Source organism: Saimiri boliviensis, chromosome 4, assembly GCF_048565385.1.
Source record: "Saimiri boliviensis isolate mSaiBol1 chromosome 4, mSaiBol1.pri, whole genome shotgun sequence".
Classification (NCBI taxonomy): Eukaryota; Metazoa; Chordata; class Mammalia; order Primates; family Cebidae; genus Saimiri; species Saimiri boliviensis.
In genome coordinates, this window is record NC_133452.1 from 76087938 (window position 1) to 76160026 (window position 72089).

General features: G+C 34.7%; 1 pseudogene; it reads right to left on the reverse strand.

Moving 5' to 3' along the window:
* Positions 1 to 40569: 40569 nt before the first annotated feature.
* Positions 40570 to 40772, reverse strand: LOC120363328 (small nucleolar RNA U3; annotated as a pseudogene).
* Between the last annotated feature and the right edge of the window lie 31317 nt (positions 40773 to 72089).

The following is a 72089-nucleotide window of genomic DNA, read 5'->3' on the forward strand; positions in this document are numbered from 1 at the left end:
ACTTAATGATACAGTTGGAGATGGAGTCTGTTTTGAGATTGCTGGCTCAGTGAGACCATGTTTATCGTTGCACTTGGATACTGTGGTGGTTTTACCCAATATCTTCAACTTCTTTGAAACTTCTCCCATCAAAAGGTGAAAACAGAAAATGTACCTAAAGAATTGGATGATCTAGCTGAGACTTCCAGGCGAAGTGTGTAAAATGCTGTCCGGTTCCTTCTAGTTGCTTAATAGCAAAATGTGTGCAAATTGTGCTGTAAACTGCCTGCACGTGTGCACAACCTTGCATGTGCAGGCAGTTCACAGCAGGGTTTGCACTGCTATGAGAATCAAATGCCACTGTGGATCTGACAGGAGGAAGAACTCATGCCGTATTGCTGGCTCCCTCATCGCTCACCTTGTTGGTAACAGGCCATGGACCAGTACTGGTCTGAGGCCTGGGGATTGGAAACCCCTGCTCTACATATAAAACCAATGGTGTAACTGTAAAACTCTTTGTTAGAACCCCTAAAAGATTTAAGTTGGTGGCTTATAGACCCTTTCAAACAGACAAAAAGTCTTTCAAGAATCTGGAGAAAATTGTTTCCACAGCAATACTCCAGGAAACCTAAGGTGAAACAAGTCTTGAGATTTTTTGAGGAGATAGCTTTTGTCTATATTTATTCATTTATCTGTTTAGAGATAGAATCTCATTCTGTTGCCAGGCTGGAGTGCAGTGGCACAATCTCAGCTCACGGCAACCTCCACCTCCTGGGTTCAAGTGATTCTCCTGCCTCAGCCTCCAGAGAATCTGTGATTACAGGCACATATCACCACGTCCAGCTAATTTTTGCATTTTTAGTAGAGACCGGGTTTCACCGTGTTGGTCAGGATGGTCTTGATTTCCTGATCTCCCACCTTGGCCTCCCAAAGTGTTGAGATTACATTAAATTTCCAGGGGGTTCAAGATCCCCGGTGGATGGGAATGGCCCTCCTCCTGTCTCAAGACATTCCTCCTTTATCTAAAGCTGACTTAGACACAGACTGTGGATTCACCTGAGCACTGGTTGTGCTAGCTGCTTCTTCACAGCACCTTTCCAGCACACAGAACAATGAGGAAATTAGCAGAACTAGGAATCACCAAGGATCTGAAACAGAATGGGAACTGGGCTTTTGGGAGTAAAGAGTCACTCCATTAGGCACTGAGGAGTCAATTTGCTTTATTAGATTTCCAAGCACATGGTAACCTTTACTAACCTTGTCCCCACAGAGCAAAATTAACAAAAATTAGAGTACCAGAGAGCAGAGGTAGCACCCTTCATAGCAGCCCACCTCCTCAGGTGCAGAGAGGGGTCTTGATCAGATGCATGAGTCAAAAGAGTAGTGTGGCTATTAACTCAGTCTTGAAATTTGGTAGTAGACTATAGTGTTCACAAAAATATGGTCAATAACCTTATTCTGCTTATCTGACCATTCCAAAGTGATTTATTAAAGTGAGTGCCACAGTGTAAGAAATATATAAACACATTTCTGAAAAGCATGAAGGTAAGATGCAAAATTTTATCACTAGGAAGAGTGGAAAGACTTGGCCATATGTAGGCTGAAGAAGAGAATATTCTATAGAAAGTTTGGAGGATAAATGCATCTTAAATTAAATATATATAAAACATAATAAAGACCTAGAGTAGGGGTCAGAAAACTGCAGCCCTAGGGCCAAAACTGGCCTGCTATCTGATTTTGTAAACAAAGTTTTATTGGAGTACAGTCACACCCATTTGTCTTTTGTATGGTGTATGGTTGTTTTCATGCTTTATCTGCAGAGTTGGGTAATTGAGACAATGACCATAACTGGCATAACCTAAAATATTTACTATCTGGCTCTATAGAGAAAAAAAGTATTGCCAGTCTATGAGGTAGAGTGATAAAAGGACAATCCTAGAACCAATAGATGAAAGTTACATTAGGGTGAAATTTTTAACCAATAGAATAATCTTTTTAGAAATTAGGGCCGTTGTAATAGGAAAAGCTGCTATTGAAGCTATTATCACATGTTACAGGGAAGTTTAAAGGCATTCAAGACTTAACTAGATACAAAGAGCATGCATATGCTGACAGGTCTATGTCACCTTTAAGTTTTTTTCCAAAGCTTTCTACATTCAGTTATTTATGAAGTCTTTTAATGTTTCTTTTAGAGGTCTTGCTAATTCCCATGTTTCTTTCTATTCCCACGTTTGCTGTTCTCCACCTCACTGAACAATTCGTGTCCCAATTGGTCTCCTTTCCTCTGGTTTCTCCCATTTGAATCTTTCCTATAAATTATGTTTTAGATTAATATTTTTGTGTAGTACATTGCCTTTGAAACAACTTTACTTAAAAATCGTCATTGGTTTTCCTTTTTCCCACTGAGTGCTGTCCAAAGTTCTAAGACTGCTACTCAGTCTTTTCAGCCTTACCACATTTCCAAACTTCATCATCCACACAATCCTCCATGGATACTGAGATCGAAAGGACTAAAGCAGTTGTTTTCAAACATTTTATACATATTTCTGCCTCAATTTTTTTTTTTGTCTTTACACCAATTTGATTTTAAATTTTTCCAAAAATCTCCTCTGAATTCTCATTCTTTTCTTTCTTTACCGCAAATTGAGCTTTTAGCACATATGATATTTGTACAGTTATATGCTTTGTATGTGCTCACCTCAGACACGATTTCTTAGTTCCATATTTAGAATGAAGGTTCTTGGTCATGGATTGTTCCATGTAATTTGTGTCTGGCTTCATATTGTGATCCCCCCAAATCTGAGATAGATCTCATTTAGTTTAGAAAGTTTTTTTGCCAAGGTTGAAGATGCATGGACATGCCACAGTCTCAGTGGTCCTGATGACCTGTGCCCAAGGTGGCAGAGACACAGCTTGGTTTTGTAAATGTCAGAGAGGCATGAAACATCAATCAACATGTGTAAGACATATGTTTGTTCATTTTGAAAAGGTGCAATACCAGAGACAAAGGTGAGGCAACTCTAAGCAGGAAGGGGGCTTCCAGGTCACAGGTAGATAAGGGACAAATGGTGCCATTCTTTTGACTTTCTGATTAGTTTTTCCAAATGAGGCAATCAGATAAATGTATCTATCTCAGTGAGCAGAGGGGTGACTTTGAATACAATGGGAAGCAGATTTTCCCTAAGAAGTTTCCAGCTTGACTTTCTTTTTAGCTTAGTGATTTTGGGGCCCCAAAGATTTATTTTTCTTTCACATTTCCCCACTCTTCTTTTACAAATCTTTTTAGACAAAGCATTTTAGGCAAAAATGAGTCTCTGGCCTTAGGTTTCATGGCTAGGATGGTTGATTCTTAGGCGGATAGGTCCTGAGTTAATAGGAAAGTTCATTTTTAGCAGGTTGTAAAGTCTCATGTCCTGTGAAGAGAAAATACGGGTTGGAAGGGAAAGAAATGGCAACAAACAAAAGAACAATCCTGGAAAACCAGTATAGGCGCCACTTTATTCTGAAGTCCACATATTAGTAGGCAGGTATAAAAGCGGTTTATGTATGTAAACAGGTTGCTGTTCTTTTCTTCTGAAGTCTAAGTTGTCTGGCTTCATCTCACAAGGCTTTAGGAAGGACAGCTTAGATTTTGGTGACTCTAAATTAGGAAAGGTGGGGAAAAACGAAAAGAAAAGAATTGAAAACATTATACTGAAGACTTGTAATCCAGAAAAATTATAATTCAGCCCGAACTGTAGAAAATAATAAAAATTGTAAAACAATAGGGAAGACTAGAATCTAACAACAGGTGTACTATAATTTTTGAAACATAATTTTATCTCTCTCCAGTTTCCCATTTTTACTAAAGACAGATCATGGTATAGCTGATTTGCTGTATTATACTTAGCCTGATTATTTGTATACAGTGCAGCAAGAATAGTTATTTTTTTATTTACCTAGGCTTTTAAATTGTCTTTGATGGAACTTTGTTCCATACAAGGAATCTCAAATGAGACCTTTTTAAAGCTGAGCCCAGCCATAGATTTGTACCATCAAATACCTATGAGTTGGGTAAATTTCCTCTCCTCTTGAAGATAAACTGGAAGCTACTGGACCTGTTAAAAAGTGACGTTGTTTACTTACCACAGATCAGGAACCCTGTACAGGGATTGTGTAGACAAGGTATGAGGCCAGTTTTCCCAAGGGGCATTTACTGGCTCAATAAAATGGTGGGCTTTCCAAATCATCTTGACTTACAAAAGTCAAGTTTGATTTAGGAAAGCCCACCATTTTAGCCAAAGCCTTGGTAAAATAACCAGTTACTCCAGTTGCATCCTGTTATAAATGAAAACAAATTCTTACTGCACTTACGCAAGTAACTTTATTGCCATAAGTTACAAATACTAACAAATAGTTTCCAAATTCTGGAGAAATAAATCAGGTAGAGAGAAACAAATATATTTTACATTTCATTCATAGGAGTATACTAATTTGTTGAAAGCTATCAATAGCTCAAAATAAAAATTTCCTCAACTTTGAAAAAACAAAACAAAGGATTAGCAACCTTTTAAGCAAAAAGTAAAAAGATTGCTTCAGTCTTCTATAAGTATTGTCCATGTAGTTAAATCCTGTTCTGCTTGATATTCATGAACATTTCAGTTTTCCGTGAGTCCTAAAAGTTTTACTTCTAGTCTGGCGTCGCAATCTCCAAAGTTATCAGAAACTTGTATTCAAGAGCACCTGTTAGAGTTGAATAGCTGATTATAAAATCATCTCCTGAAGAGGACCAAAACAAGCCAAAAGTTATCCATGCAAGACAAAAAGTTTTAGAGCAGCCACAGTCAAGGACACAATTGACAAGAAAATTTATTACCTCTGTGGGCCTACAATAATTTAATATAAAATTATTATTATTGGTTGAGCCCAGCGGCTCACATCTGTAATCCCAGCACTTTGGGAGGTCAAGGCGAGCAATTCATCTGAGGTCGGGAGTTTGAGACCAGCCTGGCTAGCAAGGTGAAACCACATCTCTACTAAAAATACAAAATTAAGTGGGCATAGTGGCATGCCATGTAATCCTAGCTACTCAGGAGGCTGAGGTGGGACAATTGCTTGAACCTGGGAGGCAGAGGTTGCAGTGAGCTGAGATCACACCATTGCATTCCAGCCTATGTGATAGAGTGAGACTCCATATATTAAAAAAATTATAATTAAAGGATAATGTATACTAAGTTATTGCAGGATTATAGAAGTTTCTCATAATTTTTGAACACATACCAATAACATATTTATATAAATATAGCCAAAAAAACTAATCACCATTTCATATTTGGCAATGTTTCCTGTATAATTTTTATACCAAATAAGCAAAATTATGTCATTTTTGGACTTCAGGGAACCTAATATATTAAAGGTTTAATTAGGTTAGAAAAAGACATAACTTATAATTTGATTTTGGAAAGTTTATTATATAATAAAGGTTTAAAATATTTGATATTATCAGTCTTTGTAAAATATGTTATTCATTAGACCAAAGTGATAACTGAAGCATTTCAAAAAAAGATCAAAAACCTTCATTCTTTGAATGAGGAGACATCATTTTCCAAGCAATAATCCCTAATAAAAACAACATGAAGCCAATTCAACTAGTTTTCCAAATTTTATAAGCAGTCTATATAATTTCAGTCTTGACCATGAGATATGACTTCAGCTTTTTATAAACTTAATAATCTTTACTAAGGACTCGGTTATGCTTTGACAAAACCTTGTCAATCTTATATATGTGCTCATATGCTGGCTTGCATCAGTGTACCTTTGACATTAGCGATTAATTTATAAAAAAAACTTTACTTATTTATCTCTCAAAATCAACTCCTACAATCTCACACAACCACCTCTTCTGCAATAGTCCTGGGCCTTGGGGAGTAGAATTTCCTTGATTTCTGGCTCTGTGTCTCAGAAATGGACTTTATTTTTATTAGCATCTTCTACTGGGCCTAAATATGAGGCTTTAATTGTTGTCAGTGTTTAAGATATAGCAGGACTTGGTGTCTTTTATAGACCCAGGTGTCAAAGCCCTATAACTTAATGTAAGAAATACTTTAAAAGCACCTACGGAAAGATACATGGATATAATAACCTTAATTTATTATTATTTTATCTCATTTTTTCCCAAAGCAAACCAAAACTGAATAATAATAGTATAGGGATTGTTTTGATAAAATGTAAAATCCGTTAGGCCAGTTGCCGAAAGACAAAATAGAAGACCTTCTGCACTGCACAGAATATTATGTTGAAAGAAAACACTTTCCTTAGACCTTTAAGAAAACACTTTGTTAGCATTAAGCTACAACAAAGAGAACTCACAGAAAAAAACTCATATGAACTGAAAATGAATTGAAGGAGAGCATTACACTTTTATGCCCTTCAAAAGCGGAGAGAAAACTGAAAATAGTGAGATGCAATAACAATTGACATTCGGGTTAAAAAAATTTAAAATCTCTTATAATTTATTAAGAACAGATCAGTCCCTTAAGAAACCGTCGTTGTTCTGAACTCTTTAAAGGAGTTGAAGTCATTAGGGGCCTTCTCTATATTTTTGGTGCTACAGATGGCAAAGGGGGAAGGAGGTATAGGGTAGAAGAAAAGTAAATGAAAGAACATATTTTGTTTTGTTTTTAAGACAGAAAGCAAAGACAGATTTTTTTGTTTTTATTTTTGTTTCCTCTTTTGCAGCTGCAAGGAAATTTGGCCAAATTACAGAGGCTTTGATACATATAATTTGAAATTCTCATTCAGATTTGACCAAGTCAGGTAAAGATGGTCAAACCTGATGGGAGAAAGATGAGAACGAACAACAACATCAGCAGCATCATCAACAACAACAACAACAACAACAACAACACCCCTATAACATGATCACTGAGCGCTCTAATGGTTAGGAGAAATTAATACTACCCCAATTCAGCTACTTACTTAGGAATGGTTCTTAGACTGAAGAATGCTTTTTACCATCCGAGAAGATCAACAACAACAGCAACAACAAAACCCAAAACCAAAAACAACGTGAACTCATTTTCCTTACTGGGAGTGAGCTCAAAGTCCATAAAGTGGTTACCTGCCTTCCATCATCATGGAAACAGGAAATTTTGCCTTTCTTGTTAGAAGCAAGTAAAACTCCATTAAAAAAAAAAAATGAAATCCTACAGCAAAATAAACTTTGAATCTTGACCAAATATTTGGAGATCAGGGATGCTCTGGAGGGATTACTCTCAGACCTCAGCTAATTGTCTTATTAGTTTGGGCATAAAGTTAGCTCATGGTGGTACAAAGCACTAATAGGAGATTTGTCAAAGGTCAGGGCATCTTCACTCAGAATCCCTCCATGGTTATCAAAATGTGAACCCTGAAAATATGAAACGGGTCTCAATTAATTTAGAAAGTTTAGTTTGCTATGTTGAGGATGGGCACCTGTGACAGTCCCAGAGGGTCCTGTTGACATGTGTCCAAGGGGGTAGAGGGACGGCTTGGTTTTACACATTTTAGGGAGACATGAAACATCAATCAGCTAGTGTAAGATGTACATTGATTCAGATTGGAAAGGTGGGACAACTCTAGGTGAAGGTAGGACAACTCTAAGCGAGGAAGGGGCTTTCAAGTCATGGGTAGATGAGACAAATGATTGCCTTCTTTTGAGTGTCGGATTTACTTCTCCAAATGAGGCAACCAGATATGCATTTATCTCAGTGAGCAGAGGGGTGACTTTGAATAGAACGTGAGGCAGGTTTACCCTAAGCAGTAATCAGCTTGACTTTTCCCTTTAGGTTACTGATTTTAGGGTCCCAAAGATTTATTTTTCTTTAACAATATTCTATAGAAACTACATGATAAATGTGTGTGGATTCTGACAGAGTATCTTCCTAAAAAGGAAGCACTAAATTTAAAATACTTTTTGCAGGGTTTGTCCCTTCTCCAACCCTATGGAAAGCTTTAATAGGTAAGAAAATTAAAAACTACAATCCTTTCCTTGTTTTCTCAGCTCTAACATTTATTAGTTGGATTACTGTGGCAATTAGTTTAGCCTGTTCATGCCTGTGTTTTCCTATTTGTAAAACAGAAATAATAATATGTAGCTTATAAGAATATTGTGAAGCACAATTAATGTTTGTAAAGTACTTTTTAACAACCTCAATGTCATAGAAATGTAAAATAGCCTTAATTTAAAATTTAAAAATGTGTATGCATAATGATTCATTTAATAAACATGCAAATAACTGTTTATATGAATTTACATGTGTGAATCAGGTTTGCAGTATTAATAGTTTGTTTTAACTTGGAAACAGACTTTGCTCACTTTTGACATGTTGCATTTGCATTTTGATATCTCCTTCATACCGTGACTACTTATATGATCCATATGGATTGGTGTTCTTCAACTCTGTCTGCAAATTAGTGTATGCTTTAAAATACATTGATGGTTAACTTTTAGAATGTACTGATGATGAGACTTCAGATGATCAAATTAAATAAACTCTCTGGGGGTGAGGAGCTCAGTAATGGGCATTTTAAAAAACTTCTCAGATGATTCTAATATGAAGCTGAGATTGAGAATGACTAATATCTGTCTGGATGTGTACATATATCCTCATAAGATCTGCTTAATTTTGAGCCTTTAACAAGCTTCAGTTTGATAAAAATATTCACCTATAATGTATTTAAATACATTTTGATTGACATTTTGAACTGCATGTTAAGTTTGAGCTAAAATATTTCAAAATTCTCTTTTGGCCATAATATTTCATGAATCTGTGATGTTCTTTTTAAATTTGTCAAATGAAATAGCACAAAGCTCTATGAGCTCAATGATTACTCATCAAAGAAACAGGGGTGCTTACATTTGTTTCCACAGACAAAAAGTGTTCGTCTACTTGCATGTAGACATATGCTAAACAGAATGTTTATGTAAAACCACATTGTTGCCAGACAGGAGTTCAGATCCAGACTCCCAAGAGAGGGTTCTTGGATCTCACACAAGGAAGAATTCAGGGTAAGTCTACAGGGCAAAGTAAGTTTATTAAGAAAGCACGGTGACACACGCCTGTAATCCTGGCACTTTGGAAGGCCAGGGTGGGTGGATCATCTGAAGTCAGGAATTCAAGAACAGCCTGGCCAACATGGTGAAACCCTGTCTCTACTAAAAATACAAAAATTAGCCAGGTGTGGTGGTGGGCACCTGTAATCCCAGCTACTTGAGAGGCTGAGGCAGGAGAATCGCCTGAACCATGGGGTGGAGGTTGCAGTGAGCAGAGATCAGGCCACTTCATTCCAGCCTGAGCAAAAGTGTGAAACTCTGCCTGAAAGAAAGAAAGAAAGAAAAGCAAGCAAAGGAATAAAAGAATGGCTACTTTAAAATATATGTGTATATATACAGTGTTTTAGGTTTTGGGGTACATGTGAAGAACATGCAAGATTGTTGCATAGCTACATACATGGCAATGTGATTTGCTGCCTTCCTGCCCATCACCTATATAAAAAAAAATTAAAAACACACAGAAAACATTCTTTATCATTTGCAAAACATGCTTTATCATCTACTCATCTTTGTGAATAAGTTTTTTCTTGATTAAAAAAAAATGGATACTTTATAGCAGAGCAGCCCCAAGGGCTGCTGGTTGCCAATTTTGGGGGGTTATTTCTTGATTATGTGCTAAATGAGGGGTGAATTATTTATGTCTCCCCTTTTTAGATCATATAGGGTAGCTTCCTGATGTTGTCATGGCATTTATAAACTGTCATAGCACTGGTGGTAGTGTAGCTGTAAGAACAACCTGAGGTCACTCTCCTTTGCACATTGGTTTAGGTAGGTTTTAGCTGGTTTCTTTACTGCAATCTGTTTTATTAGCAAGGACTTTATGACCTGTGTTTTGTGCCAACCTCCTATCCCATCCTGTGACTTAGAATGCATAACCCTCTGGGAATATAGCCCAGTAGGTCTCAGCCTTATTTTACCCTGCTCCCCTATTCAAGATGGAAGTACTCTAGTTCAAATGCTTCTGATAATATGTCATAAGATGTATAAGGTATAGAACCTTACAGTAATATTACCTTTGCATGAGACATAAATTTTGTGAATTACCTTTTATATTTTAAGATACAAGTTGATTTCAGGTGTCCCTAAGCTGACTGCTACATCCCCTTTCTCTACTATTCACTGATGAAGGAACACATTTTATTTTAAAATTAGACTTTGAAAATGTAATTAAGTAGCACTTATTATAAATAATTATATTCATGTATGAGACAGCAATTATTTTATTTTCAGGTCTGACATTTCATTTTCAAGTAAATTTTTGAAAGTTGGTTTTAGGCTTTATGTTTACGTGAGTCTGAGTAGACAGATGTAGATACAAATATACATATATTTGTGTGTGTGTAATATATACCTTTGAAAGTCTGTATCTTCACCCAATTAATGCATTTTAAGAATTCCTTTTGAAATTGTTTGATGTGAGAAGGGGTCAAGAATCCAACTAGAATATGGCCATGTTCAAATCAGCTGCTAGCTTTTTAAATTATATTTCAAAGTGGATAGAAATTTGAATTTTGATTATGAAAAATGTGGCTTTTGTTCATCTTGGGGTAAGTGCATTCATTTTGAATGATTAAGTTAAAATGCCCTTTTGCTTCCAAGACAGGAAAACTTAACTTCTACTTTTGATGTACAATATTATCTCTCTTCTTTAGTATTTTTTCTTAATCAGTGACTTAAAATTTCAGAGTTTCTAGCCAGCAGTGTATAGTATTTTTATAGAATACTTTCTGAATGATCACAGATCATGCTCACAGTTCCTAATTATTCATCATGACATTTAAAACCAATCCACTTGCCTTGATAGGAACAGCATTATAATGTGATGTTCAGATTTGCTAGAGACGACATTTTTCTCCCTTTGTTACATTTTGTTAACAACCTGTCCAGTACAGCATAATTTTTACTTTGATACCAATTAAGCAAATTGCAGTATAGCTATAATCCAATTGCAGATGAATGATGTGAAACCATAGTTTATCATAATACAGTGATATAAAACACAACAAGAAAGAACAAATGAGCTGTGAGGGTATAGATATTTACTGAACTATTTACATGATTAATGTTCTTATAATGTTTGCATTCTTATTGTCCTACATTATCTGTATGTTTTTAGCCTTTTTCCCCCGATCAAAGCAAACTTGATGTTGTAAAATAAGAAGTAGAATATCACAAAGAAAAATTACACTAGAACAATAAAATAGGATGCAAGTATTATCTATGGAAAAAGCAAATCACCCCTCAAATAGTTTCATTCTAACTTAGATGAAGAGACTGTTGGAAATGGTGGAATTTCCTTTATAAAATGACAGAAACCAGCTTCCTATTTCCTTTCCCTAAATAATTTGGTGTACTTCAAACACACACTGCAATACTATGTTTTTATCCTTAACAGCCAATGATACTTTTCTTTTTTGGGTTGGGGGTGGGAGAAAACTCACTGTGACCCAGGCTGGAGTGCAGTGGCGGCGCGATCATGGCTCACTGCAACCTCTGCCTCCCAGGTTCAAGCGATTCTCCTGCCTCAGACTCCCAAGTAGTTAGAACTACAGGCACGTGCCACCACACCCAACTAATTTTTGTGTTTTTAATGGAAGCGAGGTTTCACCATACTGGCCGGGATGGTCTCCATCTCTTGACCTTATGATCTGCCCCCCTCAGCCTCCCGAAGTGCTAGGATTATAGGAATGACCCACAGTGCCCAGCCCAGTGACACCTTCTTAACAATGTTTTATTATTAAAAACCAAAAAGGAATATTTTGAAACAATGGCAAATTGAATTTGATTCATAAAGTCATGGTTGTGAGCTTTTTGTCATTTTTACTACTGATCAGCTCAAAACAGAAAGCTGTCAACTGTGTTTTTTCTCTACAACTGTTCATGGGTTACACTAAGATTTAACATTCTTAGAATCTTCTCTGAAGATTCAGATTTTTCTCTGTGACAGCTAACTTACTTAGAATATACTGTCAGGAATTACTAATTGGTAAAGGTTTTTAATACCTCTAATGCTTCTCTTTCAGGCTGCTCAATTTACATCTTTTTATTGCATTTCTTATACGTTTGTACAACCTCTCTGTCACATGCAAGTAGTGCTTGAATTTCATGCTGTATAAACCATATGTGCATCTGAATGTCATAACATTTTACAGAACTGAATTGGTAATATATTTATGCACTAAGGCAGGTATTTTTTAAAATTGATCTTGAATACAGCAAATGTCATACGTATTTGCTAGTGTTTAGCAGTTTCAACCCAACTGAGTTTTGAAAGACAAACACCTTTCTGGATTTTTCAGTATCTTTTCCTCTCTCTTTTTTTTTTTCTTGTGAATCTTGCTGATTTTTGTTACTCATAGAACAAGAAGTCTGCTTAGTGTGAGAATGTAAATCCCTTTCCAAACGTCACTCTGAAAGAAGGCTAGATTTGCTCCCTGGAAAGCAAGCATTACCCACTTCAAGCCAAATAAATGACAGTTATGGAAAAGGCAGCCTGGAAACGACATGAATTTGGCTATATTTCATCTCCATGAATGCAATGCTTCATAAATATGGAGGACTGACAATGTCGACAAGCCCCTCCATGTTAAATGATGCTACGTTGCTTTGGCCTGCTGGGAGACAATAGCGGCAGGAACAATCTGGCACTGAGCAACCGGAAATGGAGTGGTTCTTTATAAGCAAAAGCATTGACCATGATTCAAAAAGGCAGAGATGGCAAACTGTGCCAGGTTCTGCAGAGAGTAGCTATAGCTCTAAAGCTGAGGGTAATACTTCCCCTTGTGTTACATGGAATGGACCATTGGTCAGTTCAGTCAAGCCTCAGGCACACATATGATCAATTTCCTAAAAAAAAAAAAAAAAAAAAAAAAAAAAAAAAAAAAAAAAAATTGTTAACAGTTACTATTGGGAACCCAATCCAAAATTACATTCTTGGCATTTTCAAGATGTGACACTGGCAGATCAAGATTAGAGTCTAGGCATGCTTCACTCAGAAATATTTTTTGAAAGCATATGTTAACTATGCCATGCTATGAACACTCAAAGATTTCTTTACATGTATATGTACTTGTGATTTGATTTGTCACAGAATTAAGACAAAATACATGTTCAACAGTAACTCAACAAATATTTATAGAATATACACTATATCTAAATCAACTAAATAGTTCCTGAATTTGGGAAATGAAAACCAGGGAACCTAGTTTTTAGGTATTCTTCTATACTATTTTTCAAATCTATTTCAATCTACTTTTTCTTTTTGGGATTCTTATTGCTAAAATATGAAATGAGATAGTTAAATGAGATGATTTTTAAGGTAACTTTCCAAGCAAAAATTCTATAGTTCTGTTTGGAACTATTCACTGTATAACAACATGATTATTTATATTGTGTGTTTTTGAAATTTTCAGGTGTCAAGTTTGCTCAAAATCCATAAAATCCCCCCTTTAAAGAACTGTTTGTAGCTATGTTTGTTGAAATCGTAGAGAGTAGCATATAAATATTTGATGGGCATTTGGAGGGACATCGGATACATTTCAACACAGAATAAAGGCAAAATACATCTTCAACAGTAACTCAACAAATATTTATTGAGTATATACTATATGTCAAGCAAATGAATATCTCTTGAATTTGGGTAATGAACACCAAGAAAACTTAAGCCAGTCCATCTCTAATTATGTCCTCTAAAAGAGATGAAATTGTAGCTTGTCAGAATTCCAAAATCGTGTTTAAAACATCTAGGAAGAATTCCAAAATGGATTTCTCTGCAATGTGTGCTAAGAAAAGCAAATAAAACACTTTTTTTTGATAATGCACAGTTATAACACTAAGTATGCACACAATTAAAATACTTAGTGTTTCATGTTTCATGCAATAGATATCATATATACCAAGATGGATAAGACAATGACAAGCTATATTGATAAAGGAAAAAGAAGATAAGATATTTGGCAAACATCAGCATAATTGCCAAGCATATGGACTAAATACATAATTTGGTTAGAATTACTTTAGCTATATAGAAATGTAAGGTTTTCTTATTCATATCATATATTTACTCTTTTTATATCTAGTAAGTGAAAATTGCAATAAATTAAATAAAAATGGTTAAATTAGAAATTATTAATATGCTATGAGTCCACCCAGCATTTCTATCTAGAAATGAGGAGAAAGATGAAGTTGCAGAGGAGATAAAGAAAATTCTGGCAAATCACAAACAACACTAATTGAATGTGGTAAAGATGAGGTAAGAATACACCACTCATCTGTTCAATACATAGTCACTGAGCATTTTTTATATGTTAGACACTATTCTGTTTAGTCTGGATGGCAGGTATAATTTCTCCCACACCCTGATCAGTCTCCTTCACTGTTCTACACTGAAGGTAGAACAGCGCAGAAGGCAGACAAGGTTCCTTCTCTCACTGAGCTTTTTATCTAGTTAGTGGAGCAAGGGAGGCAGACTATAGTTAATCAAAATACAGGAAGCAAAGAATAAAATATATTTTCGTGATAATTGTTACAGAAAGAAACAATAGGGTGATGTGCTGGATTGAAAGAGAAGGCAACTTAAAATCAAGGCGTCAGGAAAGTTTCAGGTGAAGATTAAGCTGAGATCTAATGATAAGAAGAATCTGAAGGAAAAGCCTTTCAGGCCAATGCAAAAATGATGACAGGAAGAGTATTTCAGAGAAGAAAGAGTGAAAAGACCTCAGGACAGAAGCAAGGCTTTTCATATCCTAGAAATAGAAGAAAGGTCATCATCACTGGAGTTTAAGAAAGAAGGGAAGGGGTGTGTGAGATGAAGACAGGAATATGGGAACAGATGAACACTGAGATTCAAAAAGTGGAAACAAATGTAGTTTTTATTCTAACTAACACTGGTAGTCGTGAAAAGGCTTAATGCAGGGAGGATGAGAAGATCCAGTTAGTTTAAGACAACTGGCTCTTTTGCAGATCATGTGTTTGGCGATGGTGTTGGATGGGGCCTCTCCAGGTAGTCAGGGTGGAAGAAAGGCAGCTAGACGAGAGGAGATAATGATGATTTATGCACAGGTGGATTGGAGGAAATGAAAAGAGTTGCCTTTGAGGTGTGATTTTTAGATGAATGCCTTTCTAATTCTTGGATGAGTGGAGTGAGATCAAGAGGACTCTAAGGAAGCTTTTTTGTTTAGCTATGTAATTTTCTATTCTATCTACAAATGGCTTTTTCTCCGCACACTGTCTCCACTGTAGCCTGTAACTTTGTTCACTTCATTTATTCACTTATTATCTTTTTCTTTCTGTACTCGACTACTTAATGCTTCTGTTGGCATCTCTACTAACAGTATCCACTGTGCCAAAAGGTTCTCCGTTATGTTCTTACCTAGCTCTGTTCAGGGAATGAACCCATTTTCTCTAAGGAAGCCCACTGTTCTGGAGGAGAAAACAGGCTTTACTGGCTGAGTTAAAACAGGAAAGCCATTATCTTAGGAATCAGTATACTAATCTACACCTCTTGAATCTATTTTAGTTATCTCTAGGGAAACTCAAATGGATAACTCAAACCTGGAATAAAAGTAATGGCAGGAAAGGTCATTTATTTTTGCTTCCTATAATGGATTACAAACACACTATAGACATAAGGAATGAAAATTCCAATACAAAATATATTTTATGAAACATACTATGTAATGAGTTTATTGTTTACATTAAACTGTAAGATTGAGAATAGAAAGAGCAACAATGTGCAAAGTCTCTCAAGTGTAAAGAATGAGTATAGAGGCAAACTTTCTGAATAATATTCAGCATTTCATATAAATAGAAAGAGGTATCATTATATTTCAGCGACTGAAGCTAATGGAATAATATTCACAATTCCTGTGCATGGCTGAAACACTGAATGTGTGGAGCAAGAAGTGCTCTTTATTACCACATAAAATTTAAGTTATTTTGTTAGAAGGGGCTCTCTGACTCCAAGCTTCAAATATATTACTAGCTCATTTAAGTGTTTTTACATATCAGAAGTAATTCAATTAATTTAATTAGTGGTACTTATTTGGCTTAAAAAGAATTGGTGATAAGTATTCTATGTATTTATATACTTGTTTAAAAGACTGAGACTAGACAGTAAAGAAAGAAAGTTAAAGTGATAGAAGATAATTAAGTGATATAAGAAACTATATACCTGACATTATAACAGAAGTCAGGGAAGAAATTACATTTTCTGATGTATAATTTTTAAAACTTTTACTTTAGGTTTTGGGATACACGTGAAGGTTTTTTACAAAGGTAAACACAGGGGTTTGTTGTACATGTTATTACATCACACAAGTGTTAAGACAATAATGATCTTTTCTGCTCCTCTCTCTCTTCCCACCTTCCCCTCTCAACTAGACCACAGTGTGTGTTGGTCCTCTCTATGTGTCCATGTATTCCCATCATTTAGCTCCCATTTATAAGTGAGAATATGTGGCATTTGGTTTTCTGTTCTTGTGTTAGTGTGCTAAGGAGAATAGCCTCCAGCTCCATCCATTTTCCCTAAAATGACATGATCTTTTTCTTTTATATGACTGCATAGTATTCCATGATGTGTATGTACCACATTTTTTTTTTTTTTTATCTGATGAATCTGTCATTGATGGGCATTTAGGTTTATTCCTTGTCTTTGCTATTGTGAATAGTGCTGCAATGAACGTTTGCATGCATGTGTCTTTATGGTAGAATGATTTCTATTACTCTGGGTATATACCCAGTAATGGGATTGCTGGGTTAAATGTCAATTCTGCTTTTAGCTCTTTGAGGAATCTCCATACTGCTTTTCACAATCGTTGAACTGATTTACACTCCCACCAACAGCATATAAATGTTTCCTTTTCTCCACAACCTTGCCAGCATTTGTTATTTTTAGACTTTTTAATAATGGTATTTCTAACTGGTATGAGATGGTATCTCATTTTGGTTTTAATTCGCATTTCTATAATGATCAGTTATATCGAGCTTTCTTCAATATGCTTGTTAGCCATATGTATAACTTTTGAAAAGTGTCTCTTTATGTTCTTTGATCGTTTTTTAATAAAGTTGCTTTTCTCTTGTAAATTTGTTCAAGTTTCTTATAGATGGCGGACATCAGACCTTTGCCAGAGAGATAGTTTGCAAAGATTTTCTCCCATTCTGTATATTGTCTCTTTACTCTGTTGATAGTTTATTTTCTGTGCAAAAGCTCTTAAGTCTCATCAGATCCTGTTTGTCAATTTTTGCCTTTGTTGCAATTGCTTCTGGTGTCCTTGTCATGAGATCTTTGCCTGTTCCTATGTCCGGGATGATATTGCCTAGGTTGTCTTCTGGTTTTGTGTTTTGTTTTTTTTTTAAATATAGTTTTGGGTTTTACATTTAAGTTATCATCCTTCATTCCAGTTCCTCTAATAGGCTCCTGACTGGCCTTGCTGTAGTCTGTTCTCCATGTGGCAACCACAAACGTAATCTTTGTAAAGACAGATTAGATTACGCTACTTCTTAAAAACTTCTTAAAAACCCCTCCCTAACTATGAGCATCTCTGAAAATAAGTGTAATCTTTTATTTCCAGAGAGGTATGAAGCTATGGAGGGATTTCAGGTAAACTTTACAATAAACTTTAAGGCTCTCTGTGATCTGGCCCATGCCTGTCTCTCTCATCCCTCCTGGGTTGTGCCTGCCTTACTCATCTGCTTTTTGTTGTTCAGATTCAGCTTTGTGACTCCTAAGTCCCTTCACTCCTGCTCTTGCCTAAGAAGCCTTTCCCTTGGCTCTTTGAGTGGTCATCTCCTCCTGATTCTTCATGCCTGCACTCATGTTTTACATCCTAAAGTAAAGCAAATCCAATCCTTCACTCAATGGAACCAGAGATTTTTGTCTATCTTATTTATTCTGAGAGTTTTCTCTACTGAAGTATGACTAGCACATGGGGACACCCAACCATTCATACAGAAGTAGGAGTCTAGAATTCAGGCTGGACTTAACTGTCAGTCGAATAACAGACTCAATATGTGAATGTGGGAAAGTCACTTAGGTGGCCTGTTCTTCGGTTTCCTCATCTGTGAAATTGAGGTGATAATAACAACTTCTATCTCACAGGGCTGTTGTGAAAATTGGATAATTCAAATAAAACATTTAAAATGGTGTCCTGTATGTACTAGGTATCCATAAAATATTAGCCGTATTCACTTGCTGAATAAATTTTATCTAATCCAGTAATTCTAAGGGTGTGATTTTAAGACTAGTAGCATAAACACCACCGGCAGATTTTTTTGGAAATGGTCTGGTACCACCCCAGACCTACTGAATTTGAAACTAGAAGATCGAGGGCCAGCAAGCTGTAGTTTCACAAGCATTCTAGGTGATTCTGTGATTGCGATGTCCACTAAAACAATTTGTTCTCATCCACATGATTTTCAAAAGACTGTTGTGAGAATTAAATATATAAATCTATAAAAGATCCTTAACATGATACCTGGTAAAATGGTAGATTTTCAAATAAAATATAGTTGTCATTCTCATGTTATTTTCCCCCTAACCTAGGAGATGAGCAGTTCAAGAACAAGGGAATTCTATATTTTTTTAACTTCTAAATTCTCAGTTTCTCGAAGGTTGTGTAGCACATGAGCAAGTGATTAAGTGACGAATGAAATGTAAGAAAGATGCTGCCAAGGGGGAATATACAGTACAACTTGTTTCTTGGTGTTTGTTAGCTATAGCTCTCTTAATTTTTCTCATTCACATCTAGGGTGCAGGTGGGTCAATCTGCATACGATTTCTTCAGATTTCTTGGAAGGGAATAAAATCCAATTCTTTTCTCCAGGACTCAGAGTGAGGATGACTGGTGAGAGAGGATTAGAGTTGTCCAAAGCAAGTCTACATGGCAGGAAAGAAGGATACCTAAATAAAAGGAAATCTAGTCTACTTACAGATCACTTAATGAATGGGTCTAAGGGTTTTATGTCATGATTTGTGGTGGGTGTTGAGAGCTTTCTTAGACTCAGTTAATCCAGTGCATTAAGCTCTGAAAATAGTGGCTTCATTAATTAGGAATGCTGCATACAATGTTAAAACCCAAGATTGAGGCTCCCAGGTAGCCAAGATACTAAAGGGAAGAAGGATAATCAATAAAGAGAAAATCAGGAGGCTTAGAAATGTTATGCTCAAATACTTAAGTCTAGGAATTGTAAAAAACAAAACAAAACAAAACAAAACAGATTTAATGACCTTCAGCAACAAGTTTACTCCGAAAGGTGAAATAAACTGGCACTTGGAGTTGGGGGCTTTGGGGAGAGTGATGCACTGGGTATATAGGTAGATTGGGGTTGGGAGGCTATAGGTAGTTTCAACTCAAATGCCTTAATGATCCCAATGTCTGTCCTTTTCCAGAGCTGAGAATCATAAATTCTTGTTTCACCATGAGTGCTCTGAGGACCAGCAGCTCAGCATCACCTTGGAGCTTGTTAGAAATGCAGAATCTCAGGCCTCACTCTGGACCCACTAAACTAGAGCTGGAGTTTAACAAGGTCCCCAGGTGGTTATATACACTTCAGAGTTTGAGAAGCTGTGCTCTAGGTCAGCATTTCTGACTCTTGGTTGCACATGAAAATCACCTGGGGAGCTTTTTGAATTCCTACGCCCAGGCTCACTCTCAACCAATTAAATTAAAATCTCCAGATGGGCTTCAGGTATTCTTTTTTTGTTGAAGTATGGCAGGTGATTTCAATATGTGCCTAAAATGTAGAACCATTTTTCTTGATTATAAGGAATTCCTTTGGTTTTTATTTATAAAAATTATTGTGATTTATGTGATTCATTTATCTGTGATAACAGAAACACTATCCATTATTTCAAATTCTTGTTTATAGTATGTAAAATATGTATTATATAGTAAATAAAATAAAATAAAAATTAATAAAAATATATTTCAGCAAATATTACATGTAAATGTACTCAGGAACTACATTCTTGTGCATTGTGCAGAAATACGTTTAATAGGTAACTTAATCATTGCCATTTTCCAACTAATATCACTGAGTTCTTTTCACCCGAACTTAGCAGCTGTGGGCATGTTTTTCACTCACTACACTGTAGAGTGGATACCCAGCTACAAAATGTTGAATAAAAATTTACCTACAGCCATTGTAGCTTGTTGAAGAGATTTAGCTTAGTTGCTAAAATGTCAGATGCAACCCTGTAAGTGGGTTGCTTTTAAAAACCTCCCCTGCAGGCTTACCTTTCCTTTTACCCAGCAATTGCATTAATAGGTGCTTTTAAAACGTAGCTGGTCCTCTCAAGATGTTGGCTTCTTTTAAAATTCTTTTAATCAAAATCTGCCTCTAATGCTCTTCATTTACTTTCTTAAGTGAAAATATAACATGAAAGTCAATTCCAAGCCACTCGGAGGGTAGAAATAACTGTTAAGGGGCTGGACCGAAACAGAGACACGGTGCTTCCCCTTTGAAGTGTGGCCACCTGTGAGCTCCTATTGATCTTGGGCAGCCAAGCTTCAAAGGGCTAAGGCTGCACTTCTCCCCCACCTGGCCACTGCGTGGTATAACACTTTTGAGTCAGCAGGGGCTACTTTCAAGTTAAAATTTGTATTAAAAAGCTAAATTGTGAGAGATGAATAGCTCATAAGGCAGCTTTTAAAACATAAATATGATTTAAGATCTGCTCAGTTGTATCTTCCCCACCTCCTTCCTTTACTCTATTGTCACCTGCAGTATTTTAAAGGTCAGCTTTTTTCAAATTAGTTTCTATATCAGAATTTAATGAAGTCACTAACATGAAGGTGAATAGCTGATCTATCTAGAGCAATCAGGAAACCGAAAAGCCAAAATAGCTTCCCACCTACATCTGTTGACCTTGTAATGAAACAGGAAATTCAGCAGAGAAACGAAACTTTTTTTGTCTTTTCAGTGGGCTATAATAGAAATGGTGATTTATTTATAGATTTAAATAAATTTTGAGAAGTAGTTGCATTTTGCGATTCTATATATTTACTAAAGTACATGTATTCAGACTATTTCTTATGGTGTGTTATAATCTTAAAAAATTCTCGACTCCTTATGGGGTCCTTTTAGTATATGAGAAAGTCAAAGAATATAAAGCTTAATATGAAAAGATTGTAATATTCAGGTTTAGTAGTTGAACATAGTTTACTTTGTATTTATGGAGATTAGTATATAGTTAAGAATAAAAGACTACTCTCTTGTGTCTATAATGATAGCATTTTCCTTTAAATTGGACTATTACGTTAAACATATTTTTAAATGTGGTATCCACTAAGAAAATACCAACCTTTAAGTTTCCATTTCCATTTTAATCCTCAGAAAATGACTGTCCTCCTATGACTAGCACTTGAAAGAACTTGTGTTCCTGGATGAATACCTTAGTTACAAAGGATGTATGTAAGGGGTAATACCAAAGTTCTCATGACTCAGAACAGTTCAGGTAAACGTTGCATAAAACTAGAAAGATTCTGAAGACTTGGTTCAAATCAGTTACTGGAAATATCTCAAAATTGCACTCAAACTTATAATCTGATTGTAGGATCAATAAGAATTTCTTCTACTTTTCCATTAGAACAGTGGACAGGCCACCTGAAATCTCTTGTTTCACAATATGATACCTGTAATTCAGGGTAGGAAAGAATTATAATGTCAGATGAGAATACAGAAGAGGAAAGGAAAAGTTGGATACAGGAAATACGTGTAAATCTTTCACACACTTTTAAGGCAGTCACATCATAGTAGTAAATGAGTAAAACTAACAAAATCTGTACTACCTATTATGCAACTTATACGATTTGCAATTATGTATATACTTATCCATCCAAAGATATATATTTTTCTAAGGATTCTCAAACTTTACTTGTCTTATATACAAAATGTTAATAATAGTCTGCACTTTTAGAAGGTGAAGAAACTATCAGTTTTATGCTGTGGAAGTAACATTTCATTTTGCCAACACTAGCAACTATGAAACAAAGCCTTCACTTTTTTTTTATATATATAACATTTTAGTATTAATGGCAATCACAGAGTTTTGCTTAGTCTCCGATAATAGAAATAATGTCAGTGGCACACTTAATATGCACGAGTGGCATTTGCGTAAAAGTTTCGCACTGCTGCTACAACTGCTTCCTAATTTTGTACGATGAGGTAAATGACCTCTCACATACTTTTCCATTTAAGGATCTCAGCAGAACATCATAAGCATGCCAACACTCTGTCAGTATTATATTTTCTTTATTTTACAACCTTCTATTTATTGGCTTTTATTTATTCGAAACAACTTATGACAAGAGTTATAGTTATGATGTGTACTGCTGTTTAAAGCATATATATATATATATATATATATATACACACACACATATGTGAAGTAAACACTGTCTTAACTATCAGGATATATATGAAGTAAACACACACACACACACACACACACACACACACACACACACACACATATATATATATATATATATATATATATATATATATATGAAGTAAACACTGTCTTAACTATCAGGAATCTTAAAGACCAGAAAGTGAATAAACTCATGAAATAATAAAAAACCACTGAATTGTATGTTGATTTTATTTTCAAAGTTCAACATTTTTCTTTTTTCTTTTTTTTTCTTTTTTTTTTTTTTTTTGAGACGGAGTCTCGCCCTGTCGCCCAGGCTGGAGTGTAGTTGGAGTGTAGTGGCGCCATCTCAGCTCACTGCAACCTCCGTCTTCCAGGTTCTAACAATTCTCCTTCCTCAGCCTCCTGAGTAGCTGGGACTACAGGACTAGCCACCACACCGGGCTAAGTTTTTGTATTTTGAGTAGAGATGGGGTTTTGCTATATTGGCCAGGCTGGTCTTGAACTCCTGATCTCAGGTGATCCACCTGCCTCAGCCTCCCAAAGTGCTGTGATTACAGATGTGTGCCACCACACCAGGCCAGGGTTAGCATTTTCTTTAAAATCTTTAATATTCAATATTCAGTAAAAGGTTTTTTAAGAAAATGACTAAGATTCTGACAAATTGATAGTTTTGCTTACTGACAACACCTGACACTAATAGTGTAATACAATTCCTAAAAAAATTTTTAAGTTGCAAATAGTGATTGACTACTAAAATCTCCTTTTGGTGACTGTAAAAATTTAAGAAGCTCCAATACGAAGTACTGGAAACTTTCATAGAAGATGAGCATTCATCACCTCCCAAATGTTTTCATTTTGTTTCGTCTGAAACTTTTATTAGATGTGATTGAAAACCATGAAACCTATGTATAGGTACTAGAAAATTACCTTAAGTATGCAATATTTAATTTAAAAACTATGAGTGCTGAAGCATAGATAAATTGTAATTACAGAACAATTTAATTTTTTAGTGATTCACATAAGAAAATGAATTTCTTTTCTTCATAGTTATATTCAGGGTAATATTTATTTATATTTCTGGGAAATAAATATAATACTTATCAATATCCATTCAAATTTAGAAATTGTTTTCTTTCACTCAGCCTGCTTATCATATCTATCTATCTAGCTATCGATCAATCATCTATCTCTTTATCTATCTTATGTTTAAGTTTAAAAGTAAAGTTGTCACTTTTTGAAAACATCGTGGCTCCAAAAATAATGTTCCATGTTGCTGTACATGAGCACCATGTATCTTTCATTTAACCTGCAGAAAAATTAAAATGACTTAATCTCACATTGTGTTACTGTTATTATTAGTAATAACAATATTGTTAAATTATTAATGGTTTATTTTTAAAATGATCGTCCCAGGAAACAGAAGATTTTGAAAGTTTGATTAGCATTTTATTCTATTTACCTCTTATAGCTAGCAATCGTGCTGGGCACATGACAATGAGTTTTTGCTTCACTCCGACTAAACATAGTCTAAAGAAAAAAAATGTTTCTATAGAGAGAATTTGAGAATTCTTTGACAGTAGGAGGGACAGGCAAAAAATCTAAAACAGTAAACACTCATCACTGTTGTTAGAGAGTAATTAGAAATAGCTTGATAAGATATTTTCAAAAGCACAATATTTTCACCTCAATTGAATATAAATATTATAAACACTGAACACAGAAGCCATGTCTCTGGCTCAAGGCATTACTCTCCAGCCTGGCCTTTGATTCCGGTGAATGAATTAGCAAAATTTTCAATCTGCTATGTGTTTGAATCTGCTACGTGTTGAATGGACTACTGAGATGGATACATGAGTTTTAACACAGAACTCCATGCAAGTTAGATTTTGGGAACTTTCACAGTAATTGCAAAACCATCATATTGGAGAACTCTAGGTAGAGTCAAGTAATTAAAATTTTAGAAATATGCTAATTTTCCAACTTGTTAAGTAAAATCAATACATACTTTGCTGACCTTTATTACACATACTTTTAAGTCAGCTATTGGGATACTTTTCATTTATGCGTTCAAACAAAAAGTAGGGAAATACATCATAATGAATTTCAATATATTTTCTTTTCTTAAAAATTCCTGCAATTTGTTAACTCATCCAATGAACCAAAAATTGAGGAGAAGAGAGGATTTAATATATTTTATAGAATCTTGACCTCCTTTTTATGTATATGCTTGTTCTTAGTTCTAAAATCTTAGTTCTAAAACATACATGATACTTTCTTTGAAACATGATAATGAAACTATGATAAATAATATAACCTTTATTTTTTTCGTTTATACTTCCTGAATTCCATTAAAATAATAAATATGTATTAAGCAACTGTTAGCTGGCAATAGTATCAGTTACTGGAAATTCAGGTCTTAATAGGACAAACTAGTTACAGACCAGGTTGTATGGGAGCAAATGGCAAATATGTCTAACGTGCTCTGGAAGTCTGAGGATGTACTCTTGTAGGAAATGTTTTAGGTGAGATTTGAAGCACTAATAAACTTTAATCAGGCAAATCGGAGAAAGAGAATTGGACATATTTGAGTGGAAACTAAGGGAAGACATGAGCAGTGTGATTCCTAGTTGTACACGTAACAGAGCACGTGCTGTGTTCTAACGTTCGCATGTGACTGTGCCTTACGTTTTCTCTTAACACAGGGCTCGTTGCATCATAGGTGAGCCATCAAAGATTTAAAGAAAGATAAATAAATACTAGAGGCAAGGACAGAAATCATTCATTTCAGAAACAAAAATATTCAACACCTACAGCAGGTCAGGTATTTGGGGGAAAACTGCAAAGACACTGTTGGTGAAAACACTAGGAAGTGAAAATGTGTAGGCAAGAGTGATGATGGGAAAGAAATATAGAGAAAGAAGAAAAAAAGGATGACAGATGAACACAATATTTTTGGTTTCATCAACTAAACATATTTCGTTCTCTTGGCACTCCTAATATCATACTCACCTTTTTCTATTTCTTCTGAGAACCAGGGCTCTTCATATTCCGCAATTCACCATCTGAATGGCGGCATGCTGTTCTCACTCATAGGTAAATGCACAGGACAACCTTTCACGATAACATACCAGAATCTTAGTGTATGTAAGTTGTAAGTTGAGGTTACTTCTTATCTAACTTTTATTTTTATGTTAGAGAATATTGTTGTTAATAGTGAAAGTGTGCCATATTAATCTAAAAGATGAGTTAAAAAAATGGAAATTGAAAGCGTAAGGATTCATAAATCTACCTTAAACAGTTACTGGAAAAATGATAATCCTTCTTAGTAACAAATTTTATGTGTCTGCCTTTTTTTACCATTGTATCTAAGCAAACAGATGAGATGGCGTGAGCTTGAGAGAGGAAAGCATTCTGTAACAGAAGCAACATAAGGGCTGCACTTGTGTGTGTCTGAGATTTTTCATAATGCTGTGGCTTCAGAAGTGACTTTCTTATTAAATTCTCTCTCTTCATCAGCTTCAGAGTCCATGCACTTTGTCATCCACATCATCATCCATAATCCTTTTTTCTGCTGGGCTGAGAAAACACTGAAGGATGAAAACACTTTCAACTGACATTGGGAGAGTGAAATAACACACTGAGCAAGTAGTTGTTCAGGGACTCTATTTCTTCCTGGTGTGTAAATGACTGCAGCCATGCTGTTCAGTAGATTGATGGAAAGACGAAGGGACAGAGTAGCCTATATTCCACCAGTCTATTTCAAGGATGACAAGACCTTCATGACCCTTGAAAGGACATTTCTATCTCCTATTTTTAAAAAGTATTCAACTGTTTAAATATTAGTGAAGATAAATGTTAAAAACTCTAGTAGGATACAAAAGTTGCAATCTTAAAACTTGCACATTTAGGCCAGTGTAGATATCTTGAAATATTCTGCTTTGGGTAGGTAGAAAAGAAAGTGTGATGTTTCCATAAAGCACAGCCAAGTGGAGGAAATTTGGGCTAATTAAACAAAAACTTATTACAATGTATTTTCAGGACCTCTGTATAGGAGCCCATTGAACCTAACAAATGTGTTCAAACTCACCAACCTTTTCAGTCTTACTTATATAATACTGAATAATACAAAACAAAATCTTATAAAGAGCCATGTAATACTTGGGTATATGTCAAGCTTGTCTTAAAAAAATTTCATTTTAAAATGGAAAGTGAAGGCCTCTACAACTTTGATGGTTCTCATGTATTGAATGTTTGGTTTGTAATTTCAGTTGAAAAACATAGCTGAACTGACCAAGATAAGTAGGAAAGATTTTACTTTATTCTTTAATTTATAATCATATTAAAACAATTCCTTCTTACTGAGAGTTAGAGCAAAGTGACTGTTGAGATATATCTATCTATCTATCTACCTATCTATATATATGTTCTTTAAGAGACTCTATCCAGGAAACAAAAATGACAAATCAATACACCAAAATGGTGCAAATAATTTTGCTTTGAATAGCAGGCAATACACAAAATGTCTGAATTCTGACAGACTCTGAAGTTACTAAATGAATTTTATGTCAAATAGTTTATATGTATACCTTTAGATAGCACTACAAACTTCAAAGTTTTCGTGTTAAGGAATATAAAATGTAATACAATCTGATGTTCAGCCTATATTTCTGATATTAATATTAACCTAGACATTCTTAGAGTACATTGTATCCTTTTATAAAATAGATAGATACATGAGAGATATTGAAATTAACTTCAGCTTTATGAATGAATCTTTTAATGTTCTAATAACATTGAGGAAAAATCTGATAATCAGTACACTTTTTATCATCTCCCACCTCCAAAAAGAGTACAATAATAAAACAATTTAAGATTATTGAACCAAATGTCCTTTAAAAACAACAAGTGAATGCATTTAAATTTACTGATATTCTAGAGAATATTGAATGTGATTTGGAAATTCTTGAAATATAATTCAGTAATTCATTAAATTCAAAACTTTTAATCATTTATCTTTTAAGAAGTCTAACCATAAGATTCAGTACAAATATTGACAACCCTTTTCCCCGCCATGCTGTAGTCTGAGTATGTGCTGAGTTTGGTTGGAAAAGAGTAGCAGTAAGTGGGATTCGCGTTTACTACAATGGGAGCTGGCTTTCAGCCCGCCTCCATATTTGTGTCACTGATACGGCACTGCAGCCTCTTTTTATCTTTTAATAATAAACGAAACCAAATAAATTATATATTAGCTTTTAAAGCTTATAAAATGCACCAATAAAGAAATCATTTTGTCCATCTCTACTTACTGGAACAATTATAGGTGATTTATGTGTCTGGGCACTGAATGAATATTTTCTCTTTCTCCTTCCTTTTTGTCATTTTATCCCATTAGTCTGTCTTCTTTTTATCTCCCTTTCTCCTCCCCTTCCCCGTTCTCCTCCTTCTCTTCTTCCTTTATTTCCTTCTCCTCTTCTTTTTATCTGTCTCCCTTCCACCTTCCTCTTTACATTACTCACAACTTGGATATCAAAATGAGAATGCTACCAGAGTAAAGGTCCTCATAATATCTTGAATCTGAAGTTGCTGGGTTAATCTAAATTCATGCAAATTTTAAGTGTTTGAGTGTCTTGGTGGGGTTCATTTGAGTTACATAAAATGGGTGATTCGGTCTGTAAAATTTTCAACTGGTAGGAGATAATTTTTTCCATCTTTCTTTTAATGTAACTATTTCTTTTCCTTAAAGACTAGTCTTGCAATATTTACAGGTTCTTTTATTTTTTCTTGTACTATTTAATACTATTTCTCTTATCTCCTAAACTTCAAAACTTAAAATTGAACTACCTCTACTTTTTCAAAATTTGTTTTTACCTGCTGTCATTCAATATCATAGAATCATCTTCAGTATTTGTTTTCGAAAGGTAGACACAGTTTGGAGTAGTAAATCTCATTCTGCCAAAATTGACTTTGGCTGCAAAGTCAAAACATATTCTTGCTTCATTTTATTGTAGGTTCTTACTCCACTGTGCTGATCTAACCTGGTATTCATTTTTGGCCGCCATTCTTGTCTCTATCATTACACGATTTTACTTGCAGCTATTTCATTATACTATTATTATACTTCATTATTCCTTTTCTAATATTTGATTTAGATAATATATATGATTTATCCAACTCTGAAGAACTGTAGCTCCAAAAGCAGCTTTGTCTAGATTCTTTTCAAAATAAATGTGAAAAAATGAATTTGTACATTGCTTGTTATGTTTTGCATGCATGTGATTTAGAGTACCACCAAGTAATTCTAACAAAAAGAATATGGTTAAATGTCTCTCTGGTGGCAAAAATTAACTAGGCAAACCAATTTATTCCTGAAATTATCTTCGTTTACTGGTGAAATGTTGGAAGACAATTCTTCACAGGCCTTTTGTTTCTGTACATGTTGCAAACAGGCACACTGACTGCTCTTTGTTCCAGATTATCTTTTAAAGGATATTTGTATAAAGAATAGTCATGGATCATAAAGTTAATATCTCCCTCTTAAGTAACAAGTTTGCTTATAGTCCTGGAAGATAGAGATGACTGTCTCCCTTGGGAGGAAAGGGTAAACAGACTTATTATACAATATAAAATATTTAGGTTCCGTAAGCTCAGGGTTTCTTTCCTATAATACAATGCAGGTACCGTGTGGAGCAATTCAGGTTACCCTGCAAGAATCAGGACTTGAGGAAATAGTGCAAATACCGATCCTTTTGTTCTGCTATTATAATAAGCCATCTTCTACCTCTGCCCCAAGAGTCTTGTGTCATCTAATAGCATCTTTGAAACTTGACAAGCTATCTCTGACCTTAAGAGTTCTTGACAGCTCTTGACAAACCAGGTGACATTCTTGTAGAGAGATGGCTTTCTGGAAGAGTCTCCCTTGAGGACTCATTATCAAACTTTGAGTAAAGCTCATGGAAACCAGTAGTGAAATGTTGACAAAATTGTATGGTCAACCAGGCAATAAATGATTTTCTACTTTGTTTTCTATTGATGAGGAGAAATTGGAGAGACAAATTGTAAGATAAGAACCTGAAAGCATGTTCAAAGACAGATGCCCAAACACTGCCTCGGTGTTGCTAACAGTATTCCAGGCTGGAGGGTCCGGGGAGGACTCCTATAAATCTGGCATCCCGTCTCTGGTTTGCCCCACTGTAACAACTCACACTAAGATTTGCCTGGGCGAGGGCAGATGTTTCTGACCATCTTTAGAAAATATTTACAGAGATGTTCACCCACACAGGTGAAATAAGAGACAGTCATCACCATTGTGGTAGAAACCAAGGAAATCATTGGAAATGTAATTGGTGCTTGGGAGATGAGGGGCTGGACATGAAATGAAGGAGAGTGATCACCAGATTCTTTATTCTTACATGTAATGCTCGTTAAGAAGAATGGCAACATCTGAGCTTCTTATGACTCAGAACCACCTACACTCTTTGCTGCCAATCTTAAATTGACTTTGTCTCAGGGATTTTGCAGCGGGTTCTGGCTGCTATGAGGAAGCTTTCATACTCTCAGGAAGAATTTCATGAGAGAGACCATTTTTCATAGAAAATCATAGATGAAGCAGTAGCTAGTACTAGGGCTTTTCCTGCCAAGATTTGGGTTAAAATGTGAATACAGTTAACTCACGAGAAAATAAGAAACTGACTCAAAGGGATGATGATAAATTAATTCAGCAAGCCTTGCTGCTCTGGAGTAGAGGGTAGGGTACGGTGTTAGAATTGTACAAGAAAGCAAACAGAAATCACACAAAACAAACTTTGCAAGGCTAGACTTCCTTGGCTAAAAGAATCGTTATATGAAGGGAAAGATAAGTCACTCTCCCTACTGAGGGAAACCTTAAGAGATATTATTCTTGTAATACACAGCAGATGACATGGATTAAAATGCCCCACCTAAAAAAAAAAGACTGACACTAAGCAAGTCAAGAGTGATTCAGTCAAACAAACCTTGTGGTTTTAGTCAGAAAGAAATGTGACTGTGGCTTTTGACATAGAAGAACCCAAAACTGAGAACGTCGATAATAATGACCTTGCTGCCCTGTAGAAAGTTTAGAATGAGCTGAAAACAATGAAGTTTTGTTTTTGAGTTACAAGATACTGCCATGCTGCTGGCAACCGCAGTGAATTCAAAGCCTTGCTTACAAGCTCAGAGCTGCTCTCTCCCTTCATGTCCTCAGTTCCTCTTTATTTCTTACACCTCAAACTTCCTGTCTGTAATTACAAAGATAACTAGGCCTGATACTAGTTCTACTTGTTTGCAAGGGTAACGGAAATGTATATTCAGCAATCCAAGGATGTTGGGGGAACTTCAAGAAGGGGAGAGAAAAACGTCAGTGGCTCCATTGGATGGAACTGGCTAAGTCACCATCCTATATGTTTGTTGAGGGAGGGGATGCCCAAATTCATCTGGTGGGGTTTGGGTTTGGTTTCATAGTAGGAAAGATAAGGAAGCTAACATGATATTGTGGTAGGGCACTGTATTATTTTGTTGCTTCTCCATCTGAATGTATAGTAAGAATTGAGGCATTCATTCTTAACGTCATGCTGTGTCATAAATTGCTGGAATTCATTTGATTGAGAAGAGTAAAATCTGTGTATTGTTTTTGACGACCACAGTTTTCTCAAACATATTTGAGGAAATAACCCTGCCTTCTTGCTGGCCTAAAAAGGAATCACTTTTTAGTGATTTTAATCACTTATCATTGCTTTCAAGTTACAACCTTGACATGCCACAGACAACTTCTCATATATTATATTACTCCCTGTACTATTTGTGGATAAAATCCTAACTTACATACAGAAAATATAAGATACCCTTAAACACTGAGCCTTTAATATCTTAAGTGAAACTTTATTTTTAGTTACAGCATTGAAAGAGTAAAAGAAAATAAACATAGGCCAGGTGCAGTTGCTCACGCCTGTAATCCCAGCACTTTGGGAGGCCAAGGCAGGTGGATCATGAGGTCAAGAGATCGAGACCACCCTGGTCAACATGGTGAAACCCCGTCTCTACTAAAAATACAAAAATTAGCTGGGCATGGTGGTACACGCCTGTAGTCCCAGCTACTTGGGAGGTTGAGGCAGGAGAATTGCTTGAACCCAGGAGGCGGAGGTTGTGGTGAGCCGAGATCGTGCCCTTGCACTCCAGCCTGGGTAACAAGAGAGAAACTCCATCTAAAAAAAAAAAAAGAAGAAGAAGAAAAAGAAAAAGAAAATAAACGTGGAGGCACATTTAGAAAAAGTGAAATCCCAGGATATTTAGGCTTAATATGAAAGAATTATGCCTCTCTTTAGTTATTGACATTAAGAAGGAAGTTGGTAAATCAAGAATTAGGGAGTGCTAAAGACAAAATTTGTACTATATTAAAATTTAATCATGTGCAGCTTTTAGAATAAAGTAAAAACATATCTAGGACTCCAATTCTAAATGCTACATAGCTAATAGCCTCACAGATATTTGTTGGCATTAATTTGCACGAGTGGCTGTAGGTCCTAAACATGAAGAGAGAGTTACTCCCTGCCTAAGATTTATAAAAGCCTTGGGTATCTCTGCCTCATATGATAGGCGAAATTACCTTGAACAATGTCCAAGGAGAATTCTGGGAAGATGGTGGAGTAAAAAGCACTAACAATCAGTCTTTCTACCTCATCAGTAATTGCACAGGCAGAATCTGACTCTTGTAACTATTTTGGAAATCTGGAGCTATTGAAGGCTTGCAACTCCAAGGAGAAGGCTTGGTAGGTCAATTTTAGTTCTCAACATAGTAGCAACCTCTTATCCCTCATGTAGGGTGAGCAGCTGTGCATACATTCCAGGAGCAGCTTGCATATAGTTAGTGGGAGCCAGGGTGGGTAAAAAGGATCCTGTTCTCCAAATATTAGGGAGCTGTGCTCTGATTGCTCATTGCTGCTTCTGATTATCAAGGTGCAGAAAAGGAGATGGGCAGTCACTGTTCTTATATCTCTGTCATTGTTGCAAGCTCCCCACCCTCTAGTTAAAGTGACTTCCAGGTGATTTAAAGGGTTGGCACCCATTCCTGCACTCTTACATTTTTTCTCTTTTCCCTTTTTTGGGAGCCAGACATTTAAGACTAGGACATTCACAAATAACAGCATATACAGGAAAATTAGAAAGTGACCACGCTTGCCAGGGAAAGGCACAGACTCAGTAAACAGCTGAGAAAATTTTAAGTTTAGATAAGCTGATCTTTAACATAGGACAGCCTACAACAATTTTAAAAGAAAAAATAAAAACAACAAACGGAAAACCCTGGGGAAGGGAAAGAATATGATCTCCTGAATTGTCACATTATTAGATTCAAATGTCCAGGTCTTGCTAACAAAAATAATTACAAGACATACAAAGAAACAGAAAAAAATATCACCCACTTAAAGGAAAAAATAAACTATGGAATTTGTCCCTGACAAATAACAAAGAGCATATCTGCTAGATAAAGATTTTGAAGAACTGTCTCAAAGATGCTCAAATAATTAAAGATGGAGAGGAAAGCCAAGAAGATAATATATGAACAAAGTGAAAATGTCAATAAAGAGGTAGAAAACCTATAGATGAACCAAAATACAATTATAGAGCTGGAAAGTCCCATAATTAAAATGCAAAAAATATTAGAAGCATTCAAAGGCAGATTTGAACAGGGAGGAGAAGGAATCAGTGACCTTGAAGATAGGACAATAGAAATTGTCCAGTCTGAGAAACAGAAAGAAAGAAGTTTGAGGAAAAGTGTAATAAGCCTAAGAAATCTGTGAGACACCATGAAGCAGACATCAACATACAAATTCGAGGAGTCCCAAAGGAGAAGAGAGAAAGTGCCAGAGAGAATATTTAAAAAAAATAATAGCTAATCACTTTTTAAATTTGATGAAAGATACGAATATAAACATCCAAAGAGCTCAACAAACTGTAGCAATAATAAGCTCAAGGACACCTACATGAAGAAACGTTATATTCAAACTTTCAAAAGCCAAAGATAGAGAATCTTGAAAGCAGCAAGAGGGAACTAACTTGTCATATACAAGAGTTTCTCAATAAAATTATGAGATTTTCATTAGAAACACTGTAGGACAAAAGGCAGTGGGCAAATATATTTAAAGTTCTAGTTGGAAAAATACTGTCAATCAGGAGTCTTGTATCTAGCAAAATTGTCCTTCACAAATGAAGGAGGAATTAGGAAATTACAAGTAAGCAAAAGCTAGGAAGTTTTTTGCTTTTTTTTTTTTTTTTTTTTTTTTTTTTTTTTTCATGTCTAAGGAAGTTCTGCTAGGTGAAATAAAAGGACAGTAGATATTAACTTGAAGCCATACGAAGAAATAAATATCTCAATAAAAATAACACAGACAATAAGAAGAGCTAATATTATTATAACAATTGTATGTAATGCAGTTTTTGTTTTTGACATTATTTAAATATATTAATGCATTAAAAATTAGCCTGAAAGCTAATGCCATTGTAATCTTGGCCTGTAACTCCATGTTTTGTTTTCTACATACATCAAGAAACTAAAAAATTTTATTTCTTTATGTTTGGAGCACACAATGTATAAAGATAAAACATTTTAACATCAACAATCAAAAGGTGGTGATAAAGCTGATAAAGGAGCAATGTCTGTGTATGTTATTGAAGTTAAGCTGGTATAAATTTAAATTGGAGCGTTACAACTTTATTATGTTAAATGTAATTTCCATGATAACCACAATGAAAATAGCTATAGAATACAAAAACAGAAAATGAAAAAGAACTTTAAATGTTTCATTTCAAAAAAAGTCAACTAAACACAAAGGGGAAGAGTAACGAAGAAAATGAGGGACAGAAACTCTATAAGGCATATAGAAAACAAATAGTAAGGTGACAGATGTAAGTTTCTACTTATCAGCAATTACTTCATTTTATTTTACTATTTGTTTATTTTGGTGAGGTGACGTTTCTTTCTGTTGCCCAGGCTCGTGCACTGTGGTGTGATCTCGGCTCATCGTAACCTCCACCACTCAAGCAATTCTCCTACCTCGGCCTCCCGAGAAGCCGGAATTACAGACATGTATCACCACACCTGGCTAATTTTTGTATTTTTGCTGGAGATGGGTTTCACCATGTTGGCCAAGCTGGTCTTGAACTCCTGACCTCATGTAATCCACCTGCCTCAGCCTCCCAAAGTGATGGGATTACAGGTGTGAGCCACTGTGCCTGGCCTCAGCTACTACTTTACATAAAAATGATTTAAAATCTCCAATGAAAAGACAAAGATTTTCAGAACAGATTAAAAACTACAATCCAACTACCCACAGCCTATAGTTCAACTAACTTTACATTCAAAGACACAAATAGATTACAAGTAAAAAATGGGAACAGATATTTGATTCAAGTAGTAACCAAAAGAGAGCAAGGTGACTATACTAATATTAGAAAAAATATGCTTTAAATTTTAAAACATTTTAAAAGACAAAGGACATTATATGTTATAAAAGTTTTAATACAACAAGAAGATACCACAGTTATAAACATGTACATACCTAATGACAGTCTCTCTCTCTCTCTCTCTCTCTCTCTCTATATATATATATATATATATATATATTTATATATATATATATATATATATATATATATATATAAACTGACAGAACTGAAGGGAGAAATTGTTCTACAATAATAGTTGGAGACTTACAATCACATTCTTAATGTATAGAACAGCCAGGCTGAAGTAAGGAAATAGATGGCTTGTACAGCACAACATATCAACAAGATCTAACAGACACATGCAGCTCACTGTACTCAACAACAATAGAGTACACATTCTTCTCAAATGCACATGTGGCATTTTCCAGGATGGACCATATGTTAGGCAACAAATGAAGTCTCCATAAATTTTAAAAGATAAACTTGATACAAAGTAACTTCCCTGAGAAGAATAAGATGAAGTTTGAAATCAATAAGAGAAAGGAAAGAGGAAATTTCAAAAATTTGTGGAAATCAATTAATACATTCTGAAACACAATGGATCAAAGAAAAAATCGCTTGAAAAACTAAGAGATGAATGAAAACATAAACAAAAGACACCAAACTTATGGAACACAGTGAGTGTAAAGGGTAAAATTCACAGCTATAAATTCCTATGTTAAAAATCAGGAAAAATCTCAAGTTACTAACCAAGCTTAATAATTTAAGGAAAACAACAAAAAACAAACAAACAAAAGACAGGAGATAACCCAGTGCTTGCACAAGAGAGGAAGAAAGGAAGAAAGGAAATAAGACAGATTAGAGCATGGGTGAGCAGAATCGAGAACAGAAAAGTAACAGAGAATGTGATGAAACCCAAAACCAATGAAATCAAAGCACCAAAGCTAGTTCTTTGAAGTGATCAACAGAATTGAGAAACCTTTCAGCTAGCTAGATTAAGAAGAGAGAGTAGGACTCAAATTGCTAAAATATGAAATGAAAGTGAAATATTACTATATATTTTATAGAAATAAAAAGGATTGTAAGACTGTATGGTGAACAATTGTATGTCAATTGTATATAAGTAACAATTAAATAACAATTGTATATTTCTAGAAATATGAGACGTACCATAGCTAAACCATAAAAATAAAAATATGAATAGACCTACAACTAGTGAGATTTAATTAATAATAAAATAATAATTTAAAAATCCTAACAAAGCCCTGGACCTGATGGCTTCACTGGTGAATGCTACTAAACATTTAAAGAAGCACTAATAACAATCCTTTTCAACATTTTCCAAAACATTGAAGAGGAGGGAACACTTGCTAACTCATTCTATGAGGCGAACATTTTCCAGATACCAAGACCAGACAAAGACAGTACACAAAAAGAACTACAGATATCCTTAATAAACATTAATGTAAAAAATCCTTATAAAATGCCAGCATATTGCATTCAGCAGTATATTAAAATGATTATATCTCATGACCAAGTGGAATTTATTTCTGTAATTGTCTCTACATATAAAAATTAATCAGTATAATGCATTACATTGAGAGGATGAAGAAAAAAACCATGTAATCATCTAAGTTTATGCAGAAAAAGCATTTGACAAAATTTGACACATTTTCATGATAGGAAAACTAAACAAATTAGGAATAGAAGAAAACCACCTCAGTGTAATAAAAGTCATGAAAATCCTGCAGGCATATTCAATGGTGAAAGAGTAAAAATGTGTCAAAGCAAGAATGCCTGCTTTCACCAATTCTATTTATTACAGTACTGGAAGTTTTAGCCAGAGCAATTATGAAAGAAAAAGAAATAAAAGGCATATATTGGAGAGGTAGAAATAGACATCTCTATTTGCAGATAATAGGATCTCATATGTAGAACTCTATAAAAAAGTCCCTAAAGTTTGAACTAATAAATCAGTTCGGCAAAGCAACAGGATGTATAGTCCACACACAAAAATCATTCACATTTCTTTACACTAAAAGTGAACAATCTGAAAGAAAATTTTTAAAAAAATTGAATTTACAATATCATCAAAAACACCAAAATACTTAGGAATTAACCAAGGAGGCAAAAGACTTAGTCTGTTTGGGCTGTCATAACAAAATGCCATAAATTATGTAGCTTATAAACAGCAAACATTTATTTTCCCCAGCTTTGGAGGCTGGGAAATCCAAGACAGAGGCACTAGCAGATTCTGCAGATTCTGTTTGGTTAGGGCCCGCTTTCTGGTGAAAGTCCTCTTGCTGAATCCTCACATGGCAAAATTAGAAAACTCCGGTTTCTTTGGCCCCTCATAAGGGCACTAATCTCATTGATGAGGACTCTATCCTCATAATCTAAACACCTTCTGAAGGCTTCGCTTTCTAATATTATCACATGGGGAATTAGGTTTCCAGACATAAATTTTTGGGTCATGCATCAGACCATAGCACTTGTACAATAAAAATTTCAAAATGTGCTGAAATAAAGAAGACAAAAATAAATGTAAGCACACCTCATGCTTATGGATTGGAAGACTTAATCTTGTTCAGATTTCAATAATACCCAAAGCAATCTACAGATTTAATTCAATCCCTATCAAAATCTCAATGGCATTTTTTACAGAAATAGAAAACCTCATCTAAAAATTCATATGAAATCTCAGGGATTCTGAATAACCAAAATGACCTGGAAAAGAACAAAGATGGAAGACTCAAACTTTCTGATTTCAAACTTTTCTACAAAGCTATCATGACGAAGAAAAGTATAATACTGGCATAAAGACAGAGAGATAGAGCAATGGAAAATAATAAAAAGCCCAGAAATAAATCACATATATGGTCAAATGGTTTTTGACAAGGGTGCTAAGGCCATTCAGTGAGGTAAATGACAGTTTTTTGAACAATCAGTGCTTGGAAAATTAGATATCCAAATGAAGTCACACCCTTACTTAACACCACACAAAAATTAAAATAAAAAAACCAAATTGGTTCAAGGATTTAACACCACATACAAAAATTGAAATAAAAAATGAGGATGGTTTTAGGACCTAAATATAAGGCCTAAAATTACAAAACTCAGTAGAAAATACAGTGTGGTTGACAGAGGCTGGAGTCTGGAGGAATAGGGAATTATTGTTATAGAATGTTAGTTATAGAATGTTAGTTTTATAAGATGAAAAGAGTTCTGAAGATAGGTGGTGGTAATGGTTGCACCGCATTATGAATGTTTTCAGTACTATTGAACCATCACTTAAATCTCAAGATGCTAATTTTTCTTACATGTATCTCAACACAACAAAAACTTGGGCAAAAATCACCTTAAATAATTCTCCAGCACCAATTTTATAGCTTACGCAAGCCCTACAACCTCAGCTAAGATTTAAGAGCTCTGATGATTCCGATGTACAGACACTTTTGTGAGTACCTGTGGGGTTTCTCTTTACTCCTTTTGTCTTCATCTCCCAACCTGTGTGTAGTCTGTGTATTACCACAATGCGCCCATAATGTTAATCCCCTTAGGCGTTTTCACAAGATGTCTACTTGCATCAAACATTTCATAAAATTTACTGAATAACTGGAATGGGAGAGCATCACATGTTGATCTTTTAAGGTCTCCTTAGCTTTGTTAATACTTCTCCTTCTTTTACTGATCTTCAGATCCTACTTTTTAAAATGCATAAAAAATATGAAGAACTTGGCAAATAGTAGAAAAATTGATATTTTCTTTTTCATTTAAAAATCCTCTGAGATTACATTAAATTTCTTCATTTGGACTGTTCAAATAATCATAGATTACGTACATATGTTTTAATCTACAAGCTTTGCCTTTCAAGGATATATGCATTCTTTTTTCTGTTAGCTCATTTTATGGAAACAGTTAAATACATTTTTGCAAACTAAGGTATCTTATAAAGGCTGGGAAGAGCTATGATATATATGGCAATATTGTAAAACAAATCATTTTTTACCCTTTTATAGAGACTGCTGTGACATGTAATTTTTAAGGAGTTTAATGAGTTTGGTGATTTCAAATGTTAACCACTGCTATATTTGGAGCTACTAGCACCCAATATTTTTTAAAGTGACTACTTTTATTCTTTCCCTTTTCTGTGGCTATACTTAAGATATTGCAGAAGAAATTACATCATCAATAAGAAAATAAATTTCTAAATATCAATAAGAAAAAATAATTTTGAGAGTATGTCATACTCAGTATTAAACATAACATAAGCTGGAAAGAAATTTGTGATATCCAGTTTGAATAAATTTTAGCCTAATTGAATTAATTGGGCCATTTTTCTTTCTCTCTTTTTCCCAGCATCCCCGCCCCTTGTGGAAGACAGAAATTATGTCCTCCTTGAACATTTTCTGGAACTTATTGATAGAAACATCTTGAATCAGAATTTTCTTTGAAAAAAATTATTGATTCAATCTTATGGACTACAGAATGTTTCAGTTTCCTTTTAGACAGACACTTTGTATATTTTTATATGTATCTGAAACATTCATATTAATTTGTATAATTTAATTAATTAATTAATTAATTAATATATTTATATTTTTTGAGCAAAGTTTCACTCTTGTCGTGCAGGCTGGAGTGCAATGGCTGGGTTCAAGCAATACTCCTGCCTCAGCCTTCCAAGCAGCTGGAATTACTGGCACCTGCTACCACATCCAGCATATTTTTGTGTTTTTAGAAGAGATGGGATTTCATTGTGTTGGCCAGGCTGGTCTTGAACTGCTGACCTTCAGTGATACCCCTGCCTTGGCCTTCCCAAAGTACTGGGATTACTGGTGTGAATCATCACACCTGGCCTAAGTTTCTTTTTAAATTTTTAATTTTTTGTGAGATACGTTCTTTTAATGTCTATAGCATTTGCAGTTGTTTTTTACTCTATTTCATTACTCATATTGCTTACTCATATCATTTTTTTCTACTTTAGTTTCTGCAAAAATACATGATTTTATTAGCAATATCCAAAAATAAAATTTGTGTTCTATTGATCCTTTCTAGTATTTGTTTGTTTTATCATATTCTGCTCTTAATAAAGTTTTTCTTTATTCTGTTTTCTTGGGTTTATTTGTTATAATTTTTCTGACTTCTTGATATGAATTCTTACCTTATTGGTTTTCAGACTTCTTTCTCTGTAATATATTGTTTAAGATTTTAAATTTTCCCCTAAATATGCTTTTAGTTGCATTTACAAGGATTAGAAAAGTTTAGATGAAAGTATTTTCTAATTTCTGTTTTTTCTAAGTGTTGATTCATGAGTACTTTCAAATACAACTTTAAATTTCTAACTACAGAAAAATTATTAAAGTTATTTTATTATTTCTAGCTTAATTGTTTTGCGATGAGAGAACATTATACTATATCGATCTTCTAATAATTGTTGAGATTTTTGTGGTCAAGTTCAAAATGAATTTTTGTAAGTAGTCCAGGTGTGCTAGACAGTCAAGTTTATTATTCTATTACTGTGTTTGTGTTTGTATGTTCATGTCTTCTAAAAACTCACTGATGTTTTTGTCTGATTGTTTTATTCATTACTAAGGGTATGTTAAAATTTTCCACTCTGAATATAGTCTATTTTGGTTTGCAAATTTAGGGTGATTTTGTTTTTGTTTTCTTGCTCTCATAAATGGAATCTGCTCAGGCTGACTTTCTCCTCTCTGTCTTACTCTAAGTAAGAAAAGATCATCATTAGCAAATGGCAATTGCAGCACAGCAATACCAAGAGTCCACGTAGGAGAGAGTGTGGCATCTCCTCTTCGTGGTGTCTGGTTCTCCACACGTTTAAGGGAAGCTTCTCTAGAAGAAACTAAAGAAATGATTCCTGAAAGGACTCTACATTTTTTCCTTATTCATTTTAAGGCTTTGTATTCGAAAATATGTGAATTCAACTTGTACTATTCTGATGAGTTAAAAATTTTATATTGTTACAAGACTATTTACTTCTTCCAAAACATTAAATCTTCCAAAAATTTGGGGATTAATATTTGCATGATACATCTTTACTTGCTCTTTATAATTCTATATTAATCTGATACTATTGCTTTTCTCTGGCTATTCTTGACATTGTTTTTTTCTTTGTCTTTTATTTTCTGTAATTTCACTAAAATATTTCAAAGTTTGGATTTATATTTAACATACTTGGAATATGTTGGATGTTTTGTTTGGATCTGTTGTATGCTCTTATTTTCTCTTTAAATATTTCTCTGTCCTTCCTCTTTCCAGACTAAAATTCAACGTATTTTAAATAATCTAGCTATCATTTAAATCTTTTAGCCTTTTTTTGTGTGTGTTTTCCATCTATGTTTTTTCTCTGTGTGCTATTTACATAATTATTCTGGTTCAGCTTCCAATTTACTAATTCTTTCTTCTTTTATGACGAATCTACTGCCACATTCATTCACTAATTTTTAAATTTTAGTTACTGCATTTTCTTACTTCTACAATTTTACTTTTCTTTTAATATGATATATGTTAAAAATAATTTTCTGTTACATTCTGATGACTTTAAACTTGTTTTTTCCTCTCTCTTGGCCTGATAGAATAAGCTTGTTATATATTTATTTTTTTGGTTTTTTTTTTTTTTTTTTTTTTTTTAATTTTTGAGGTAGAATCTCCCTCACCCAGGCTGGAGGGCAGTGGCGTGATCTTGGCTCACTGCAACCTCCACCTCCTGGGTTCAAGAGATTCTTCTGCCTCAGCCTCCCTCCTGAGTGGCTGGAATTACAGGTGCGTGCCACCATGCTTGGCTAATTTTTGTATTTTTGTTGGAGATGGGAGTTTCACCATGTTGGCCAGGCTGGTGTCAAACTCCTGACCTCAAGTGATCTCCTCACCTTGGCTTCCCAAAGTAGTGAGGTTACAGGCATGCGCCACTATGCCCAGCCAAGCTTGTTTTTGTTTTATTGATAAAGCAAATAATTTGTGTCTGAAAATCAGATTTGATTTTCTGAAGAGTATTTTGGTCTGTTTCTACTTTCGGTTGTTCCTGCTGGACATCACACACATTACTTTGTCTTCTATTGTGCATGATGATATTTTACCAGTTAGTTTATTTCCATAAAAATTACTTGTGAGAATTTGGAGAGGGCCAAAATAGAGGTGATATCCTCCAGAGAGGAAATACATTCATTTCTTCCAGGTGTTCATTGATATGAACACCCAGGATCACTTTAAGCTAAATTTATGAATGGAGAGAAATTGTTGACAATTCTGATGAGATAAATTAAGCTCAATAATACTATCGGGGTTGCAGGTGTTTACAGTCACTTGTGGCTAAGGGGGTTAGATCCATTATTGTCTCTCTTGTTCTTATTCTCTTTCAGATTGTGGGTTGAGCATTTCTTAATATTTCATCATATTCATGCTGCCTTTGTGAGGATTATTCTTGCATATATTGTTTACATTTATTTTCAGTTAAAAAGTTGTTAAAAAAAAAAAAACCTTACTGGAGATTGGCAATTGGAAATATGAGTATTTTTACTGCACTTATTCTTTTACTATTCATTTCTAATTTTATTGCATCATGACCAGAGAACATAACCTATACATGGTTGAATATTTTAAGTTTATTAAGGTTTTATTTATGGTTAAATACATAATTAATTTTGTGAATATTTAACTTGTTCATCAAAAACAGGCATGTTCTTTGTTAAATGCAGCATCTTATTTATATGACAAAGTTTTGATGGCAAGAAAATGTTCAAATATATATATATAACAACATTAATATAAATATTACTTTTACTAAAGTGATTTTAAAAATAGTCCATTAAGGAACTTAGCAAAAACATTTTCTACTATGGTTTTAATATAAAGCCACTACATAAAAATGTTGTTTATCAATTCTTTCTTCAATGAAAAGATTGGGTTGCACTATTATTTATAAATCAGAGAGTATTCCTTTTATTGCTCAGTATATGTTTGTTAATTTGTTATAAAATAGAAGCTAGATCAAAGAAGTACTTGATTCTAATCTTCTGGGAATATAAAATTAGCAAAAGAAAAAAGTCATATAATTTCTAAAAATTAAAATATTGCTGTATAATGCCTAATAATGCATGGTAAATTCCAAGATGTTTACTTCAGGGTATAAATGCAGCAGAAATTTAATGAATAATTGAACATTTAGGCAAATAATGGTGGATTTAGCAGATGGAAAATTCGCTCTTGAAAGATGAATGGACTTTGGATAGGACCAGGCAGAAGAAATATATGTATCTATTTCAAGCTAAATACGAGTTCATCCTGATGTATTCTCCTCACTCTACTCAATTACCAGATGAGTCTTGACTTGTTTTCTTGCTTATCTGTAAACTTCTATTTGAATAGTGAGAAGTCTGGCTCCCAATATCCCTATCATTTACGTAATTGTTTAATTCTAGGACACATGTATAGCAGTATTAGAATAGTTAATCTGTACCCTCATGAAAAACAGCTTTCTCGAATAGAGGACTGTGATGGTTAATACTGTCACCTTGATTAAAGGGTACAAAGTATTGATCCTGGGTGTGTCTGTGAGGGTGTTGCCAAAGAAGATTAACATTTGAGTCAGTGGGCTGGGAAAGGCAGAACCATGTGAAAAGAAAGACTGGCCTAGCCTTTCAACCTGTATCTTTCTCCTGAGCTGGATGCTTCCTGATGTCAAACGTCGGACTCCAGGTTCTTCAGTTTAGGAACTTGGACCGTCTCTCCTTGCCTGCAGATGGCCTGTTTTGGACCCTGTGATCATGTGAGTTTATAAATAAACTCCTATATATATTTATATATATGATGGAATATATATATGAATATATATTTAATATTTTAATAATTAGTTCTGTATATATATATTCCATTATCTATCTGTATATTCCATAATATCTATATCTGTGTCTATATCTATCTATCTATCTATATCTATCTCCCTACATATACATATTCCATTGGTTCTGTCCCTCTAGAGAACCCTGACTAACACGAGGACAATGTTAGGATAATGTTATAGTTCCTTTTGCCTTCAGCCATGGGAAGGCTACTTTCCAGCTACTTAGGTCATCACCTTTCCTAATCCCTAATTTATTTAGTGAGCCTCTTTCATTTGTAATAAAGTTAGGTTATCTATTCACAGTCCACAGACTTTTCTAGGATTAAGTTCCTTTTAAATCAAATTCTATAGTTATTGACAGATGTACATCCGTATGTATCCAGCATTTCTAGTATCACAGACAGTAGTTCCACTGGCCAACCAACAATTAAAAATTTCCTCATACTTTATGTATTCAAAACCACTCCATCAAACTCTTGGCAATCACTGATTATCTTACTATTTCTATAATTTTGCCTTTTCCAGAATGCCATGGAATTGACATCATACAGTAAATAGTCTTTTGCCATGGAATTGACATCATACAGTAAATAGTCTTTTTAGACTGACTGCTTTTACTAGCAATGTGCATTTAAGTTTCCTTAATGTTTTTTCATAGTTTGATAGCTCTCTTCTTCTAATCACTAAATTTTGTTCAACTGTCTGATTGTAGCACAGTTTATTCATCCATTCATCTGCTGAAAGACATCTTGGTTGCTTCCAAGTTTTGACAATGATGACGCTTCTATAAACATTCAGATTTTTGTGTGGACATAAGCTCTGGTAGTTCCTTGGCCTATTCCTCCAAAATTTCAATCTTTTCATGGCAATCTCTCAGTGCATGGCTGTGTGCAAATTTTCACTTTTTATAAGGACACCAGTCATATTGGTTGCTAATACAATGTGACTGGTGTCCTTATAACAAGTGAAAATTCGTACACTTCAACATGGTCTTACTTCAGTATGGTCTCATCTAATTACATCTGCAACAACCCTATTTTTAATTAAGGTCACATTCTGAAGGAATAGGATTTAGGACTTCAACATATGACATCTGGTAGCAGGTATTGGCATTGGAAAGGTAAATTAGTGCAGGTGCTGGTGCTGGCTTTGGAAAGGCTGAGGCTGCTGCAAAACAGCATGTAAATTGGAGTTTGGATACTATTTAGGCGGGAAGACTACTGTAACAGAACACCACAGACTAGGTGGCTTAAAACAGTAGAAATTTGTTCTCTCACCATTCTGGAGGCCAGAAGTCTGAAAGTGACAAGGCTTCATTCTGTTTTTCTGGCAGAACTGTATTCTCTTCTTAAGGCTCTAGGGCAGGCGTCCCCAAACTAGCACTTCAGGAAGGGGCACCTCTTTCATTGGTGGTCAGTGAGAGGAGCACAGTATGTGGTGGCCCTCCAATGGTCTGAGGGACAGTGAACTGGCCCCCTGTGTAAAAAGTTTGGGGAAGCCCGCTCTAGGGGAACCATCCTGCCTTGCCTTTTCTAGCTTCTTGGTGGCTCCAAGAGGTCTTTCATTCCCATGGCTTCATAACCTCCATCTCTGCCTTCATCTTCATACAGCTTTCTCTTTTCCTCTCTGTGTGTCTCACTGTGTCTCTTATAAAGACACTTGTCTTTGAGTTTTGGACCCACCAGACAATTAATGATGAACTCAACTCAATATATTTAATGTAGTTATTTCTTCTGCAAAGATCTGTTTCCCAAATAATGTTACATTTACGGGCTCTAAAGATTAGTATATTAACATATCTTTTTGGAGGTCACCATTCAACCCACTATGAAGAAAAAAGTTAGTGGACGTTTAACTTAATTTCATTTTGTTCCTAAGGCTGACCTTGTCACTATGTTCATGAAATTTTCAGGTTAAATATTAAAAAATGATATTTTGAACTAATCACTCAAAAAAGTATTTGTCAGTATAATTATTGAGGCTCTGAATTGTGTGGGAGATATATAAATCTGAACAATCTTGGGATCTTTTAAGAAAGATGAGGTGACTAGTTAGAGGGTATGTAAATTACCAACAATATCTGGTAAACCAGCTTGTACATGATACTATAGGCTCATTTTGTTCCCTTCTCTTACAATAATGCATATGAGAACTCATATCTAAATGTTTTGCTAGAATATCAAATTTTACATCTAATTGTCATGATTTTTGGTACAAATCACACTACCATAAGTTTGTGGAAACTATTTTTTTTTAAATACTGGTACATTTATATACTACTTATATTTATAAACATTTTCTATCATAACTTTTCTATTTTTAAATTGTGCTAAATGTCACAGAGAAAAAAATATTCCAAGATTTATGATTCCACATGACTCTGTTTCCCTTACCATAATGTTCATAAAATTTATTGTAATTTCATACCGCTGGAAACTAGTGAATGGTGATAAACATCTCTTGTAAGAATAAATATTGAGAGATAAATACAAAGTATGATTGAATACTTTAACTAAAAGTCACATATATACTTTATGGTAAAGTGCATTCGTATTATTTTATTTTTAGTTTATTACTCTAAATGTTGATAGACTAAGAGTAACTTTGATATTATCAATGTGTTTAAATGCAGTTAATAAAGGATAAAAGAATAAACAATATGTTTTGTGGAAATGGGGGATGATAAAGAATTTCAAAAATATTTATTGATTCCTTATTCCAAGCAAGACATCATGTTAGAATACCTGAAAGAGGTTTTGGTGAAAAGAAATTAAGTGCAGTTTTTGTGGTAGCTGATCCCCGCCTTCTGTAGTCAAATGCTCTACCGCTGAGCTATACCACACTCATCTCTGCCTTCTGTGTTTATATGGTTCGATAGTCCCTTCCCATATGGCCTTTGTAGCCAATTAGATATGGTAAAAGTGATGCTACTGGGATTTCTAAGATTAGATTATAAAAGACGCCGTGGCTTCCATCTTGGCTTCTCTCTGTCTTGCTCTCTGCCTATCCCTCTCTCTCTCCTCTCTCTCAGCAGCTTTCTCTGGGTGAAGCCAGCTGCCTTGTTCTGAGAAGCATCTCTGCCTTAACATGGTGAAAAATTGAAGCCTGAAGCCAACAACTAGTGAGAAACTAAACAAGGATCACAGCAGTGTACTTAGAAGTATATTAGCCAGCCCAGGTAAAGACTTTGGGTGACTCAGGTTCTGACCAACAGTTTGACGTAAACCTCAGGAGAACGCATGAGTCACAACAACCCAGCTAAGTCACTCCTGACCCTCAAAAACTGTGTGAGATAATAAATGTTGTTTTAAGCTGCAAAATGTTTGAGTGATTTATTATGCCGCAATAGATAACTAATACGATTTTCATATTAATGGAAGAGGCGATTACAAACAAACATAACAAGATAACCAATAGCTGCATAAATACCAGGTTTTAAGTGAGTGGCATGTAAAATAAGTGTAGAGGAGAAAAATATGATGTTCAGTTGTATTGGTAGGGTATGCTTTGCAGAAAGGAAAGAATTGAGACAGGTAGGATTTACATAAATCTTCTAAAATGTGTGCATAAATCAATACACGCCAGATAGATGTGATTTTTATGTATGCCTTGTGGATCAGTCTCATTACTTTATTGTTGAGGCGCAGTAATCTATGCAATCCTTCACGAATTCCCTCAGTTAGTTAGTTTCCTGGAATATTGCTGGGTGGCATATTCAGCTCTTGCTACTTTGCAGCACTATTGGAAATATGTGAATTACAGGACATATAGTTTTGCTGGAAAGTTAGGCTAAGAGGCTCAATTCACAGAAAATGTATAACATGTGCAATACAATATTAACTATGTAGATTGCATATAGCTACTCAGAAATCTACAGGGACCGTAGTGAGCAACACTTATTCATTTCTCTTAGGGCACTTACTGCTTTGTTCCTTTTCCTGCTTGGATACAGGGTACTTTCGAATTCAGTGCTCCTGACTTTTGTGGAATGTTACTACCTATATAGAATGTTAGAAGAAGCTGGAATCTTCCTGTTAGCTTTTCTTTAATGAAAATACCACCTTTCTTCACAAACTGAGCTAAGGCTGTTCTGCCTCCCAGTTAACATCAGCCTGTGATCTCATCTCAGTTTGGAAAACCCACTCAGCTCTAACTGTAGCCTATCGTGCTTTATACCCAAGCATGGGAAATCACTGGGAATTTTCATACTTCTGCAGCGGTTCAGAAAGAAGACAGGAGTAGGGGCAGGTAAAATGTAAAACGAAACCCTTTAGTTGGAAATAGCCATTTGGTTTTTATTCATTCTAAAGTTTGCTCTCTTAAATTATATCATCTAGTAACAGTTCTTCATCTCCCAGTGCTGCTCTCTTAGACTTGTAGCAAAATATTAAACCTTTGTACTGGTGTTTCTCAACTAACAGTGAGGTTGTATCTATCCCAACAAACTCACCCTAAGTTGAAAATTTTGTAAGTTTAAAATGCACTTAACACATCAAACCTACCAAATGTCATAGCCTACCTTAAACATTCTCAGAACAGTTATATTAGCCTACAGTTGGGCAAAATCATCTAACACAAAGTCTATTTTATGGTAAAGTTTGAATATCTTATGTACTTTATTAATACTATACTAAAAATGAAAAAGAAAATGGTTGCTTGTGTACTAAAATACAGTTTCTACTGAGTGTGTATTGCTTTTACATCACTTTGAAGTAAAAACAAATTGTAAGTCAAACAATTGTAAGTCAGGGGCCATCTGGATGGGGTTTGTATTTAAAACCCACAGTGCTTTCAAAACTTATGTTAGAAGAAATTCATGGGAAGGTTTCAGGGTACCAGTGAAACCCTAAAAGGATTTTTCTAAATGGTCATTTAGAACAGTTTAGGTGTGCATTGTCCGTGAGCTGGATGACATAATTAAACAGGGTAATTAATGTAAATATTTTAAGTGAGTCCTGTAAAAATGAGAAATATATTTTTTTTTGTAAATTTTCAAAAGAATTTTCCCAATTTTTTTGAATTCTTCTATTTTGATGGCGAAAGTCCAAATGAAGCATGAGTGTGCTGACTTATCGTCACCGACGTTCCGTTCTTTGGCGGGTCATCTGTTTAGTCTGTGTGACACTTCACTTCTCTACTTGTGTTGCCATGTAAGAGAGAAAGAGGGAGAAGGAGAAGGAGGAAGAAGGAGAGGGAGCAATTTAGAAGTTATGCAAGGAAAAATACATTGACAGGAAGGTTTGTTAGTATTTTAAAATAGATGTCCTACTAAGTAGTACAATTCTCCACAAACTTAGTTCCACTAGAAGTCATAGAGGCAAGTCAGTAAATGCTTTCTCACTTTCATAGTCTTTATGCTATTTACTGGCACTTGTTAAGAATTAATCAGTCTCATCATTGTTGAGGAAAAATCAAGTGGTTCATTTGACATGCTGGAAAATCTTTTTGATTCTTTACAGTTCTTCCAATTTCAACATAAAAAGGCAGAGCGAAAAAGCAGCACCTTGTTACAATTAGGTAGGACTGCTCTTCTGCTTTCTCTTTTCACCGTTATGCCCAGGCACTTAAAACTGTTAATCTCACTTTTCCACTGTATGATAGACAGCATTTCAATGACATCACTCAGAAAGTTGCCCAGAAAATAGTTATTTAGCGGGGGGAAAAGTCTGCTAATTGATTATGGTGGCATAAAAATTTCTGTTTAGCAAAAATGATTGGCCTCTGCATTTGCCTGTGTGGCTGTTTTGAGCTTGACTCACTGCTTTGTAGCAGGAGCCGTCATCCTGGCTCCTGGCCAGGGCATTCATTACCTCTATTAAGCATCTTGTGTACATCCTGGGAAATACTAATACCCCAGCTTCTTTGTGTGCCTTTGTTTGTTCTTAAGGCAGCACTCAGCAGAGAATAATTTATAGGAGGTGAAGAGAGAAAAAGTTCTTTCCACATCACTCAGAAAATGAAATTAGTATACTGTGGGAGAAAAAAACATGATACAGCTCTAATACGTGTTCTTGACAATTGGTCTTTTCTTTTCATGAAGTGCTTTGGGTCGGCCATCCATTTTCCATTTCTCATTTGCAGGTCTTTCATTTCTTTCATCTGTATACTCCCGAGACCAAAAATTCCTCCTATCTCATCACCCATTTTCCATCTTCCAGTGAGATAGCATTTTAACAAGATCTCTTTATTTTTTCATTTTAACAGGGTTTTGTCAAAAAATTTCAGCTCTAGATCTGGCTTGGCTCAGTAGTACAATCAGGAGAGACCTCCTAAATTAAAAGCTCTATTTTTCAAACATAGTGTAGGATTTCGCCTAGGATGATTGTGACATGCACAGTGATAGGTTCTGTTTATATATACCTATCGAATTATGTGTTATTGCAATGACTAAATTAGGTATCCTGTATGCAAAAACACAGGCTCCAATTTTGATGTCATGTCAACAGGAAAGGCCAAATGATATTTTACATTACTAAAATAGTTGTTTAGTAGGTATTAGGACACATGACAAAAAATTCTACCTGTTCTAGTAACTTTATCTGTGCCAAAGAGATTGAAAATTGTTTTAGACTTTATATATTTTTTTCTAAATTCAATAGAAAATCAGAGAAAATCAAAATAGGATCAAAATAATCTCAGATTGTTGAAATGTTCTATTATTGGTTGAAACCTTTTACATGATATTTTGTACGAGCTTTAATTAACTTGCTATATATATACACACTTATATGTAATATATATAATAAATATATAATATATATAAATATATAAATATATAATATATAAAAATATATAATTATATATATATATTATTGGTTGAAGCCTTTTACATGATATTTTGCATGAGCTTTAATTAACGTGCTATATATATATATATATATATATACATATATATATATATATATACCCTTTCTTTGTTATAACACAACTCAGTAATTAACATATTTTCTGTGTAATATAGTCTTGTTGACCACAATATGGAAGATGTATATTTTGAATTTTCATATTTTGGGTTTCATTATTTATAATCTCCAAGTTTTCTGAAAAACCACAAAACTTCTGCTCAATCTCTATAGCTTTTTGTAGTTGCTACTAAATATAATCAAAGTAAAAATTAAAATAGCAAATTTGTGTATTTCTCCTTTTGATTTAATTTTCTAGAATATAAAAATATAAGCCATTTTCCTTATATTTTCTCTATAGCTCATTGTAGACAATGAATAAATATATGAAGCAAATGATCGATGATTGCATACAATTCTAATTCCATCTGTTTATTTGCCTTAGAAGGGTAAGACAAGTTTATTGGCCACATTTACCTGTTCAACACAAAGAGGAGTTGTAGAATAATTGTTTCTTTCTGTTCAGCCTTCCTCCTTAAGGGTCTATAGCATCTTGATGGGTGATAAGCTGATAATTTCCAGCTTCTGTCTTTAGTGCTTCTTTTTTTCACACTGCTTCAATAATTCATTGTGTAAACCAAACTCTGAGTAGCCGAGTTGGGAAAGGTTTGTATGTGTGTGTCTGTATCATAGATGTTTTCTTTGCTCTAGCATGCACATATTTCCCTATGAGAAATTGGGAGGACAGCTAGCTTTATGTGCTTCTGAAAGCCTGGCATTGTGGGCTTCTTTTGTACATAATAACTGCAGGTGCTTTTTGGCGCAGATATGATCCTGTGATCTGATAGCTGGTTTTCACATTCTGTGATCATGGCCAGTTCATAGAATACAACAAAGGTGGAAAATTGTTGTCTTCCCCTGGGTTGCCTAAAGTTACAGTGCTGATCTTTTGACCCTTAATTTCAGCAAGTTTGATTGCTCAAGGAACCCCAGTGTGCATATTTGGAGCTGGTGTGGCATTTTGCTGTTGAATTGCTGGTCAATGTCCTAACATGCACATAGTTTTTAGAAGGGACATGGTCTTTTACATAATTGTCTTGCATTTTAAATAGTTAAATGCAACCAGTCAAAGATAAACTACCTTGAGTTGTTTAGTGGAATGTCGTAGGGCCCATGAGGTATTTTGACAAATGATTACTGTGATTAGAGTGTGACTGCTTTCCTCCTTGTGAAGTAGAACTCTGTCCACCCTAAGACTGCAGAGTCACAACAGAAATGCAGTCAGTCTTCATTGAAATAAAGCCAGCACATGTATTTGGATTTTTCAAAAATGAAATTATTATAATAAGGGATTTTAAAATAAGTAACGCAACATGGTATTAAAAATGGCTAATCTTGCTTCATTGCTAATCTTGTGCCACATTAAAATGAATTGGCTTTACTAAGTATTTTAATTGTTTCCCCTTCTGATTTTCATTTCCTTTCTCATCAGCAGCATCTCTCATCAGCCAGAGTTTAAAATATTCTCTGTCCTTGTTCATCCCATGGAAACTGATCAGGTATTTAAACTGTGAATTAGTTTCTCCGTAATAACCAGACTTGATTCTACTTGAAAATCATTTAAGACCATGCTAATTTTTGCCTCACTAAATGCTGCCTTGTTCTCAATTTCTGCTTTGTCTCTCAAAAGGTGACTTGGTTGATGCAGTTAAGTGCCTTTTAACCACTAGAGGGAAACATACCAATCTACTATGAGCAATGCAGTGTTTTCAAATGGTAAATATCCTCCTGAAGTTGTAGGTTCTGCAGCTTGTTTTCTGTGATCTTTTCCCTCTGAATATTGACAGCATTATAATGAGGAATCAGCAAAGGGTATATATTGATCAAAATTTAGTGAAGATTTTTTTTTATTGAATAGTTTGTGACCTATTTCTTGCTGTAGTAAATTCATTTTCTAAGTGAATAAATATACCAGGTCACTAAGGACATGCTTCTATAATGCAAGGATTCCTTTGCACACTAATTCTGAAAAGGAATGTTCTTTAAACATTGATACACTGTATTCACACAGAACAGATTGAGTGAGTAAGCCAGCATTTACTGAATGTTGCTTCATTATTAGAGAGAAAAAAATCTTTCAGACAGATCTGATTCTATTTGCATTTTAGAGTAGTGATATAAGAGCATGCTACAGATTGTTCTCAGTATTGTTCTGGCCCAATCATACTTTAATTATTAAGTGTATTATTGTTTAAAACTGAGTCTCCCTCTTTCACCTGGACTGGAGTATAGTGGTGTGATCATGGCTCACTGCAGCCTCTACCACCTGGACTCAAGAGATCCTCTTGATGCAGCCTCCTGAGTAGCTGGCAATACAGTTCCAAACCTGGCTAATTTTAAAATTTTTCTGTAGAGATGGTCTCGCTATGTTATCCAGGCTATTTGGGAACTCCTGGACCCACGAAATCCTCTCACCTTGGCCTCACAGAGTGCTCAGATTACAAGTACAAGCCACCAAACCTGGCTAAGTTTATTATTAAAAAAAAAAAAAAAAAAAAAAAAATCTGCCGGGGCATGGTGGCTCACACCTGCAATCCCAGCACTTTGGGCAGCCGAGACAAGCAGATCACTTGAAGTCAGGAGTTTGAGACTAGCCTGGCCACATAGTGAAACCCCTTCTCTACTGAAAATTCAAAAATTAGCTGGGTGTGGTGGTGGGCACCTGTAATTCCACCACTCGGAAGGTTAAGGTAGGAGAATCACTTGAACCCAGGAGGCAGAGGTTGCAGTGAGCCAAGATTGTGCCACTACACTCCAGCCTGGGTGACAGAGTGAGACTCCATCTCAAAAAAAAATTATCTGTACCGATTTTATTATGATACTCAGGGATACTTGATGTGAACTCAGTTGCAGCAGTTAGGCAACACCATCTCTTTTTCTAAAAGCTTTGTGGAAACTTGAAGCAGGAATTCTGAAAAATCAAGCACAATGTTGAAGGCTGAGGCTCATGATATCAATTCTAGATGAATAGATTTCAGGGAACTGGGTAAAAATACAAAGGTAATTTTAGAGCAGTTAATGACTATAAAAAGGGAAGATGCAGAAGCAGGTCATGGCATTTAGGGAAACTCTGGACATGAGGAATATTTGAATATTGTAAGTGGTATTCAGAAATAGGCTAAAACACGGTGTTTTTAATTCATCTTACAAAATGTTTTGTTTTACTTTTTTTAACGTGCAGAAAAAATACAAGATGCTCATGTAGTCTGTATTTAGGCTGAGACGGTTTCCACATCAATGCCCCAGATGACCTAACAGAGCGCAGTGTAGTAGGAGTCTAGTATTTGGTCTGCTCAGCGCTTTGTTTGGCCAGGTTTCCAGGAAAATCTACCTTCCCATTTAACATAGGTGCAGGGAAATGTCTTTTAGCAAATTATTTCTGCTCATTTGGTCACAATTAATTGGCACAGGCTTTGGAAATTCACTCAAGATAGACATGGATGCATCACTGAAGTTCTCCGCTTGGACATCTTGAGATGGAAACCAAGATAGAGAGAGAATGGAACAGAGACACAGAAGAAAAGAATTCTGATGATATTGGAAACACTGCTACGCAGGACCAGCCTCGCTCTTGATGCATATGACCTGAGGTCCATAAAAAAAATTGCATTCTGGGTTTAAGTTTGTTTCAGTTGAATTTAGCTTATGGGATTTAAACAAACAAACAAACAAACAAAGAACTAATCTTGGTAGGAAGTTAGTTTCCACTAAGAGAAATTCTGCTGTAGATCTAGGAGAAGGCAATTTTCATAGGCAACTATCTTTCTTGTTTAAAAACAGATTGGAGGGTTTCTGTTTGAAAGCATCATGGTTACATTTCGTATGTAGCTAAAGTTTCTCCAGTTCAACAAAGGTTAATTCCACCTTTTTGGATATCTAGAGAGGACTGGGAATGCCCCACGAAAGAGAAATGTGTGCATCAGTGTACAGTTGATTTCTCCAGAAATCCTTTTACCTCTTCTTACTACTCCTATGACCTCGTAAACTTTGGCACTAAAAATGGAACACAGAATCATACACTGTTATGTATGGAAGGACTTTTCCCAAAGTATCTATCCCCTTTTTCATTCAACCATTATTCTTCTGGTCCCTACTGTGTGGCAGGACCAGCTCTGGAACTGGAAATGCAAATAATTTTTTTTTTTTTTTTTTTTTTTTCCTGAGACCTGAAAGAGGAGTTTAGGAGTTAGCCAGGTAAAGAGTTGGATGAGATATCTTCCAGATGTTTATTCTACCTATTAACAAGACCACAATTTGTGACCACATGGTTTTGGTCCTTCAAACCATGAAATTGGCATTACTTTAAGTTGCAGTGGGTTCACTGTATGTTTGATTTGCCTGTAGTATTTTAATATAATAGTACTAAAAAATTCAAGAGCAGGTCTAATGGATATATTTTAGTAAAAAAAAATAGAGTATGGGCCTCCTATTTCTTTGAACTTCCAAGAAGTAGAGTTACAATCACGATTTTTATAATGAATTTTTAGTTATCATGGACACATGATAGCTGTAAATATTTATGGAGTATATGTGATATTTTGATACAGGCATACAATGTATAGTCATCAAATCAGGATAACTAGGATGTCCATCACCTTAAGCATTTATCATTTCTTTGTGTTAGGAATATTCCAATTTCACTCTTTTAGTTATTTGAAAGTATGCAATAAATTAATGTTAACTACAGTCACTCTATTGTATTACTAAACGCTAGATCTTATTATTTCCATCTAACTGTAGTTTAATGTCCATTAACTACTCCTTCTTGTCACCCCCCACCCACGACTATTTTTCCCAGCCTCTAATAGCCATCATTCTACCTTCTATCTCAATGGGTTTAATTTCTTTTAAACTTTAAGCTCCCACATTTAAATGTGAATGTGCAAATTGTCTTTCTGTGCCTGACAAATTTCGCTTAACAAAATGGCCTCTAGTTCCATCTACATTATTGCAAATGGCAGAATTTCATTCTTTTTTTGTGGCTGAATAATTTTCCTTTATGTACCTCATTTTCTTTGTCCACTCATGCACTGATGAACACTTAGGTTGATTCCACATCTTGGCTGTTGCGAATAGTGCTTCAATAAACTTGTCAATCATACTTTTTCTTCTTAAAAGAGCACTAGCTGGTAGGTATGACTCTTCATCATTTCTTTCTAAACCTTTGTGATTTACTTAAAATCATTTGGTCATTTGTTTTAGATTTTGTGTATAATGGAATCCTCCTTTCTAGTTTACTCATTTATTTATTTTTTCCAGTATTTCAAACTTCTCAAAAAACTTTAAGATGGGATACGTCTTTTAAAAAAAAAAAATTGGGTTAGAGAAAAAGGGAAATTTTATCTTTCAAAGTTGAAAACTGTGTCTTTGAATTTGTAACAATTAGCTCTATAAGTAACATTGCAGAAATGTTTTTATAGTTTTTCCTAGTAAATTGTTATACAGCAGAACTGTATTCAATGATGTCAACATTCTGTACTGTCCGATATAGTAGACAATGAGCTACATGTGGTTACTGAGTACTTTAAATGTGACTATGACTAAAATACTGAATTTTAAATTTTATTTAAATTTAATTAATTCAAATTTAAATAGCCACATGTGGGTAGTAGCTATTACACAGAAAAACATAAACTGAGAGTAAATGTTCACTTAAAAAATTACTCCATGTATGTTTACAAATGGCATAATTGTTGGATTTAGTATTGGATATATATTCACTAGATCGAGTTTGCTAACAGTGTGATTCAAATCTTTTATAACCTTATAAATTTATTTTTTGCTTAGCCTATCAATTACCTGATGGAGTTGAACTTTAAAATATTCTATGTTGTGATTTTCCTATTTCCTCTTGTAATTGTGCCAATTTTTAATTTCATATATTTCCACATTATGATGTTTATTTTTCTATGGAATTCAAATTTTATCATTACATACTAATCTTCTTTGAAATTAATAATTGCTTTTAAATGCTTTCTAAAAGCATTAGGCATACTTTTGGGTTTCCTTTTTAGATCTACTTTCAAGATTTACTTTCAAACATAATATATTCATTTTTCTTGGGTGTGTCTCTTTTAAAACTTATATTTATTGCTTTTATTCATATGTTTGAATTCACTTCTACTATAGCATTTTATACTTCTACTTGTCGTGATTTTTCTATGCTTCTTTCGTATTTCTCCTGTTTTTCTTCTTTATGGATTAGTTGATTTTTGAATTCTATTTTTTTATGTACCAGTGTAGAAATTATGCACACTATTTTCCTAAGATAATTATCCTAAAAACATTAATGTACACATTTTAATTTAATCATGCCTAAGGTAAATCAATAATTGGACCTCACTTCTGAACAATCTGAAGACATAAAGGACTTTCTCTCTGATTAAGTATTGTCTTCATTTTATATGACTGTCTAGTATAGTGGTTTTGTCTGTGTTTTAACATTGCAAAATTAAATATTATCATTTAGATATTGTCAATGCTTGTTTTGAAACTCCAATTTATTTGCTTAGCATAACTTTTTACTCTAAGACATCCCCTCCATAATTATTTTCTATCTTAAAATACATCTTTCATTGTCCAGGTGCAGTGCCTCATGGCTATAATCTCAGCATTTTAGTGGGGGAGACAGGAAGATTCCTTGAGCCAAGGAGTTTATGAGCAGCCTGGGCTACAATGGTGAAACCCTGTCTCTACAGAGAAAAGAAAAAAAATACAAAAATCAGCTGGGCGTGGTTGTGCATGCCTGTAGTCCCAGATACATGGGAGACTGAGGTGGGAGGATCTTTTGAGACCAAGAGATGCAGGTTACAGTGAGCTGTGAATGTACCACTGCATTACAGCCTGGGAGACACAGTGAGACCTTGACTCAAAGAACAACAACAAAGAGAAACCCAAAACACATAAACAAACAAACAAAAACCCTTAGTACGTCTCATGAATGATGTTTTGATAAAATCTCAATGTTTTGGTTGAAATCAAATGTATTTAGCACTTAACCTTTAATGATGATGAAAGATAGTTGTTTGATGATTATTTTCTCTCAATACATTGAAAACAGTTTTCATTGTCTTTGAAGAAATATTTTATTTATTTATTTTTCTTTTTGAAACCTTTGAACTCTTGTCTTTGTTTTCTGTAGTATGACTGGTCTTATTATGTAACTTAAAATTTTTTTTTTGTTTTAGTTATTTAGAGGCATATCTTGTTTTATTTTGATTGGCTTTATTGTGCTTTACACATATTGCATATTTGTACAGATTAAACTTTTGTGGCAATGCTACATTAAGCAAGTCTTTTGCCATCACTTTTCTATGACATCATAGTACATGCTCACTTCATGTTTGTATCACATTTTGGAAATTTTTGTAATATTTCATACTTTTCAGTATTATTGTATATGTTATGATGAGTTGTGATCAGCGACCTCTGATGTTAGTATTGCATTGGTTGGGGGACCATGAACTGTGCCCCTGTAAGGTAACGAACTTAATTGATAAAGTTTGTGTGTGTGCTGATTGCTTCATGGCTGTTCCCCATCTTTCTCTTTCTCCTTGAGCCCCCTTATTCTCTGAGACACAAAAATATTGAAATTAGGCCACTTAATAACTGTACAGTGGTCTCTAAAAGGTTGAAATGAAAGCACAAGTCACACACCTCTCATTTTAAATAAATGATGTGATGAAAATAGATACTAATCTTACCAAATAGTTACTTGGCCACACTCTCGATTTTCTCTCCTTAAGACACTTTTTAGTTATTTAATGACCAGTCTGAGGATGTTCTTAAGTTTTATGTTCTGCTACATTTTTAATTATAAATTCTATCTAACTCTTTTCTCTCCTTTCTCATTTTACTGTATGCAGTTAAAAGAAGTCATACAGATCCTTCTATATTTTGTTTGGAAATTTCTTCTGCTAGAAATACTAGTCCATCCCCTTTAAATTCTGCCTTCCATAAATCCCTAGGGCATGACTGCACTTTATGCTGTTCTTCGACACTTTATGAAAAGGATGGCCTTACTTCTCACTTCTGTCTGAGACTTCATCAAAATTGCTTTTATATTCCATATTTCTTCTCAAATTCTGATCATGACTCCATTAGTAATTTCTAAGAAGTTCACATTTTTCCTATAGTTCTTTTTTTCTTAGCTCTCACCAGAATTGCCTTTAATGCTCCATTCATAGCAATACAGGGTTTTCCTATCCTGCCCCTCTGCACTCTTCCAGCCTCTGTCCATTACTTAGTTCCAAAGCTGTTTCCACATTTTCGGGTATTTGTTATAGCAATATTCTGTTTCTCTGACATCAATTTTCTGTCTTAGTCCAGTTTTTATTGCTGTAACAGAATACATGACACTGGATAATTTATAAAGAATAGAAATTTATTTATTCATGGTTTTATAGGCTGGGAAGTCCAAGATCAAGGTGCTAGCCTCTGATGAGGACCTTCTTGCTTTGTCATCCCATGGTGGAAGGCAGAAGGGCAAGAGAAGGTGAGAAAGAAAGAGTAAAAAGGCCAAATTCTCTCTTTTATAACAAATCTACTCCCACAATAATGAATTCACTCACATGATAGCAGCATTAATCTCTACACTCTGCCCTCATTACCTAATCACCTCTCATTAGATCCCACTTCCCAAGACTGTGACATTGAGGATTAAATTTCCAACACATGGTTTTTGGGGAACACGTTAATATCGTATTTTATTCAATATTCACGTTTCCTAAAGATATGTTCTTTAAGAAATTTGACTTTACACAGAATTCTGTCACAACTCCCCAAATTATCATCACCAAGGGCTTCTCCTCCTATCCTGAAAAGTTATGACACCTAAGTCTCTGCAAGCACCACTGGTCATTGTGACTTTGGAATTCCCTTGTCACCCTCTTGTTGGGATTTATATTTTTGGTTCCTGGGTAGTGTTACATTTACAACAGTATGTTGCAATATTTTACTTAGAATTTCTAGGTATTTTGTTGCAGAAAGATTTCAAAGAATAATCTAGGCTAAATAATTTCTTATATGTTTTGAAATGCATTATTGAAATTATTCTCTGTAAGTAGAGGATACAGTATAGCTACATGTCTTTCTCCCTTTCTATAAATTATCCAGTTGAATTTTATTACAAGCTTTTTTGAGGGAAATAATAAAAAACATTTCCTAACTTTACAAATAAAAATTATTCAAACAAGAGATGTAGTTTATGTTTTTTATTTTGAACACTATTAAGAACACACATATTTTATACAGGAAAGTGATGCGTATAGGTGTACTTCTTCAGAACTATTAATAAAAGAAGAAAAGGCCAATATATTCACTAAGCATAAATATCCCTCATGCTGGCAGAGTCTTAGGCACACATAAAAATGAGATAAGTTATATTCTCCCAAAGTTGCCTACCTTTGTCATTTTCTAAAACCTATTTTATACGTTCTACTTTTGCCACATACACTCTTATTTTTATATTATTTTCAATGATAGAGATAATATAATTTTGAGTTAAACTATAATCTACGTATCTTTGCTTTTGATCTCTGCTGATAGAGCTATGCCGTATGAATTTCTACAATGGTTTACTTGCTAAGCTATAATATCTGTAAGAGGTACCCAAAATTATAAACCCTAATGGTGCTAGTGAAATCTGAATAGTTCATTATAATAAAGTGTATTTTCTTTTCCGTTCATATCAGGCACTATGTATTTCAAAATATACTTCTGAAAAATATCATAGCACTTTATCTACCCCTAAAAAAGATAAAACATTTTATAAATTTTGTGATGTTATTCTATTATGTAAACAATCATCCCTTTAATAAGAAATTTTCAGGTGAAATCAAACAAAACAATTGGAGAATACAAAATAATGTTAAACAAAAGATGCTATAACATTATATACATGTATCTTAATTTCAGAAATGTTAAAATCTGAACATGTTTTTTTTTAAATCTAGGAAATATAGAAAGTGATTTACATAATACACCACTGTATGAGGAAATGAGAGACATATTCAAGTCCAGTGATAGAGTGTCCTAGAGGCTTGATTTAAAGTGGGAAACATTTAATCTTTGTTGATGAGGTTTTGGACATGTGATGCTGTAGGGTAAATATGGAAAGATAGTTTATACACTTGATCTAACTGTGGTGACTAGTCATAGTGCCTAGCGTTATTGTTTGTGTAGGGTTCTGTGCTGAATCCAGGAGAGAGGAATGTGTTGTTCATAGATGCAGAACAGAGAAATGGGAGCATGAATGCTTCAGTTTTGCTACCTGTGTCTCCAGTGATTGGCTTATTCAACTTATGGTAGATCTTAAGCTTCCATATCTTCTAAATACCTAGTTGAACAGTGACAATCAGGCTGGTTTTTCATATAAAAAGATGTCAAGGTGTCCTATTCCTCTGCGGGAGTCACTCCAACCTGCCCCCAAATTTATATAAGGCACACAACTACACTTAAGGATTAACAATAAGATTGAGTATCCATGGAAATTGTTTATTAATAGTAGAATAGAAAGGGCGTTGCAACTGACATGTGAAGCATGCTGACCACCAGCTACTGATCCTAATTTCATTCAGGGGAGAAGTATTTTTTTTTTCCAGCCTATTTTTATACCTTCCTAACCCTAAAAAGAAAAATTAAGTTTAATGTTTTTGGTTGATATTAACGGGAACTAGGCCATAATTTTATGAGGCTGGCTGTGACATAGATTCTTTTTACAATGGTGAAACTACTAAAGTAACTTAAGTCAATATTGATTCTAAGTGGAAACTAAATTGAAGCTTATATGCGTTTGGGAAAAATAATTAAAAATCAGATTAATTTTATGCCTTTGGAAAAGACATAAATCTCTTGTACTGCTCCAGCTGCTATGAGACAGTGACATGTGGGAAGATATAAATCAAGAAGAAACAATACTAGCCAGTGCAATTTCATTAAATATAAGAGAAACAAAAATGACGATGATTATTGATTCTGGCAAATGCGTTAGTATTTTATAGACTATTACATGTGAATATCTTAAATTTTATGCTAAACTAAAGGTGAAAGATTTAATTTATACCAAAATTATTTAGTACCTATAATGTGACAGGCACTGTGCCAGGCTCTGGGAATTTATAGGTGATTAAAAAACAATTTTAACTTAAAAACATTTATAGATTAGCAGGTGAGACAGATGGGAAAGTTATTAGTAAAGCAAAGTAATGATAGAAGCATATAAGTTCTCTTTGGAAATTAAAGAATGCCTTGGTAAACCTGGGGGAGCCAGTGAAATTTTACAGCAGAAGCTTGGATCAAAGGACACATGAAATTAAAAAGCAAAAGCAACTCAATCTAAATGTGTCTAAAAGAAGGAAATACATTTTCAATATTATATAAATGAACGCTAGGAAACGAATATGAAAGTGCCCATAATTTATACATTTAAGGGTGGAGGAGATTAGGAGCAGGTATGAAAGAGTGAGTATGCAGAGGAGGGGAGACACAGATAGACCTAAAACTCAGGAGAAGAGAAAGCAGAAGCAGAAGAAACCTAATATTTTTAGTAGTGGATCTGGGCTACATGCCTGCCTTTCAGGGTTCAGGATAGTTTGTTAGCATCATCACTTTTACTTGTAAACCTACATAGAGTTAGTACTCCTATCATTCTTTCCTTAAAATTATTTTTATTTATTTATTTGTTTTGATACAGTGTTTCATTCTGTCACCCAGGCTGGAGTGCAGTGGTGCCATCTCAGTTCACTGCAGGCTCTACCTCCTGGGTTCAAGTGATTCTCCTGCCTCAGATTCCCGAGTAGCTGGGACCACAGACATGCATCACCATATCTAGCTAATTTTTCTGTCTTTTGTAGAGATGGGGTTTTGCCTTGCCCCCTGGGCTGGTCTCGAACTTCTAGCCTCCAGCTATCTGCTCACCTCAGCCTCCCAAATTGTTGAATTACAGTCATGAGCCACCATACATGGCCCATCATTTTTATTGATAAACAGTCTTTGATCTTGCCATTTATTTTCCTGCATAACAAACAGAACATATCTCACTCCTCATTGTACATCAAATAATCAAAATTTCTATGCTTGCTCTTAAGGTTGTTCGCTATTCGGCATAGAATTGTCTTTCTTACCAAACCTCAAGCTCTGCTCCAGATGAGTGGGTCTCCTCATGGTCCTCTGTGTAATAAGTCCTGCATATACACATGGCTTACATGCAAGGTTAATGTCCTGCCCCAGGAAGTCTTTTTGAGGTCTTTGCTGTTCCTGGTATTTAATGTGTTAGACTTTAGATTGCTACAAACTGGTCATTTATACTATTTTAATTAATGATGGCTCTGTAAGGGCTTTATGAGACACGTAAAGAAGCCAGGGAAAAATCCCAGAAGATAACCTGAATTCACTGGTAACTGAAATTTTCAGGATGCAACAGCAGCGACTCCTGGCTTGGGAAGAGCTCAGGGAACAAAACCCTGGCTCTGTTGGTTTGTCTCCTGAGAAGTGGGTGTCCTCACGTGATTGCCCACCAGTGTCTGGCCTTTGCTTCTTCCCTTCATGACTCTAGACTTTCTTTTTCTCAATGTTGTTCATCTGATTCTTGGATCTTCTGACCCACTGTATCTGTTTATTTCTCCCTTTATGTAACTTTTCTGTTTTGTATCAGTCTTTTATCAAGGGCTTCTGCATATATCATAATAAAACTTCCAAAGAGAAAAGATTTGATTTGGTTCATAAAACACCATCAAGAATACGGCAATTTTAGGCACGTTCCTAGGCTTTGTAAGACTTTTGGATCAAGTACCATAGCTTTTTCAAAATCTATACCCAAGGTAATGATTATGGTAGTAAGTAAAATTCCTAATATATACAGAAATCTGCCATTAAAAGGCATTTTTGTAATTGGTAAGAAAACAGATTTCTCTTTTTTTCTAAAGTCCAAAATATTTATTATGTATAACAAATTTGGTGAATTAAAAAATTGCTTATGACATCAACTCTCCTCTTGATTGTAGGTCAAATTTTACATTCTTGCTTCATTTTCCATAGATTTCGATCTCATCTCTAAAACTAGAATATGAAAACTGTGACAGCAGGAATCTTTAAAATACTTTTTGTATTTCTTACATTGCCTTTAAATGATAATTTGTACCAGAAATGTTTAATAAATGGTTATTGATTTAATCATACAACTTGATCTGTTTTTCTATAATATTTCTAGTATGATTTCTCATGTATGTTATTTCATTTGTTTCCTATAAGCTATTTAAAGTAGAAGTCACTATTTTTACCATATTGATAATGACCATAAATACCAGGATTAATTGAACACTTTCTATATTGTAAAATACTTCATTAAATCTTTACGTGCAATTTGATTTTTAATTTTAACATAAACTCTATGAATGTCAAGAACTCTGAAGAGCCTGAGATCTTACTCCACTTGCAAGCTAATAAGTCAGCCTTTTACAGCTTCATGGGTACTGGCCGTAAACACGACACTTTTGGCTCAGAGACAGAAGACGGTGTGTTAGTCAAAGCAATTCCAGTTGCCAGAGTAACATCATTTCTGCCAGCTCCTTGAGCCCCAGTTCCCACAGGGCAGTGCAACAAGGGCTAGGTGACATCTGCACACTCAGTGGGTTTCGTTACAGAAGAACCTCAAGTTTGAGAAACAACAAACTTTTATAAGGAAGCTTCTGGTAAACCTGTCCAACCTCTGCCCCAGAGGGAGACATCTTTATCATCCTGCACAGCAAACAAAGCTTCCTTCTGCCCCAGAGAAAGGCAGTGTTTTTTAACTTCTAATGCTGTTTGCTATACAAACATTCTTACAAAGATCATCCACAATGAAAGCTTCCAGTACTTTTGCTTAAAAGATGTGCAGAAGTATGAGAGACCCGTGGAGAATTATCTCCCAAGATGAGAGAGTGAATCTTAAGCCCTATTTTATGGATGAGGAAACCATGTTTTAGAAAATTTAAGCATCATGTCTCCTATCAAACTGCTTGTAGGTAGCAATGCCATAATGTGACCTCATGTGCTGTAACTTTCTGGGCCTTTTCACTTAGTCATGCTGCCCCTTCCATCTCTACTACTCGTTGCTAATAAATTGCTCATTGCCTGGCCCTGGTCTCCTTCTCAATTATATAACACACATTTATGAGTCAGAAATTGTTTCTAAATTAGCTGAAGACACAATCTTCAAGAATTTACTGCTCTTCATTGTTTTGAGTTGTTTCTAAGTGTCAGTGTTGATTCTTAAATAAATGAGTAAGATCATTTCATGTAGCCAACATAAGCAGAGGCCTAAATAAACCATCTCATGTCTGTGTAACAATAAAGAATTCTGCCTTTGTTGTTAAAAGTACACTGATTTCCTTGAAATATTTTTTTAAAGGCAGACATTTGATTTTATTCCAATTAGAACTGAAGCTTACAAGTGTTAATCTACTGATGTCACAAGGCCCCGGGTTCACACCGGGGAGGAATTTTTAACACATGTATTTGTAGTAATTTTTCATGTAAAATATAACAGAGTGTTTTTGGAAAGAAAAATGTGCCTGGATTATTTCAGCAACATAATTGACTGTTTTTATGTGTGTCATGGCATTTCTTAAAACTTTGGCTGGGATTGTGGCATTTCACATCACAGAAAAGGAAATAAAGCTGTATTGTAGTTTGCTTACATCAGTACCTAGAAAAAAAAAATCCAATTTCAAAGGAGCAAGTTTTCCTTTTGGAAACCAGGAGTCTGGGTAGCATTTTCATTTCCTGTCTCTTTGACTTCCAGTGCTCCCTTTCAAAAAGTTCTGAATACAGAAAGCAGAACTTGCCTCCAGCACAAACCAGAGCCTACTTTTATTATTGTTGTTGTTTCAGGGCTCCTGGATCTCATGCTGAACCTTAAAATCCTATTCGCAGCTCAGCTGCCAGCAAGCTGTGAGCGGAGCAGTGAAAAGTGGAAGAAATAAGAGGCTTCACCATGCAATCAGTAGTTTCCTACTGAAACCATATGTCATGCATAGAATCCAGGAGACTTGAAAAGTCTTGAAAATCTGAAATACCACTAGTGCACCTAATAAGAATTAGTGATGGGCAAGCACCTGTCAGAAGGGTTAGCAAAATAAAAATAAGCAAAAGAACAACTGTCATTGACTAAGAAGAGCGATAAAGACAATTATCCTCTGTGGATTTAATCATTAAGTAACTATAACTTCTGTCTGTGAAATTACTCTTGACCCTGCCTATTACCTTCTTAGTGCTTTGTGCTAGAATGACAAACACCCTTTCTAATAATACAGCGCCATATTAAACAATTATCATAACCATGATAGTGAAACGTTTCCTCCGACCAATCATGATTTTCGAAAGGTAAAAATATTATGGTGCTTAAGCACAAAAGGTTTAAATCAGAGAGCCAGGATTAAATCCTCACCCTAATTCCTCCAGATGGAAAATATTTTTTTATCTCTCTGAACCACAATTTCTCATCTATAAAATGAGAATGATGGTAATTACTTCTAGTTTTGTCATAATAATTAAGAAAAAAATATGTTCAGCATTATATAAGGTCAGGTACACAGAAACATTCAATAAAAAGTGTTATTAATAATCACAGGAGAAACACAACTATTTTTTAAATGTTACATTTGAAGATTTCCTCAATAGGATGAAAATCTAATATATTTAAGCTACTTATGCTCAGAATATTGTGTTGATTAAAATATCAGAACTTGTTCAGTCATATTTTGTACATGATGGAGATATAACATACTTCTTACTCCCATCTAAAAACCAATTAGCTTGACTTTGGATAGGTTTACTAGAAATTTTTACTTACTTGCAGCCCTAGAATTTATCTTTATTTTACCTTTGAGGGAATCTTTAAAATGTGTGTGTGGAGTATACAAAATTATTTTTATAAACTCTAAATTTTGAAAATAATGGTTATGATACCCTGATGCAAAGTGATAAATTATCTTTTTATCTTCATGATTGATACAGTTTTTTAAAAAAACAATTTGATTTCATACTACAGATAAGATTGTAAACAAAATCAAAATATATAATCTTAATTAAAATACTAATCTTGGTCTTTTTGAATTGTAACTGTGCTTACTTTTGCCCATATTTATATACAGTCACAAATGTAAAAAGTTCACTTACACCTATGTTTCACAGAAATTGATATAAAGCAGACAAGAATTCAAAATACACACCTACATATATATATTTGGATTTTTGTGAAACTGAAACTACACTTCAGGCAATTTAAATCTGTAATTGAATGAAAGAGTTATTTTGGAAAATCTATTATTGGGATTTTAGAACTCATTTTCTCTTTGAAATCGTGCTATGAATTGTGGTGAAACTCCCTGATCAGCTCTGAAGAGTATTCTCACTTATCATGTTTCTAAAACATTGTGTTAGCTGAACCATTCTGAATATATCTGGCCACTGTATATGGATTTTTGGTAGGGCAATACTTCTCAATTCCATGCTTTAGACATGAAAACATGTTCTTTTTTTCCTGTCTTTTGCCTGTGGCTATGGTTTCTATGGTTGGAAATCACTGGAAGTTGAGGTGAATTGTTGTATTAAATTATAATCATGTCATATATATCCTTTATATTTTATACATTATATTAGAAATATTATCTACTATTATGATATCATTTTAAGTCTTTGTGTATTTATACGGTCATATATTACTAAATGACAGGGATGTGTTTTTATAACTGCACCAATAGGTGATTTCTTTGTTGTGTGAACATCAGAGTGTACTTAACACCAACCTAGATGGGGTAGCCTACTACACACCTAGGCTATATGGTATAGCCTGTTGCTCCTAAGCTACAAACCTGTACAGCATGTTACTGTACTGGATATTGTAGGCAACCCATGATAAATGGTACACATTTTTGCATCTAAACATTGAAAAGATGCCATAAAACTATGGTATAAAAGATAAAAAATGGTAGACCTATGTCTGTCCATGAAAGGAGCTTGCAGGACTAGAAGTCAGTCAGTGTGAGATGAGTGAATGTAAGACCTAGGACATTACTTAATACTACTGTGGACTTTGTCAACACTGTACACTTAGGCTTCACTATAAAGTTATTTTTTCTTCAATAATAAATTGACCTTAGCTTACTACAGCTTTTGTACTTAAAGTTTTAAGTTTTGTTTTACTTTTCGACTCTTTTTAAATAAATACTGAGATTAAAACACAAGCAAATTGTATAGCTGTGCTTGTATTTTAATTTAATTTTGTATAGCTGTACAAAAATATTTTCTTTCTTTATGCCTCATTCTATAAGCTTTTTTCTACTTTTAACATTTTCCACTTTTTAAACTGTTTTTGTTAAAACCTAAGACACAAATACACACATTAGCCTAGGCCTCCACAGGGTCAGATTCATCAGTACCATCCATATTACTGCCTTCCACCTCCTCATCTTGCTGGAAGGTCCTCAGGGACAAGCATGCATGGAGCTGTCATCTCCAATGGTAATAATGCCTTCTGGAAATCTTCCTGAAGGATTTGCCCGATTTTATTTTAGAGGTAACTTGCTTTTTGTTTAATAACAAGTATAGTATAGTAAATACACAAACCAGTGACATTTTCTTTTGTTCTCATTATCAAGTATTGTGTATTGCAGTGGTCCCCAACCTTTTTGGCACCAGGAACTGGTTTCGTGGAAGCCGTTTTTTTCCATGGACTGGAGTTGGGGGGATGGTTTGGGGATGATTTAAGTGCATTGCATTTATTGTGTAGTTCATTTCTATTGCTATTACATTGTAACATGTAATGAAATAATTGTAAAACTCACCATAATGTAGAATGAGTGGGAGCCCTGTGCTGTTTTCCTGCAACTAGATGGTCCCATCTGAGAGTGATGGGAGACAGTTACAGATCATCAGGCATTAGATTCTCTTAAGGGCAGGCAACCTAGATCCCTCACATATGAAGTTCACAATAAAGTTCACGCTCCTATGAGAATCTGATGCTGCCACGGATCTGACAGGAGGTGGAGCTCAGGCAGTATTGAGAGCTACGAGGAGCAGCTGTAAATATAGATGAAGCTCTGCTCACTTGCCTGCTGCTGACCTCCTGCTGTGTGGCCACAGACAAGACCATCTGCATTAACCTTCAAAGCTTCATTGACAGCCATTATTTCTTCCAGTCATTCACAAGAATGCAACGAATATTCATGAAACTCAGTATCATCAGACCACATCCAAGCCCTTTGTACATGTAGATGCTTGAAGGTGCCACAGAGGAGCAATGTAAGTATTATGTTGTTTTAAGAAAAATTTGATATGGCATTCTATTCTATCCTTGTGAAAAAAATGGCAAAGTGTAGCCTGAATAAGAGATCTGTGATGTGGATTCATAGAAGTGTGAACAGCCAGGTGTCCTAAGTGGTGATAAGTGGCTTAGTTTCTGTCTGAAGGTGAGTGCTACCTATAGTATTGTACCATCTCCCAGTACTTGCCAAGAGTTTTATCAATAAGTTGAGTGAAACACACAGTACCAAATTTACAGATGGGGAAAAAAAGTTCAGAAAGATCTCTGATAAAAGTCGCATTCCAAACTATCTTGGAAATAAATAAAAAATATTGAATTTGAGCCAGAATAATGGTAAATTTCCTCACTGAAAATTTAATAAATAGTTTTTGCAAGTTATAAATTGGGAGTAATTCCACTTTCTGGCATTACAGATGAAAAACAATCAAATGATTTTAGTTGATCGATAAAATATGTGATGAATATCATCCAGACTGGGCTGCATCTTTCTCCTCCATGCCTATAGCATCCTCAGCATGTATCCTTAGGAACCACTCCCTGGTCCATTGGACCATATGCCACTTGAGGAAAACACTGTGTTTTATTTATTTTTGTAACCACATTACTTAGTTCACCTGTTACGTGGTCAGTTCTTAATGGGTACTTGTAATAAATGAGTAAGAATTTATGAGGTGGCTAATAAAATGCTAAGTACATTCTTAGGCCACTTTAATATTTAATAAAATGTTTAGTTATGATCAAAAAATTTTAACATGGAATTGCCAAATACACATTTAAAGTCTAAAGATCAGGATGGCAAAAGAGTTAAAATTATATTTTACAAGAAGGAGAAAATAAAGGGAAAGATGCTGATAAGAAGAAAAATGTTCTGTTATTTTAAGGATTCTTTTGCAGAGTAGATAGACAGATTTATGTTGTCTACAGAGGCCAGACTAGTGTATTGTGAGCACATGAGTGATCTACTGCAGCCTCACATGGGAATTTTGAGGGATGCAATGGTGTACAAATAAAAAGTGCTGCCTCAGAAGTAGTCAATTCTTGTTTATTAGAAGTACTTAAGTAGACGACATTTGTCAGGATGCAGCTCAGGGAATTTCTCAGTGTGTACAGATCGCAAACACTTTTTCAGCTCTGTGCTACCTGTTCTTTTTGGTTGCAATAGCTCTTAGCAAGAACCATGTCTTCTTCAAGATGTTAGATGTTCAATAACTGCTGGTTGAATAAAAAAAATGGAGTGTCCTCAGGAATAACTTCCTGTCGGCAAAAGGATTTTAATTTGATGGATTTCTTTCTCCTTCTTCCTCTGCTTGTGCTTCTCTTCACCCCCTCTTCTACCTTCTTTTGCTTCTCCTTTGTTGTTTTGGTAGTGTTGGTTGTGGTAAGGGTGCTGCTGCTCCTGCTCCTGCTGCTGCTGTTTCCTCCCCTGCATCTTTTTCTCCTTCTTCCCCTCACCCCTTCCTTTTTTTCCTCCTTCTTTTTCTTCCCCTCTTCTTCTTGTGAAAGACCAATTGGGATGAGACATAATACCTAATATTTTCTTTTAGGCAGATAGTTTTAAATATTAGTTCCATTACTTCATGTCTTACATTATTTTTCTGTCAGTATGCATACCTTGTGAGAAAAACTAGTCAAAATGTTCAATCCATCAAAGCCTCCAGGTTGCAAGTGTTGGTATTTCTAAGAGAAGAAATATGACCATTGGAGATAGTAATGCATGGCTCTAAAACCTCAGGTATTGCAAAAAATATGTACGATGAAAGAACAAAATATAGCTGATTATAAAATATAATGTGCATTTTTGAAATACATTAAAATATGATTAATGAAATTGTGAGAATATTGCAAATCTGTGTAGATAAAAGCACCAGACCTGATTTTCCTGATTCATCCATATTGCTGTGAAATAATGAAATAAACTACGTTTTACTTCTTTTGAAACTACATATTTCAAGATGGTGTGTAGCTATGTTGCCTAGTAAGACCACCAATAGCCACATATGATTATTGAGTGTTTGAAATGTGGCTATCCTCAATTGTGATGCGTTCTTAGTGTAAAATACAGGAATTTAAACAATGTTAAGAATGAAATATAAAGTAGCTTCTTACTAGTTTAATATATTGATAATATGTTTAAATAATAATATTGAGGATCTAATGGGTTAAAGAAAATATATTATAAAATTATTTTTACTTGTTTCTTTTCACTTTCTTTAATGTAGCTACAATAAGATTAAAATTAAAGATGTGGCTTACATTGCATTTCTTTTGGGTTATCCTGCTCTATAATGAAGTGAAACAAAACTTTCACAGAATCTTAGTTTTGAAACTGGGTGAAACTTAGTTTGACCATCCATAAAATAATGAACATTCGGGAATGTTAGAATAAAATTAGTAGCTAAAATGGGAGTAAGATCAATTTACGTATACATTTGCAGTGCTCTTCCAGCACACATTAAGTATGTGTCCAAATCTTCTGATGCATGTAGACGTTACCTTTGACTCCTCATAATTAAAAAAATATATATGTCTTGCTCAAATATATTTAAATGTCTTTTTCAATTTTTTGGTTGCAATAATTTAAATTTAAGCTTTATTATAAAATGGCAATGCAATGGTGAGCTTACCAAATTTTTATTTTATGAAAATAGTATAAACAAAGGATTTTTTTCTCCTCCATAAAGATTATTTCAGCATCAGTATTTCCACAAGGAGCCACAAAACATGATGTGTATTACTTCAAATCAAGAGGCTGTGCTGTGTTTGCTATCCACTCTCTATGTTTTTCCCCCAACAGAAACAACAACAGAAAAGCCTACTGGCATCAGAATCTTCTGCTCAGCCACTGGCAATCATGTCCTGCCAAAAAAGGGGACATTAAGCAGAAACTGCCAAACGTCAGTATTTAAGCTATGCAGATAATTTCCACCAAGCAGAGCCTAGACTTTTTAGAATGGCAGTTACCACTCCATGTCTTCTTATCTTCAGACTTTATTTCCCTATTCTCCTCCCAAAGTGTTCTTTCATAGCTTGAGTACAATTTGTGAATATTGCATGATATTTGATTCCATCTGAAGTACTTGTGACGAAAGTTTGAATGAGATCCTGAGGGCCTAGATTTTTTAAAAAGTAGTTACAGTAAAACAATA